The 72,089-nt window shown below is 35.1% G+C and overlaps 2 protein-coding genes and 1 non-coding gene across 4 annotated transcripts; 2 read left to right on the top strand and 1 right to left on the bottom strand.

Moving 5' to 3' along the window:
• Positions 1–14,703: 14,703 nt before the first annotated feature.
• Positions 14,704–14,810, top strand: LOC141694331 (small nucleolar RNA R71). Its single transcript, XR_012563647.1, has one exon. It is a non-coding gene; the product is annotated as a small nucleolar RNA R71 (small nucleolar RNA).
• Positions 14,811–37,109: 22,299 nt separating this feature from the next.
• On the top strand, positions 37,110–42,579 carry LOC141689217 (uncharacterized). 2 transcript variants are annotated; one of them, XR_012562290.1, is made up of 11 exons: positions 37,110–37,300; positions 37,395–37,443; positions 38,350–38,456; positions 39,325–39,370; positions 40,031–40,165; positions 40,287–40,376; positions 40,501–40,608; positions 40,688–40,771; positions 40,908–40,972; positions 41,806–42,068; positions 42,308–42,579. XR_012562290.1 is itself a non-coding variant. In XM_074493430.1 (10 exons), the coding sequence occupies exons 1-10, from the start codon at positions 37,185–37,187 to the stop codon at positions 41,990–41,992; spliced, it is 987 nt and encodes a 328-aa protein (XP_074349531.1). In that variant the 5' UTR covers positions 37,110–37,184; the 3' UTR covers positions 41,993–42,298. The 2 variants fall into 2 exon arrangements, 1 of the variants encoding a protein (XP_074349531.1); XM_074493430.1 differs by lacking the exon at positions 42,308–42,579 and having other exon boundaries at positions 41,806–42,298.
• Positions 42,580–43,272: 693 nt separating this feature from the next.
• LOC141689218 (very-long-chain enoyl-CoA reductase) lies at positions 43,273–46,437 on the bottom strand. The gene is made up of 4 exons (XM_074493431.1): positions 46,209–46,437; positions 46,072–46,111; positions 44,106–44,857; positions 43,273–43,663 (listed from the first exon to the last, which is right to left on the bottom strand). Exons 1-4 carry the CDS (start codon positions 46,275–46,277, stop codon positions 43,595–43,597), a joined length of 930 nt encoding a protein of 309 aa, XP_074349532.1. The 5' UTR covers positions 46,278–46,437; the 3' UTR covers positions 43,273–43,594.
• Between the last annotated feature and the right edge of the window lie 25,652 nt (positions 46,438–72,089).

Raw genomic sequence — 72,089 nt, 5'->3', positions numbered from 1 at the left:
CGAATAAAGATCAATCAAATCATGCAAACTAACATACAGCCGGAAAAGTGGTGTGTGCGGATGCTTAACAGATATGCTTCGAAACTAGATCAATTATCATAACTCGACTATCCTCAAGGTATCACATGATTATACGAAGAATAATATTCTAGGCATAAAATGACTTATAACACTTCAAGATGACTGGAGCTTATTACAGAATCATGCTTTTTTTATTTAACACAACAAATAAATGCTTATTTGACCGTGCAATAAGTGAGGTCCATAAAAGACTTATGCAATGGCATCCATGTAGCGAGCGTTAGGTTAGCGGATCCCAGACTATAAAAGCCTTAGGTCACTTGGCACAAAGTCCCCTAAGAACTTAATAACTCGAATACAAAAGAGCCCACTCGTGATCAATTATGCATTAACTCTCTATTTTTTTTCTTTTTTTCTTTTCTTTTTTTTCTTTTTTTTCTATTTTTTTTTTCAAAATTTCTGAGCAAGTGCATTTCGCTCCATCTTGCTCAACCCTAGACTACTCGCATAAAAATACGAGCCGACTACTAGCCATTTGAAGCCTAGCCACAATTAGCAATGAATTCCACTTTTTACTCCAATTTTTCTTTTCATGTCTTTTATCACTAAGAACCTATTATAAATTTTAAGCATAATCAATAGATTAACCTTGAAAACCATCAAACCATGACAACAATCTAGTCCTTAAGCATTCTCTAAGACTTAGTGAAATTACAAGTGTTTCTAGCATGCACGTCAACCTACAAGACTCAACATCACTTTAACGCTATCACTACACTCGCATCAACATCACAAATCAATTGGTAAAGCAACGCAAAAGGGATCATGGTATATGCATGAGCTACATGACATGATAAATAGAGCTATAAAATAAAAAAAAACTATATGACAAAAATATGCAATTATATGAACTAAACTGTCATGAATATGCAACTATATGACACACACACAAAATATTCCTTAACTACCACCCCCAAACTTAAAATCTTTACTGTCCCCAGTGAAGGTAGTAGAAAGGAACACAGGGTATTCCTACTCGAAGAGATCATCATCATCACCCTTAGAGGGTGGAGTATCAGGAGGCGGATACGCAGAGTCCTCACTAAAAATGAGCCATTGGATGTCAGCTCCAAGGCCTCTAAAAGCAGTCCCACGTACAAGGGTGAGCTCCTGAGCAAACCTGCTCTGCATCTCGTACATAGCATCCATCCTCCTCGACAACCTCCTATACTGGGCATCAGCCATCCCAGCACCCTCCTGAGCTCTAGAAGAACCTGCCTCATCACGCCCTGGTCTCGCCATGGTAGCATCGCGTGCTGGACGCCCTCCTGGAACACGATAACCCAGCCCATGCTCCTCGGGCTCTCCACTACTCCACTCCTGCATCGCATTCAGAGTCCCGGAATCAATAGGAGTTGCCGGCAGCTACAACTGCTCGTGAGACGGCCACTGAACGCCCACTGCTCGGCAAAGATTAGTAACAGTGGATGCATAAGGGATGTTCATGTGCTTAGCTCCCCTCAAAAACTTTAAAATTCCTTGGTAGATGAACTCACCAAGGTCCACATAGTACTCCTCATTCAAAATACCACATAACAATTGTGCCCGCTCAACTGTAACCTCATGTGCATGTAAAGTAGGCAGAATATTAGCACATATAAAGGCATTCCATGCACAGGCATACATATTCATCGCAATCGCCGGAAAATGACGATACTCGTTAGTCCCAGTCTTGAACATCCAAACCGTACCCGGCCTACAGAGAGTAGCACAAATCAAATCCAAGTCAAAATCTTCAGCAGTCTTCTCGTTCCAATTCTCCTCCGTGGGCTTCCTCTGTCGCTTCCCAATCACACGTCGAATTGCCTCAGGGTGATAATCCACCGTCATCCCCCACACAACAGAAAACCCATTCTTTTCGGCCTTCGCATTCGCATAGAACTCGCGAACCACGCTCATCGGAACTGCCTCTGGTGACTCACAAAAAGCAATCCAACCCTTCTCTGCAATCATTAGCAACAACTCACCATCCCTCCCCGATGGTAAGAGTCCCCTCTCCTTTAAAATCGGCTTACCCAGAAGCCTAGTATACTCCTCCTCAGCAGCCCTATCAAACAAACGAGGCCTCGCAGCAGTACCCCTTGAAGAATCAGCAGTAGGAACAGTGCTGCTGCTATCAATAGTCCTGGATCTCTTGGGTGCCATCAAAACTGAGAAAAAGTGTTTAAGATTTGTGTTTTTGAATATGGGAGAGAGTGTTAGGTCCCAATGTGTTTGTAGAAGGGGGGTTGAATACAAACAGTATCGAATAATCGAATTAAATGCGGAATAAAAAATGTGAAACAAAATTCAAGTTAAATAAAAATATTATTAAACTTGAAAGGTGTTACAACAACTGTATCGATTACAAGGAATTAATCTCAAATTAATTATCACAAATCTAGAATAAATTCGACATGAACTTTTTCTATTTTTGCAATAATTAGAATCAAATGCTAAACGCGATTTGAGATTAAGTTCTAGGGATTTTGATCCGCTAGATTGTTACACAAGAATAAGATAAAGATTTCTAGTTGATTGGATTTAACTTTACAATCTAGAAATTTAATCTTGAAGTATGCAGATGAAAATGAAATATTTGATGCGGCTGCTGTGTTCTTGTTTTTTTTTGACTTGTGTATTGGATGATTGAATGTGTTCTGCTTCTGCTGCTTTTTAAATAATCCACCGAATAGAAAATAGCTGGTATGACAATCATTTTGAACTAGCAAGACTTTCGGTAGGACTATCCATTTCCAGTAGAACTTTCGGCAAGACAATTGTTAGAACTAGCAAGACAATCAGAATGAACTAGCAAGACAATCCTCCACCCAGTGTAACTTTCGGTGAGACTATTATTTGTACTAGCATGACTTTCGGTATGACTATTGATTGTCATACCGATTGTCATATTAGTACAATCAGATTTGTCTTGTTGAATTTAAATGAATTTTAATCCAATTTAAATTCTGAAAATCCTTAATATTAATTCTGAATTAATTAATCAATTAATTCAATTAATCAATAAATTAATCTTTACAGATATAATTTATTTTCTTAATTAAATTAAATGACTTAATTAATTAATAGAGAATTAATACCAACCTTGAGCAGCAACCATTCTTCTGAAAATCTTCTGAAAATCACTGTCAATTATGAATCAATTCCACCACTTCAATGTTGACACTCGATGTACTGTCTGGTTCATGAGTGACTAACTTTCGTGATATTTCTTCATATCTTGACTTTGATACTCTTGATTTTCTTCAGACTAAATCCTTGTAATTAATGATACTCTGACGAGATCTCTGTCACTTGATTAAATCCATGATCTTGATTTATATCACTGAGGCTTGATCAATTTCTTGAGCTTCTTCCAGTGAATTAACTCCTCAAGTCTGTAGATGAACCTTGTTTCTGAATCCTCTGACAGATGTTACTTTGCGAGATCTCTCTGACGGTAGATCCACTATTTACTTATTACATTCTTATTTGAGTTGAGTTGAATCCTCGAATATACAAATAGGCTATGACATATGACTTACAATCTCCCCCTATTTGTTTGTTAGATAATAACACACAAATACCTAGAGGATAACTCAACTAACAAATAAGAAAAAGATATAAACAGAAATGCAAAGTAAATAGTAGAAAAGTTCTGGACTAGATTTAACATTATCCAAATTCCAAGTAGATGTTCCTCTAGACTGAACATATCTTCAAGTAGTTCCATCTTCATTTGTACAACCACATTTCCTGTTGAGAAGCCCATATCTCTCTTGCTTCTCCCCCTATGAGAATCAACTGATTAAAGAAGATCACCTTCGTTTACCACCTCTCCCGTACAATAGGATCCGCAGATAAAAGCCAATAGTACTCCCCTTTTGAAAACAGCTTCTTCCCTTACTAGAAAATCACCTTGTGTTTACCACCTCTCCCGTACAATAGGATCCGTAGTTACAAACAACAATGGTGTGGAGTAGTGTACATGTTTGATCTTTTTCTTTCTCCCTGCTATTTCTCCCCCTTAGTTGAGGAATCCTCCAAACTATTACTTAAGTTTTTATCTCCCCCTTAAAGAAGGAATGTATGCCGTCGTCTGAAGTAGTTCTCATATTCACTTGGTTAGAAAAGAAATAACAAGTAGTTTCTCTTTCTTCCTCACCGTGAGTGTGTGATTCTGTTTAGTGTACCTCACATGTGTTTCACTCTTCTCTCCACTCGTGTTTACACTCATTCTCACAAGTGTATCACTCTTCTCTCATAGCTCCATAATCCAGCTGTACCTGCAAGGAAAATCACCTTAGCCATCCTTAAGGAGGTCACAGGTGGTGCAATGGGAGTTCGCAAATCCCCATCCTTGTTAAACTCGTCAGATGAATCTGAGTCATAATCTATAAGTTGCTAGTTTCCCTTTTAGGATTCCATATTTGAATTCTGGGAAGGTAAACTATGATCCAACGAATTTAGCATAAAGATCAAAGTTCCCTTCTAATGTCTGTGAAGACATTTCCTTGTGACTCATCAGGTAATATCTGAATCATTGTCAATAAGTTGTCGATCTGCGCCTATGTCAGATCTATTATCCGCAGATGCATCCAGGGGATTTAAGCCTGGGGAGGTAGACACTGACCACTGACATATGGCTTTTGGATCAGTATCCTCTCCTAACACCTGTAAAGGCAATTGGTCCATTAACAAACCTTGAACAATCGAATCTGACCTTAAAATGGTCGAAACTCTTGTTTCCGTCAACTCATCCTTTGTGTGTGTAACCTTTCCTTGTGCATTAAGAATTGTTTATATTTGAGGTGGTGACACTACATAGGATACCTTGGCCGACAGGCAAATTTTAATAGACGCACCCTGTTGAGAGAATGAATCTAGTAACTGTATTTGTGCCTTTTCAACCATTACATCTTTTTGAGAAGATGTATGGGGGTTAGCAGTTGTCTTGGTTTAAATACTACTCATCTATGTAGGAGACAGAGCTACTGGGTTGACTACAGAACCTTCCTTATGTGGTGCACTGAGGCACTATCTCCCTCACGCTCATCCATACTACATTTAGTGGTAAGAGAGTGTTGGTTGGTTCTGTTTCTGTGTTTGTCTTTATAGTCTGGGATAGATGTTGTGGGTTTTCAACCTCATGACTGTCAATGAAAGAAAGTCATTGGAGACTGAACCTGTAACACAGAACATATGGTAATAGAGAAAAAATGATTTATAATAGTGATTTCAAAAGATTTTACATGAAATAAGAAATCACTAATGTAGAAAGAAGTTTGATTTTATTTTTCAATATGAATGAGTTTTTGATAAAACATTGATCACTTAGGGTAAAGTCTAAGTAATTCTCATTCATGTCAAAAGCTTACAAATATCTGCAACATAATGTTAACAACATATCATTGACCGATACTTGTCAAGTACTTTAGATAGTAATTGTTATGTTGCATAAAATTTAAAATAAAATAAAATAATACAATACAGATAATAATAATAAAAACAAATATCAATGCATTAAATACCAAATATCTATCAACAAGATATCAGCATTCAATTTCATATATCATACAACATTTACAATTACAGAAAATACAAATAGAAACTTATATAAATATTGCAAAAATATAGAAACTATTTACAAGTTCAAGATAACATTACCAGCTTGCAAACAGCCATATCCCTCGGATAAACCTTTGTTGTTATCTCCAAAGGTAACCAGGGGGCCAGCTTTCTCAATCCACATTTGGTAGCAGGGCTCTATCTCCGGTCATATGTCTTGATGATCCACTGTCAAGAATCCACACTTCTGGTTTCACCTGTTTTAATGCCCTGCAACACAAATGGATTAACCCTTCTTCGGAACCCAAACTTGGTTGGGCCCGGCATACTTGTAGAACTGTCATTTGTCAGGCAAAACAACATTTTTAATTTTAATTGTCTCAACTTTCTCAATGATTGAACATTTGACCTTGTAAACAGCCTTAACAAAATTCTGTTTAAGCTTAGGCACAAATGTCTCCTTTCTAGCCTTAGAAGGACTAGCAGTCTTAGACCTATCATGCTTCTTGTTATTCACATGCTGACGAGGAGTAGTCTTATCATTAGAAACATGCTTACCATTAAAATAAGCATACATCATATTAAAAGCACAAGACATACAATTAGAAACACCACATGCTTTATAAGAGTGATTAATTGTAGGCAATTTATGCATGGCAGGCATGGCATTTTTGTTATCCAACTCATGTGTGTCTGAGTTAGTCTCAGTTGCTTTCACAACTTTGACTGGAACTTTCGACACACTTGACTTGGAAACAACCTTCTCATTAGCATGATCTTCAGCACGTATTTCTTCCTGAATAACAGAAGAGGTCGCATCAAATGGTTCAGCAATTGATGGTTTATAGAGGGGTTCATCAACACCCTTAAGCACATGTGGTACTTCCCTCCCTTTAGCACATACACGAGGAGGGGAGTTTATGCCTAATTCTCCAATAGCAGCATTGTAATCATAACCTATTCCAGATGTTTGATTAACAACTTGCTTACTATAGAACTCTTTAGCCTTCGAACAAGAATTGAAGTAGGCTCTAACCTTAGTCTCAAGACCGGTGATCTTGTCTTTGAGAATAGTTTCGAGTTTTCTGTAACAGTCAACTCTATTCTCTAGAAAAGATACTTGTTCTTTTAATTTGTCTTGATTAATATGCACAAGTCTTAATTCATTGACCTCTTTCTCAAGGTCTTTGATCTGTAAACTTAACAGTTCATTATCACGACGTGCATTATCTAAGTTGCCTCTTAGATGATAAACCATTTCAGCATCAGAAAGTTTTACCTCTATTCTTGACGATGAAGCATTTCTATCAATAGCCATAAGAGCAAGATTTCCTTCTTCTTCATCTTCACTGTCAGTATCATCCCAGCTTCTTCCCTTTGCCAGATAAGCCCTTTCAGAGTTCTTTCTTACTTGCTTTGGCTTCCTACATTCTGTGGCAAAGTGTCCCAACTCATTGCAGTTATAGCATCTAATGGTGCTCCGATCAACCATCCCTGTTTTGTATCCACCACTGCTGGTGTTAGAGGATGAAGATCCACCTTTCTGGAATTTGTTGTAGTTGGACTTGTACTTAAGCTTGGGATTCTTCTTGAATCTGACATGGGAGAATCTCTTGACAATTTGGGCCATTGACTCGTCTTCCAATTGCTCCAGCTCTGCTAAGGAATAAAAATCATCACTTGATTGATTTGTAGTAGGAGGATCATATTCTGCTACTAACATATTTTCCTCAGCCTTGGAACACTGTACCATTCTCTCCAATTGTTGAGATTGCTGTTGTTGTTGACCTTCAGCTACAAGTGCAGTAGATGTGCTGACCATTCTATCCTTCCCGTAGACTTCCTTCTGTTGAATCTGCTCCAACTCATAGGTTTTTAAAACTCCATAGAGCCTGTCCAAAGAAATCTCACTCAGATCTCTAGCTTCTCTAATGGCAATGATTCTATGTTCCAGATGAGTTGGCAGAGTTAAAAGGAACTTTTTGTTGACCTCCCTGATTGAATAAAATTTTCCATTAATGTTCAGGTTGTGATCAACGCATTGTACCTCTCAAACACTTCAGTAATTCCTTCTCCTGGATTTGATTTGAAATGTTCATACTCAGAGGTTAGGATCTCCAACTTGTTCTTCCTAACTTCCTCTGTGCCTTCATTGATCACCTCAATAGTTTCCCACATGTGTTTGGAATTTTTACAGTTCATCACATGTCTGTTCATCAAGGGATCAAGGGAATCAATTAAAATTAACTGAATGCTGGAATCCAAAGAGGCTTCATCTTTTTCAGCAGGAGAAAAATCCTCAGGCTCTTTTGGATAGGTTCTAGCTTTGGTAATCACAACATCATCTACTATCACCTCTGGTTCAATAACCATCGGAGTTTTTAGACCCTTCTTTAACAAGTTCAGATATTTGGGATTTGCAACTTGTAAAAATAATAGCATCTTCTTCTTCCACATGATATAATTTTCTTTATCAAATAGTGGAATTTTAACGGTTCCAACTTTTTGTGAAGTCATTATGAATTTTTGAATAAATAAAAATTCAAGGAGTTGAAAAATCACAAAAGTCTAGGATCTTGATTTGTTCGTTAATCAGAAAGCTCTGATACCAATTGTTAGGTCCCAATGTGTTTGTAGAAGGGGGGGTTGAATACAAACAGTATCGAATAATCGAATTAAATGCGGAATAAAAAATGTGAAACAAAATTCAAGTTAAATAAAAATATTATTAAACTTGAAAGGTGTTACAACAACTGTATCGATTACAAGGAATTAATCTCAAATTAATTATCACAAATCTAGAATAAATTCGACATGAACTTTTTCTATTTTTGCAATAATTAGAATCAAATGCTAAACGTGATTTGAGATTAAGTTCTAGGGATTTTGTTCCGCTAGATTGTTACACAAGAACAAGATAAAGATTTCTAGCTGATTGGATTTAACTTTACAATCTAGAAATTTAATCTTGAAGTATGCAGATGAAAATGAAATATTTGCTACGGCTGCTGTGTTCTTGTTTTTTTTTTACTTGTGTATTGGATGATTGAATGTGTTCTGCTTCTGCTGCTTTTTAAACAATCCACTGAATAGAAAATAGCTGGTATGACAATCATTTTGAACTAGCAAGACTTTCGGTAGGACTATCCATTTCCAGTAGAACTTTCGGCAAGACTATTGTTAGAACTAGCAAGACAATCACAATGAACTAGCAAGACAATCCTCCACCCAGTGTAACTTTCGGTGAGACTATTATTTGTACTAGCATGACTTTCGGTATGACTATTGATTGTCATACCGATTGTCATATTAGTACAATCAGATTTGTCTTGTTGAATTTAAATGAATTTTAATCCAATTTAAATTCTGAAAATCCTTAATATTAATTCTGAATTAATTAATCAATTAATTCAATTAATCAATAAATTAATCTTTGCAGATATAATTTATTTTCTTAATTAAATTATATGACTTAATTAATTAATAGAGAATTAATACTAACCTTGAGCAGCAACCATTCTTCTGAAAATCTTCTGAAAATCACTGTCAATTATGAATCAATTCCACCACTTCAATGTTGACACTCGATGTACTGTCTGGTTCATGAGTGACTAACTTCCGTGATGTTTCTTCATGTCTTGACTTTGATACTCTTGATTTTCTTCAGACTAAATCCTTGTAATTAATGATACTCTGACGAGATCTCTGTCACTTGATTAAATCCACGATCTTGATTTATATCACTGAGGCTTGATCAATTTCTTGAGCTTCTTCCAGTGAATTAACTCCTCAAGTCTGTAGATGAACCTTGTTTCTGAATCCTCTGACAGATGTTACTTTGCGAGATCTCTCTGACGGTAGATCCACTATTTACTTATTACATTCTTATTTGAGTTGAGTTGAATCCTCGAATATACAAATAGGCTATGACATATGACTTACAGAGAGTTTAAGGTTTGAAAGTGTATGGGGGAGTATATGGAATAGTTGTATGTATATATAAGGTAGGGATTAGGGTTTAAATTTGATTAGGAGTGGGTTTGAGGGTTAAAAACGTGGGTAATGGGAAGATAATTCGTGGGTAGTGGGGCTGTGTTTTTATTTTTATGTTTTCTGGGTTTTTTTTTTAATTTTTTCTAAGGCTTAAAAAAAATTCTGTTCGGCGGGCCCTGAGCGGGCGCTCAGGGATCTTCTGGAAAAATAATTTCCTTGCCCTGTTTTTCTGATTTTTTTGTGGTTTTGGATAGGTTACTAACTTCTAAGGGTGCCTATAACAAGAAATCATGGGTTGCCTCCCAAGAAGCGCTTCTTTTTCATCATTAGCTTGACGTAGCGTACCTTACTCAAGTTGACAATAAAACGACACTAACCACTTCCCGGTTTGACGTGTCCCCCTAGTAATGCTTCAAACACTGACCATTAACCTTGAATGCTTGGCCCGGATCATTCTCAAAAATCTCCACCGCTCCATGTGGAAACACAGTTTTGACAATAAAAGGTCCAGACCGCCTTGATTTCAACTTTCCAGGAAAAAGTCGGAGACGAGAGTTGAATAAAAGAACTTGCTGCCCCGGCATAAATGACTTAGGATATAGCTTCCTGTCGTGCCACCTTTTCACTTTTTCCTTGTACATTTTGTTGTTCTCGTACGCTTAGAGTCGAAATTCATCAAGTTCATTTAACTGAAGCATTCACTTCTTACCAGGTGCATCTAGATCAAGGTTCAACTTCTTCAATGCCCAATAGGCTTTATGCTCAAGCTCCGCAGGTAAATGACATCCTTTACCATACACAAGTTGAAACGGGGACATCCCAAGTGGAGTTTTGTATGATGTTCTGGAAGCCCAAACAGCTTCATCGAGCTTTAAAGACCAATTTTTCCTTGACGGACAAACAACTTTCTCTTGAATGCACTTGATCTCTTTATTAGACACTTCCGCTTGACCATTCATTTGCGGATGATAGGCAGTAGCAACACGATGATTCACATTGTAGCGCTACATCATAGAAGTGAACTTACGGTTGCAGAAATGTGACCCTTCATCACTTATGATTACTCGTGGCTTTCCAAACCTTGTGAAAATCTGCTTATGAAGAAAATTCAACACTACCCTTGTATCATTCGTCGGTAGAGCCTTGACTTCTACCCATTTTGAGACATAATCGACTGCCAGCAAGATGTATTGATTATTGCAGGATGAGAAAAATGGTCCCATGAAATCGATTCCCCAAACATCAAAGACCTCGACTTCAAGCATCACATTTAACGGCATCTCATCCTTCCTCGTAAGATTCCCCACTCTTTGGCAACGATCACACCTTAAAATGAACTGATGAGCATCCTTAAACAAAGTAGGCCAGAAAAAACCTGCTTGCAGAATACGAGCTGTCGTGTTCTCACCACCATAATGTCCACCATAAATTATGGAGTGGCAGTCTCGTAATATCCCCTCTGTCTCACAGAACGGGATACATCTCCTGATGATCTGGTCAGCTCCCTGTCTAAACAAATACGGTTCATCCCACATGTACCACTTCACCTCATGCAGAAACTTCTTCTTTTGAGCTATATTCATATTATGAGGCATTATATTGCTGACAAGATAGTTCACAAATTCTGCGAACCATGGCTCTTCCTCCTGAACTGCGAACAACTGCTCATCCGGAAAAGATTCATTGATCAATGTCTTATCATGTGAAGTAGACTCGGGATTCTCCAATCTAGAGAGATGGTCAACTACTTGATTCTCAGTACCTTTTCGATCCTTGATCTCTAACTCAAATTCCTGTAGCAAGAGCACCCAACGAATGAGTCTAGGCTTTGAATCCTTCTTGGAAACCAACTAGCGAATGGCCGCATGATCAGTGAACACTGTCATCTTTATCCCAAGCAAATAAGATCGAAATTTTTCGAAACCAAAGACTATAGCCAAGAGCTCCTTCTCAGTAGTGGTGTAGTTCATTTGAGCTCCATTTAAAGTCTTACTAGCATAGTAGACCACATGAAAGAGATCATTCTTGCGCTGCCCAAGAACTGCGCCCACCGCATAATCACTCGCATCACACATCATCTCAAAAGGCTCTGTCCAATCAGGTGCCGTAGTAACTGGTGCAGTTATCAAACTCTTCTTGAGAGTCTCGAATGTCGTCAAGCATTCATCATCAAATTTGAAAGGCACATCCTTCTCAAGCAAGTTGCACAATGGCTTAGATATTTTCGAAAAGTCCTTGATGAAACGCCGATAAAAACCCGCATGACCAAGAAAACTATGGATTCCTTTCACAGAAATAGGTGGTGGAAGATTTTCAATGACTCCCACCTTGGCTTTGTCTACCTCAAGACCCTTGCTAGAGACTTTATGCCCAAGAATAATTCCTTCACGCACCATAAAGAGACATTTTTCCCAATTGAGCACCAAATTAGTTTCCACACACCTTTTAGCACTACACGAAGATTATTCAAACATTCATCATACGAATGTCCAAAGACGGAGAAGTCGTCCATGAACACCTCGACATTATTTCCAATCATATCAGAGAATATAACCCTCGTACATCTCTGAAAAGTGGTTGGTGTACCACATAAGCCAAACAAAACTCTGCGAAAAGCAAACGTGCCAAATGGACAAGTGAAGATAGTCTTTTCTTGATTCTCTGGTGCAATACATATCTGATTATACCCCGAATAGCCATCCAGAAGACAATAACATTCATGACCGGTCAACCTATCAAGCATTTGATCAATAAATGGAAGAGAGAAGTGATCCTTCCTTGTGGCCTTGTTCAACTTTCTGAAGTCCATGCATACCCTCCATCCTGTGACTGTTCGAGTGGGGATGAGCTCGTTCTTCTCATTTGCTACCACAGTAATACCTCCTTTCTTAGGTACACATTGCACGGGGCTCACCCAAGAACTGTGAGAAATGGGATAAATGATTCCTGCATCCAGCCACTTCAGAATTTCTTTCTTCACCACTTCTTTCATGATAGGATTAAGTCTTCGCTGTTGCTCAACAGTCGGCTTACTACCCTCTTCTATCAGAATTTTATGCATGCAGTACGAAGGACTGATCCCTTTGATGTTCTCTATAGTCCATCTGATAGCTGATTTGAATTCTCTCAAGATCCTCAAGAGCTTGTCCTCCTCACTACCTGAAAGGTCAGATGCAATAATGACAGGTAAAGTAGATGCATCACCTAAAAAAGCATACCTCAAGTGTTCATGTAATGGTTTAAGCTCCAAGGTAGGTGTTTCCTCAATAGATGGTTTGAGCTTTCCTTCAGCATTTTTGAGGTCAGAAGTACCAAGAGATTCAAACGGCATGTCTAGCTTTCGCCTCCAAGGAGAAGCATTTAGATATTGTAGTTGTTCATTGCCATCCTCATCATCACTATCAAAGTCCCCCACTAAGGCTTTCTCTAATGCATCAGACAGTAGCATATGATCAAGTTCTGAAGTAACCGCACGATCAATTAAATCCACTTTTAAGCACTCCTCGTCTTCTGTAGGGAATTTCATTGCTTTGAATACATTGAATGTCACATCCTGATCCTGCACCCTCATAGTAAATTCTCCTTTCTGCACATCTATCAAGGTACGGTCTGTAGCCAAGAAAGGTCTCCCTAAAATGATGGGAATCTTCTTATCTTCCTCGAAATCCAGAATAACAAAGTATGCATGAAAGAAGAGCTTATCCACCTTTACTAGCACATCCTCCACTATGCCTCGTAGGTATGTAATAGAAGGATCAGCCAATTGTAGAGACATGTAGGTGGGCTTTGGATCAGGCAAATTCAACTTTTTGAAGATAGACAACGGCATCAGATTGATGCTTGCTCCCAAATCACACAGGCACTTGTCAAAAGACAACTTGCCAATGGTGCAAGGAATGGTGAAGCTACCTGGATCTTTAAGCTTTGGAGGTAATTTTTGTTACAGCACAACACTGCACTCTTCCGTTAGAGCAACGGTCTCAAGGTCATCCAATTTCACCTTCCTTGAAAGAATACTCTTTATAAATTTCGCATAACTAGGCAATTTCTCCAGAGCCTCAGCGAAAGGTATATTGATGTGAAGTTTCTTGAACACCTCCAGAAACTTACCAAACTGCTTATCCAACTTTTGTTGTTGCAATCTCTTAGGGAAAGGTGGTGGAGGATAGAGTTGTTTCTCCCCTGTATTACCCTCAGGCAGAGTGTGTTCAACAGTAGTCTTCCTTGGTTCCGCCGCTTTCTCCTTTTGCTTAGCTTCTTCGTCACCAACTTCAGCTTCTCCGTCTTTTGCTTTTTCAGTATCAGTAACTTTTACAGACCTTAAGGTAATAGCCTTGACTTGCTCTTTAGCTTCCTTCCTGCCAGGCACTTCAGTATCACTGGGAAGTGTGCCAGGTTGATGATTGAGCACTGCATTGGCTATTTGACCGATTTGATTTTCCAAGGTCTTGATAGAAACAACCTGACTTTTGCACAACAACTTGAGTTCCTCGAAATCAGCATTAGCAGGTGGAGCTGCACCTCCTTGTTGAGGATATGATTACCTTTGAGAATAATATTATGGTTGTTAGAATCCAGGTGGATTAACTTTTACTTACGCCTTGCTGATATGGTTGCTGAATAACATTCTGATTATTACTCCAGCTGAAATTTGGATGATTTCTGTTGTTAGGATGATAAGTAGCTGGCACAGGCTGCTGCGGTCGCTGATAATTGTTCACATACTGAACAGATTCATTAACAAGAGAACACTGATCCGTAGCGTGAGAACCTACACAAAGCTCACAGACCATAGCTATCTGATTGATTCCATAGGTGGCTAAAGAATCGACCTTCATAGACAGCGCTTGGAGCTGCGCTGCAATAGCTGTAGCTGCATCAACTTCCAGAATACCCGCTACCTTCCCAGGCATCATCCTTTGAGTTGGGTTCTGATGCTCATTTGCAGCCATAGTCTCAATAAGATTATAAGCCTCAGTATAGCTTTTGGCCCACAAGGCACCTCCAGCTGCTGCATCGAGCATGGGCCGAGATTGGGCCCCCAAACCATTATAGAAACCAGTGATCACCATCCAATCAGGCATACCATGATGTGGACACTTTCTCAACATCTCCTTGTAGCGCTCCCAAGCTTCGCACATAGATTCTGTAGGTTGCTGCCCAAACTGAGTAAGAGCACTCCTCATAGCCGCAGTTTTCGCCATTGGATAGAACTTCACTAGAAACTTCTGCGCAAGATCTTGCCAAGTAGTGATGGACCCAGCTGGTTGAGAATGTAGCCAGTCCTTAGATTTATCCCTCAGTGAGAATGGGAAAGCCTCAGCTTGATAGCCTCATCAGTCACACCATTATATTTGAAAGTACTACAGATCTCGATAAAATTCCTGATGTGCATGTTGGGGTCTTCAGTCGTAGCACCTCCGAAAGAAACGGAATTCTGCACCATATGAATGGTGCCCGGCTTGATTTCAAAGTTATTGGCCTCAATAGCCGGATGCATGATGCTTGATTGAATGTCATCAATTTTAGGCCGAGAAAAGTCCATAAGAGCTGGATTTGCCGGAACTATACGATCATCCATGATTACTGATTCTTTCTGCTCACTTTCTGTATCCGAATCTTCAAAATCACTCTTCTCCGGAATACCAAGAACTTCGTCTGTCTCCTCAGCCGTATCTAAAGTCCTCTTGCGAGTGCGAGAACGTGTTTGCATAAACGCTCGCTAAAGTACCTGAAACACAACCGGAAATAATAAGTAACTAGTCTTAATCAATGAGTCCTAATGACCACTGATGGTAAGTACATAAACCAAACAAATACGCCGAGTCCCCGGCAGCGGCGCCAAAAACTTGTTAGGGCGGAAAAATGCGCTAATTATACACGCAAGTATACGCGTTCGCAAGTAATATAGAATACTTTCTAGTTCGTTCCCACAGAGACTCAGACTAATTATGTTCAATTAACACTCACTCACCAATGTATAATTACTTCTCAATGTTAAGACAATAACACTTAGATTTGATTAACTAATTATTAACTACAATTAACTACGAGAATTAAGCACTTAATTGACACTTGAATTAATAATTTTAAACACACATGAGATCACAACTTCATTACTACTTCCTTTAATAGTTATTGTTATTACCCTTAGCATGTAACAATGATGATATTAATCGAATAACACGAAACTGATAAAAGCCAACTTTCATTGTACTAATACCATTCTACCAAGCATCCACAATTAAGATAGAAGTTGAACATGCATCAATTATGTTGAGACCCTATATATCTATAGAATTTGATAACATAACGATTTAAGCACAAGTTATTCCTTATGATTACACATGGCAAGTAAAATAGTTAGAGTTACCCACTAATCATGCATACATATACATAAACCTATGCTAGCATGGCAAGTTCTAAATCTCAAGATCCACCATCGCTTCACAAGAGATTAACACCCTATCTTATATGTTCGCGACCCACATAAGACGAATAAGCACAACCAATACTAGATATCATACAATCATCACACACTAAGGTATTAAACAACTAACTAAAGAATTCCATAGCAAATCCGTTACGACCCCATGATTACGATTAGCCCATGATCGAACTCATCGTCACCATGGGTTCATACGAAAACATGATAATAACACACGAGAATAATAACTAAAACTACTTATATTAAACCAGAGTACGTCACAAGAGTAAATAGGTTCAAAGTAAAGAAAACTAGCATCCAACATTACAACGAAATAAAGAATCACAAGAAAATATGCTTCCTCTTCGTTGCGATGTGCTAAAACGGTCTTCTTCCTTATCTCATTGCTCCTCGATTAATACTGCAATTCAACACTATGTGAAACGTCTCTGAAAACTACTTATATAGGAGTCCCACAAAACCCAGCTATCTCAGAAGTTGGAAGCATAACAGAATCAGGAGTCTAAAATAATTATTTTAAATTTCCGTCCCTGAGCGGCCGCTCAGCATTCCTGAGCGGGCGCTCAGCTTCCTGAGCGGTGCTGAGCGGGCGCTCAGACCCCTTCTGGAAAATGCTCTGTTTTTTCTCCCGTTCTTTGCTACATTCTGCTCCTATCTTCCCACTTGCAATGCCAAACACATGTCAAGGCTTATTATTGATGAAATCTCTCCACAAACGCCAGTAATACCCTGAAATGCACAAACACTAGAAAATACGCATCAAATACACAAAATACTTGATTTCAAGACATCAATTCAAGCCATTATAAGACGTTCTAAGTGGTATAAAATGCCACTTATCAGGGATATCATTTCAATGCCAACTTAATACCTTTTAAGTTGGGAGAATTTGATGTTGTCATGGATTGGTTATCAGAGAATAATGCTCAGATTGATTGTAAGAATAGGCAAGTGAGACTTCAGACATTAGATAGCAAGAAGAAGATAATATTTCGAGGGAGTAAGCAGGAAAATAAGTTCTTAACGATAGCTCAAACAAAGAGGTTATTGCGTCAGAATTGTGAGGCGTATTTAGCTCATGTGATAGACACCAGCAAAGAAGTGCCAGCACCAGAAGCAATTCCAGTTGTCAATGAGTTTCCAGATGTCTTTCCAGATGATCTTCCAGGATTACCTCCCGACAGAGAAATTGAGTTTGCGATTGATTTAGCACCCGGAACAGAACTAGTTTCTAAAGCTCCGTACCGGATGGCTCCAGTGGAGATGAAAGAATTGGCAACTCAGCTGCAAGATCTTTTGGAGAAAGGAGTTATAAGACCCAGTGTATCCCCGTGGGGTGCACCAGTGTTGTTCGTCAAGAAGAAAGACGGAAGTATATGACTGTGTATCGATTATCGGGAATTGAATAAGCTGACCATCAAGAACAAGTATCTGTTGCCAAGGATCGATGATTTGTTCGACCAACTGAAAGGCGTTGTATGGTTTTCTAAGATTGATTTAAGATCCAGATATCATCAACTGAAGATCAAGCCAGAAGACATTCCGAAGACCGCAATCAGAACCAGATATGAGCATTATGAGTTTTTGGTAATGACATTTGGATTAACAAACGCTCCAGCAGCTTTCATGGATCTAATGAATCGAGTATTTAAGAAGTATTTGGATAAATTCATGATTGTGTTCATAGACGATATTCTGATCTATTCCAAGATGGAAGAAGAACATGTAGAGCATTTAAGGATAGTATTGGAGACACTGCGACAGGAGAAATTGTACACAAAGTTTTCCAAGTGTGAATTTTGGTTAAAAAAAGTACGATTTCTTGGGCACGTAATTAGCAATAAAGGAGTGGAAGTGGATCCTTTAAAGATTGAAGCTATATCAACTGGGAGAGGCCAAAAACACTAACAGAAGTAAGAAGTTTCATGGGATTGGCAGGTTACTACAGAAGATTCGTACAAGATTTTGCGAAGATAGCTACGCCATTGACAAAGCTCACCAGGAAGAACCAGATGTTTGAATGGGATGAGAAATACGAGGAGAGTTTCCAGGAATTGAAGAACAGATTAGTATCTTCTCCAGTGCTAGTCTTACCGGATGATCAAGGAAATTTTATGATCTACAGTGATGCGTCATACAAAGGATTGAAATGTGTTTTAATGCAGCATGACAAGGTGATAGCCTACACTTCAAGATAGTTGAAACCACATGAAAAGAAGTATATAACTCATGATCTGGAATTGGCAGCTATAGTGTTTGCATTGAAGATTTGGAGGCATTATCGTTATGGAGAGAAGTGCGAGATCTACATGGACCACAAGAGTTTGAAGTATATCTTCACCCAGAAGGAATTGAACATGAGGCAAAGAAGATAGTTAGAACTGATCAAGGACTACGATTGTACCATCAATTATCACCCAGGTAAAGCAAATATGGTGGCCGACGCGCTGAGTAGGAAAGAAAGGTTAAATACGATCACTTCATCTAAGGAATTGATCAAGGAATTTGAGAAGCTTGAAATAGAGGTCAGTACCCTAAGTATGTCTACAGATGTGTTGTGTGCAATGTCTTTTCAACCAGAACTATTAGAGAAGATAAGAAGATGTCAGGAAGTGGTAATGAGCCATGAACAAGAAGAGTTAACAGGAGAAGAGTTAGGGAGTCAAAAGGATGATAAAGAAATCTTGAGATTTTCTTCCAGAATATGGATACCCAACGTAGCCGAGCTAAAAGATGAAGTTCTTCAAGAAACTCACAATTCTAGATATTAAATTTATCCCAGAAGTACGAAGATGTACAGAGATTTAAGAGAAAACTTTTGATGGCCAAGCATGAAGAGGGAAATTGCTGAATGGGTGAGTAAGTGTTACACTTGCCAACGAGTCAAAGCGGAACATTAAAGGCCCAATGGACTGATACAACCATTGGACATTCCAGAACGGAAGTGGGAGCATATTGTGATGAATTTTGTAGTTGGATTACCAAGGACTAGGGCAAATCATGATGCTATTTGGGTTATTATTGACAGATTGACGAAGTCAGTGCATTTTCTTCCTATCAGCGAGAGATTCTCATTGGGTAAATTGGTTCAGTTATATCTGAAAGAAATTGTGGTTCGACATGGAGTTCTAGTATCTATAGTTTCAGACAGAGATCCTCGATTCAACTCAACATTTTGGAGAAGTTTTCAAGATTGTCACGGAACTCATGGAACAAAGTTGAATATGAGTACCGCGTATCATCCGCAGACAGATGGTCAAAGTGAAAGGACGATTCAGACTATCGAAGATATTCTAAGGGTATGTGCGCTAGATTTTGAAGGAAGTTGGGATGAACACTTACCATTGGTTGAATTCTCCTACAACAACAGTTATCATGCCAGTATTGGAATGCCGCCTTACGAAGCTTTGTATGGGAGAAGATGCAGATCTCCAATATGTTGGGAAGAAGTTGGTGAGAGAAAGATTTTGGGTCCAGAATTGATCCAGCGGACAAAAGAGAAAATAGAACTCATTCGGAAACGATTAGTGGCAGCTCAAGATCGTCAACGCAAATATGCTGATCCTGCCAGAAAAGATATGGAATTTGAAGTTGGTGAAGCAGTGCTATTAAAGGTTTCACCTTGGAAAGGTTTATCCAGATTTGGGAAGAAAGGAAAGTTGAGTCCGCGTTATGTTGGCCCTTTTGAGATTTTGAGGCGTGTGGGAAAGGTTGCTTACGAGCTAGCATTACCACCTCACATGCAGAATATCTACAACGTGTTCCATGTGTCAATGTTGAAGCGTTATTTTCCTGATTTGAATCATGTGATAGAATACGAGCCAATCGAGATTCAGCCAGATTTTTCTTTCGTAGAGCAACCAGTGCAAATTTTAGATAAGAAAGAAAGAGTGTTTAGGAATAAGTCTGTGTCTTTAGTGCGAGTCTTGTGGAGGATCCCAAGGTTAAGGAGTTGACGTGGGAGTTGGAAAGCGAAATGCGATCCAAGTATCCTCATTTATTTTCCTAGGCTGATTCTGAGGACAGAATCTTGTTAAGAGGGGAAGAATGTAATAACCGGAAAAATTATGTGAATATTTTATGTTAAATAAATAAATATTATGTGTTTATAAGTTAAAATATTTATTGCCATGATATTAAATGTTATAACTGTTATTTGTGTTCCCGTGCGGACCAGAATTTTTTTTCGATTGATTAATATGTGTTTAAACTGCATTTATATGAATCGATCTGCAATTTGGACTCATATTTAATTGCGTCTTTATCAAGGTACCTATTTTATCTCGATGTATGGGCATTTGATTGTATTTTACGTGTTTTTGGAATTTTCTGTTCATTGAAGTATCGTTTTTGTTTTCAAAAACAAACGGACCGGGACCCCACCGGGACGTCAAACCCCACAAAATCTGTGTTTTTATTTTTATAAAAAAATTCGTATTTCAAATACCCAGTATTTCTGCATTTTAAATTATTCGCAATTTTTAAGAAATTTTGATACAAATTTTATATTTTATCATTTTTAAAATTATTCCCTGTAATTATTATTTTGGGGCCTAATTATTTTAATTAGGGAATAAAAACACCCTTAATTAATTTTAGGGGTGAAATTGTTGAAAACTTTGATCAATGTTTTTGGGAGATTCAGAAAATGGAGGTGATTAATACAAACTTTGATTAATTTTAGCCTGATTTCTTTATTCATTTTAATTTATCAAAAATTCAGAAAATAAGTCAAAAATCCAAGAATATCTTTGGGGGTGAAATTGTTGAACAAAACTTTGATCAATGTTTTTGGAAGATTGACTTAACCGTTTTTGTTGATTTTTGAACCAAATCAAAGCTTGTTTCGAGCTCTATCAGTTGATATCAATATCTTGATATGAGGTGAGGTGTTTATAAAAATCGAATTTTTGGGTGTTCTTGTTCTTAAGAATTCGTTTTTGAATTTTAAAGGATTATTTGATGATTTGGTTGATTGATTGTTGTTCCTGGAGTTCCAAGGATCGTTTTCATATATGATTTGTATGTTTTTTATTAGGATTTAGCTAAAACCGAGTTCTTGCTTTTTATAGTTTTTTTATTCGATTTTGTAGAATTTTGGTTAAAGGATTGTTGCTGCAGATTCTTGTTAATGATTGTGCTAATCTCAGGTTTTGTTTTGATACTTAGAACGTGATTTTTAGTTGAGTAATCATCAAGAACGTTTTTTGCCAAAAAATCTCTGAGCTCTCGCTGGCATTAATGGCAGTTCGTCGGCGGTCGAGTTCCAGGCTTGTATCTGCCAGTTACGGTTGAAATCGACCCGTAGGAGTCGAGAGGGATCGATTAATGGCAAGAACATGGGCTACCTGTACCTGGTTGGTGGCGCGGGGGTTCGCCGGAGGAGTGGGGACGCCGCCGGAATCTGGGTTCGTCCAGAAACCGGCCGGCTTCAACCCGACCCGGGAACCTTCCTCCTCTACCCGGTTGGGTTTTTAATCCTGACCCGTTTTTGATCTGTTATTTCCCAAAACCCAAACTTAAAATCTGTTTTTGTCTTTTCTTTTTAAAATTTATTTTGAAATTATTTTCTTATTTCCAAAAATCATTTATTTTATGTTTAAAAATCATTTACTTATTATTTTTAAATTCTAAAAATTATTTTCTTAATGATTTTAAATTCCTAAAATTATTTTCTTTTATTATCTTCAAAATTTCAATTTGATTTAATTACTTATAATTTATTTGATTTAATTATTTATGAATTTAATTAATTGATTAATTCATTTAATCAACTAATTTTATTTATAAATAGTTAAATAAATATAAATTATTTATAATTAATTCAGATAATTCTTAAAAAAAAAATTTTTTTAATTTTTTAAAGATTATATTCTTCTATTTAAAATCAATTAATATTATTATTAATTGATTTAATTCTATTTATTCTTATTTTATTCGTAATAAATAAACCGTTCATCCGTTTAATACGAAACGAACGTGTACAGACTCAGAAAAATATTATGCTTTCAATAAAAATATTTTTGAGGCTTAATTTCTTTTGTATCGCGAGGTCTTTTGATTTGCGAGTCAGTCTGAGTCGGTATTTGATCGATAAATGTGATTATTGACCCGATTTCAATTCTGAACGTACTGAGACTTATATTTTGAATATCTGACTTATGGGTTACATGAATTATGTGATTACGTGTTATATGAATACCATGATTATGTGCTACATGATATGCATGCTATCTAAAATGCCATGAGTAGTTATAAACGATCGGGTAGACGTCATGACGTATAGTTACGTCGATTGAGTTTGGTTCTGTCAATTAAGATAGTCCTTTTGTTTATAGAATCAAGTAGCAAGGAGTGCAGTCAAGGATTAGACGGAGTCAGTAGCCAACAGTTGTAAGCCAGGGTTATAGTAAAAGGTTATCAAGCATACCAGGCAAGTACCCCTACCTTCACTTATTGTTTAAGTGATGTTTATTTTGAATCCTGCTATGCAAATATCTATATCTTCACTTATCATTCAAGTGATATTGGCTCTGAACTCTATTATATCAGTTTCTATATTATTGTAAGTTCAGAATAGTTAGACGTTTTTACATTTCACTACAAATTACTCTATACAGTGAAACTTTGATTTGAGATCAGCGAATAACTAATTGTTCTAGTTATTTCGCCATCGGTTGTTGAGATAACTCTGGACCATGAGAAGTGGGGAGTTATATGGTTAAGGATGTCATTTGATTCGACTCCTTTGATTGAAAATTATTTTTATGGATTAGATGGTAGCGTAAGAGGCCGCGGCGGCGGTCCAGTGTGAGCTATGTATTATACTTGATTATAATACCTCGCTAGGCCAATATATGCCTTGGGTGCCCCGTTTGTTTAGTTGGATATGCTTCGGCATACCGGTGTTGCTCCGCGGCTGATCACCGGCGGCAACATACCGTCATTCGAGGATTCTAATCCAAAAAAAAGATTTATAAAAGGGTTGTTTATTATCAAAACTTATATCAGTTTTTGATACTGTTCAGGTATTGTTGTTTAGTTTTGCTCATCAGATATATTGTTGTTTTTGTTTTTAGTCATAAGCTATATACTGTTTGCTGAGCATTTCTTTCGCTCATACTTATTTATTATTCCGATTCTTTCAGCTAGGCCAGAGCAGGCCTGAGTTCCTGGTTTGATCAGAAGTCGAGTGCTTGTAAATAGTGTGGCATGTTTTCCAGGTAGATAGTTTATGACGCTTGAATAGTATAGAGGTTTGTAATAAAATTTGAATAGTTTGTAAAATTAAATAGACTTATGGCTTGCAATAAGATTTGGTTTGTATTAGTGTCTGTTTCATACTATAACCTGTGATCGATCCAGTTGCATGCAAGGGGTCATATTTATTATTTTATTCTGCTGTGTTTATTTTATTAGTCAGTGACCCCCAAATCTATACCCCGGATTTGGAGGGCGTCACATTAACGGTATGAGATGAAGTCTCGTGAAAAATATCATAATCAGATAAATCAGTGACAATTGAATCATGAGTAGTTGTAGAAGATGGTGAAATATCATAAATAGCAGATTCAGATGAGTCAATGGCAGTAGCACTGGGTAAGAATACATCAGTAAGAAAAGATGGATTATATGATCCAGATGAACTGGAATGATAAGTAAAATGGGATTTATAAAAATGAACATCCCTTGACACACTTACAGTATGATGAAAAAAATCATAAACCCTATATCCTTTCTGGTTATTAGAATATCCCAAAAATATATAAGCAGTTGCTCGTGGATCAAATTTAGATATGTTGTGGTTAAGAGTAGACACAAAGCATAAACAGTCAAAAGTCCTTAAATGGTCTAGTGGAGGTTTTGTTTTGTATAATCTAAAATAAGGTGTATAAAAATTAATACTCCTAAGTGACATTCTGTTAATGAGATAAGTGTCACAAAGAATAGCATCTCCCCAGAATATATAAGAAAGTTTAGCATGAAGGAATAAAGCTCTAGAATTATCATGAAAGTTCATATGCTTTCTCTCCACAACACCATTTTGTTGTGGAGTGTAAGCACATGTTGTTTGATGAATGATGCCCTTTCTAAGAAATAATTTTTTACATAATCCTGTAGATAAATCTAAAGCATTTTATGTCCTTATAGTTAAGACAATAGCTTTGAATTAATTTTCAACAAACTAGAAGAAAGATTCTAGTATAGGACCAACATCAGATTTATATTTCAAAAGATGTACCTAGGTGAACCTGGTAAAATCATCAACAATTGTGACAAATTGATTACATCCAGTCAAAGATTTGGTCATATATAGACCCCGGAGATCAACATGTAATAGTTCAAAAGATTTAGAAGTATTAATACTACTAACAGGAAAAGAAAGTCTAGTCTTCTTAGCAGCATGTCACATTTGACAAATACATGAATCAATACATGTTTTGATAGGTAAATCGGAAACAAGAATTTGATATGAGAGAATGGTAGATGACCTAGTCTGAGGTGCCAAGTTTTAACTGCTTCAACAGATTTAAGATAATCAAGGCCAACTGAAGTAGAAAGAGATAAATTTGAATTCTCCACACTATAGAGGCCGTTTGTGATTTTACCAAGATGAATCTGAGGCCTTTTCTGAAAAAGGCCCTAAAGAAAGCAATTATCAGCAGTAAAAACAACTTGTCAATGTAAGTCTGTACTAAGCTTTCTGACAGAAACTAATCTGAAGTGAAATTCAGGGACATGCAGGGCTTTGTGCAAAGTTATTTCATCATTTAGCTTGGCAGATCCTATATGCAAAACTTTGACTTTAGTTTCATCATGTATAATTATATAACTATCAAGTTCTTGAATAGATTCATATTGATCAAAAGTATCCAAATTATGACATATATGATCAGTTGCCCACTATCTATTATCCATTTCTAATTAAGATTAGATAAAAGACAGTATGTACCTGCTAATAAGGCATGTTTAGGCTCAGTTGAAGTAGAAGCAACATTAGACTGTTTTTTGTATAGCTCCATCAATTGATTATATTGCTCCAAAGAAACAGTTGGACAATTATCAGAATTAGAGGCATTTCCTTTTGGATCATTTCCATTTGCCTCAAGAGTATGTTGAGATAGTGCTGCAAACTTCCTAGTATCATTCTTAGCCTGAAAACCTGGTGGATAGCCACGGAGCTTAAAGCACCTTTCCATATTATGTCCAGGTATTTTGCAGTGGTTGCAGAAGTAATATGGCTTAACTCCATTTCTGTTGAATGAATTAGGAATAATATTTCCAGCATAATTCCCAGCATTATTCATTCTGGGAAACTCAGTAGCATTTGTCTTAGTATTGAAGTTCCTCTGAGTGTTGAACCTCTTTCTGTCAGCATAGAAAGCCATGGTCTCTGTTTGGTTAGTCAGCTGAGACATCTCCTCGTGTCTCTCTTCTTGAATAAAAACTCTGTAAGCCTGAGAAAGATTTGGTAATGGATGCATCATCAAGATTTTTCCACACACAGTTGCAAATTCTCATTAAGTTTCATCATAAACTGAAGCAGTCTTTGATCCTCATGTTGCTGCTTGATTCTCTTGGACAAATCATATGTACATTTAGTGCAAGTATAATGTGGTAGAGGACTAACATCACTGATTTCATCCCAGATGATTTTGATCTTAGTAAAAAACTCAGAAACAGAGTCTGAACCATGTTTAATGTCCAACAGTTGTTGTTCAATACAAAAAATTTGTGCATAGACGCATAACCATATAATCCTTTTAAGTCATCCCAGATTTCTTAGGCAGACCTCATGAACAAAACACTTTTGGCAATTGTTTCATCTAGATTAAACAACAAACACAAAATAACCAAATCATTGCACCTAGGCTAGAGTTTATGATCAGCAGAAGTAACATCTGGTTCAGGTATAGCACCGTTAACAAAACCTAGCTTATTCTTTGCTGATAAAGTAAGCATCATTGAACATTTCCAGTTATGAAACCCTACACCAGAGAATTTAGTAGAAACAAGCTGTGTTGTTAAAATATCTGATGGATGTATGTAATATATACTAGAAATGTCCTGATTTAGTGGCATATTATCATGATTATTTGATGATTCAGTAGCCATGAGAAATCGTGATTTTAGTTGATTGTTATGAATCAAGTATAACAATCAGATTTAACAAGAAAAAAACTATAAGTTTCACTGAGGTAATTGATCGAACAAGTGATGTGTAATAAGATGTACACAAAATTTGATCAATTTATAGGCAATGATTGATGATCACGGCAAGAAAGAAAATCATATCAACTACAAATTAATCTATAAACTAAAGAAATGATATGATGATCCTCAATCAACAACTGGTAATCAAATCTAAACGATATGATCAACACAAGAACTGTAATATTCTAACTACGATGAAGATTATGATTCGAAAACACCCGATAAATCTCAGGCGAAGATAAACGTATGAAGTGAATCAATGCTTCAACATCAATGGAGATTTGGGTTCCATGACCTAATTTTGCTCTGATACCATGTTAACTTTGGTGGAGAAGACAAGTAAAAACTCTGAAATTTATTCATTTATCAAAAAGTATCTTACAAGCAGAGTGGAGCTTCTAATATATACAACTATCCAAGCTTTAATCTATTTACAAATAGGTGGGAAAAATGGTTATAATAGAATGGATGATGTGGCGATGAGTCATGAGCTTGATGTACTACTAGGTTGCTGATGTGATGTTGACCGTCTAATTATATTTCCATTAGGAAGAAAGTAGGGGATGTAAGTAGATGTAGTCAATTTTTATATTATAATTTTTTTATTATTTTAGGTAAATTTTGAAATGTATAAAATTGAATGAGACATCTCAAAAATATAGAAATGAATGACAACCAATATATCGAGATTTGATTTTAAAATTGATTTGCATGTAACTGTGCATGCAGCAGTGAATAGTGATGGTCTGCGCACGAAATTTTATACGATCATTTGTGTATCAATTTCGTGTGTTGTTGATATTTTCTTAAAATCCTTGTAAGATCCTGTTTCTCTCAGAATTAGCATAAGCTGACCAGCACTAATCAATGCTAATACTAGATAGAGCTTTATGACATACTCCCTTGTCCCATTCATTTTTATATATTTTATTTTTGGGATATCTCCTTCAATTCTATATATTTTACAATTTATTAAAAATAGTAAATATTTTATAATATTAAAATTAACTACACCCACTTACATTCACTACTTTTTCCCGCTACATTAACTTTATATATTAAATATCGATTGATCCCACCACTTCATCCATTCTTCTTACTTTTTCTTACAACATTCCACTTTTTCTTAACCTCCGTGTCCAAAACCAAACGTAAATATCTCAACGGGACAGAGGGAGTATTAAAATTAATTATGTGTATCTACTATAATCGAAATTAGGAATTTAAGGTCTCAGAGCCTGCATGACCCATTACTTAAATTTATATATTCACTTTAATCGAAATTAGGAATTTAAACTCTTAACCAGTTGAGATACGGAGAGAGTTAAAACTTATGATACAGTTTTGATATTATAATTTTACTGACGGGGAATGGGGAATAATTAAATTAATTTGTATATATTTTATATTATTGTGTAGATTTAAAAGTAACTATAATTGATTGGGTTGTTAATTTATATTAAGTGTATTTATTATAAAAATTCTAGAAAAATAATAAAAGGATTTGTTTGCTTCAATTAATTATGCTAGTAAATACTTTTAGGGTTCAGTGTTATTCGGAAATTACTTGACTTTCAAGTAATTAATTAGTTATATAAACACTTATAATCCTTCTTTGCTGAGTAGAGCTGAATATTATTATTTAAATATGCGAATTTGTGTATTTCTTACTGATTCTACGCGAATATAGGCTTTATTACCCCTTCTTTTAACTCTTTTTCCACCCTTTCTATAAAACCAGCAATTTCATACACGACATGAAAATGACACAAAAATTACGGGTTTGAGTTGACATTTTTGGTAAACGGATGAATTTAGGGGGTTGTATTTAATTGGGATTTGAAGGATTTTTATCGATTTTGAAAATCATGAGGTATTTAATTTGTATTTTAAATAATGCTTTAAAATATGATGGTATTCAACAAGGATTTTAAATAATCTTTTAAAATCTGAGTGTATTCAATTTAGATTTTAAAAAGTCAATCAAAATTTGTTGATATTCGATTTGGATTTTAAAAAATCCATCAAAATATGATGGTATTCAAAAGTCCATAGATTTTATTTTATTTAAAAAAGTTGTGAATTTTGATGGATTTACTAGTACATTTTTAATATTTTGAAATCTCTTCAAAATATATGAGATTTTGTTAGATTTCTAAAAAATGCCAAAAAATCTGCAAGACTTTACAAGATTTTTGGATCAACTCCATCAAAATCCGCAAACAATTGAAAGCAGCAAAAATCTTTTAAAATCCATAGATTATTAACAATCGTTTAAAATCTGAAATAAATACACCCCATTAGTGTCGATTTTCAGTCTACCTTTGGGTACACGACACGAAGCGAAAGTACACGTAATAAATAAATATTTAAAATGAATTTATCAAAATTATATGAATACATATATCTTATAATAATATATACATATAATTTTTATAAAATATAGATACAAAATAGATTCAAATTTAAATTTTACAAGACTTGACTTCACTATAGTTTTTATGACTTATTGACTTAAGACTCGACCAGTAAAAATTTAATATTTAAATATATATTAAATTTGTTTTTATTTTTGTTATTAATTTTAAATTATACAAAATACGGCACGAAACATACATGAAATGAAGGTACACGAACACGAAATAAAACGAATCATAAACTATTTAATTTTGGGTTTGACATTCATAAATAAAACACGAAAATACACTGGACAAAAATACACGCAACTAATGAATTAACAGTTCTACTTGTTGTCTACATCATTTACCATTATAATTAAGGGTGAAGGCGAGTCGGGTTGGGTGGTTTAGAGGTAATAAATCGAACCAACCCAACTAATTCGGTTTTTAAAAAATGAATCCGTTTATCAAAAAAATTATTTTCAACCCAACCCTACCATTTATACATTGGGTCGGGCTGGGTCGGGTTGGTTCGGGTTAAAATTCGAATAAAATTACTTAAATATTTTTAGGAGTCAAAATTACAAATAAGTTTAATCAAAAGTTGAAGTGTACCTCATAATTTAACAGAAGATAAATATTATTGGATACTATACGTACCATGTACTCTTCTTGTTTAAAGTCAATAACTTATGATGTGTTATCCGTAAAATAATAATTTTATTTTGGATATATAATTTATTACAATAAATACATAAATTAAAATTTCAAATAATAATACTATAATTATAAAATAGGGTTGGGTTGGGTTAGTAAGAGTTTAAATTTTTTGAATTTTGACCCAACCCATTATATTCGGGTTGACAAAAAATTAAACCAATTAAACTTGGGGTTTTGGATAGTTCGGCTCCGTCGGCCGAAATAAGGGGCGGGTTGGGTCGGTTTTGCGGTTTGGTCGGTTTTTTTTCACCCCTAATTATAATAGAAAAATTGATATAATTAGCCTATTTATTGTAAAACTGTACATAAATAACCGGTTTATAAAAATTGGCCAAATATGGCCGTTTGTATCTGCCATTACGAAATGCGTAACAGAAAACTAATATAGGACATACTAATTAGACCACTATCTTACTTAACTTGTGTTAAATAATATAAAATATAAAGCATAAAAGTATATGTTCACGATAATCGAGTAACTTTATCTCAATCTCTCATTTAAGTTAAAATTTGAAAATATCATATTACGCAATTATAAGTAGGGTATATTATTAATATTTTATCAATTACTCCATTTGACAATATGTAATCAGTATTATTAAATAATATTTATTCACAATACTTCGTTGTGATTTGCGTTATAAGTTAAAAATGAATATAATACCCCATTTCAGATTGTGTATTAGATAATACCCCTCTGTGACTTGCGTATTCGATCGAACATAATTGGCCAAAATTCTGAAATCGGCTATTTTTGTTAATATTTATAAAAAACGGTTAAAGTTGGCCCTTACCCATTATAATATCAGTTATCACAGCAAAAAAGTCACAAACTGTATACACCAGGACTAGTAGCAGGTTTAACACTACTCTTGAGCATTTGAGCGTGCTTTACTTTTAATCATCGTCATGAGAAGGGCAGGTCCCCTTGCTAATTGCTATTGTACGATTATATTGCTATTGTCATCATTTTTTTCCTTCAAAAGCCACAACATTTTAACGTTATTCGTACCAAGAACCGGTCTATCTATTAATCACCCTGTACATTTAAGCTTTTTTTTGACCAAACGTACTTGCTTTTATTATATAGAATCAATAATCAAATCATCAGAAATAAAGTCTGGAGCGGTATCAATCCACTCACGGATGCCTGACATAAAATGAGTAGCCCTTGCTAGGCTATGAGCTACCTCATTCGCAGACCTGTGAACAAAATCTACTAGCACTGTATCATAGTGCTTAAACAATGCTATACAATCTAGGATAATGGAATGAAAGTATGCTCGTCCTTGAACACTTTTACATGCATCCGCTAGAGCCTTAGAGTCAGTTTCGAATATGCATCGTCTATAACCAATATCCTTAACCCATGATAAAGCTTCTTTTAAAGCAATAGTTTCTGATTCCCGTGGCTGATATAGAGCTGTAATTTTCTGATTTCTTGCACGAACAAATCTGCCCTGATCGTCCCTTATGACACTTCCTATCCCAATACACCCAGCATCCATAAAAACAGCAGCGTCTGTGTTCACTTTAACCCAACCCTGGTTTGGTGGATTCCATCCTCTCACACTTACAGTTGACATCACCTTGTACTTATGGGCATCCATTCGGCTTTGCTTCCATTCCTGCAACATGTTCATCACCATTTCTCGTACTCCAAACTCAGACACACTAATCGTATCCCAGAGCCACCTATTTCTTCTGTGCCAAAGACTCCAGCAGACCATTACTATTAATGCCAACCTCTCTTTTGTACACCTACTAAAAATTTGCTGAATAAACTCGATCACATTTCCCTCATAACCCTCTGAACCCACTTCATTTATACCCACACTTTCCCAAACCGACCGCGCAAATGGGCAATCGAACAAAACATGAGTTGCATCCTCATTATGTACTAAACACCAAGAACATCTAGGATCAATTTGAGCTCGCTTCATGACAAGATTCATAGATGTTGGTAAAACATCACTACACACACGCCATATAAAAGTTATTACATTTCCTGGTAAGTCTAAATCCCACAATTTTCTCCAGAAAATTGCTTGTGGCCAACATTGTTCACCTACCAATCTTCTATAACAACTCTTGACAGAAAATAAACCATTTTCCTCTAGAATCCAAAACCACGAGTCCTCCTCCCCATTTCTTGAGAGTGGAATGCTCTTAATTAGATTAAGATCTCTATCATTACATATATCTCTTAGTACATCTTCGTCCCATCTATTTTGGTCCAGTTCCATTAAGTTAATAACCTGAGTATGCTCCAATTCTGGAGGCATTGCAGTTGTCAAGTATCCGTTGTTTCGACATGGTAACCATGGTTCCCTCCAGATACTTGTGTTTTCACCATTACCAATCTTCTTCCTACTTCCCTGCCCAACAATTTCCTGAGCCGCAAGTATACTTCTCCACATATAACTGGGGTTGGTACCCACTTTAGCTTGTAAAAAATTACAATCAGGAAAGTACCTTGCTTTCATGAGACTTGTAACCAATTTATTTTCATTATTCAGTAATCTCCACCCCTGTTTCCCTAACATAGCAATATTGAACTTGTTTAATTCCTTAAAACCTAGCCCCCTCCTTCCTTGGCACCGCATAATCTGTCCCAAGCCAACCACATGATCCCTTTACCAGAACCTCCACTACCCCACCAGAATGCATTCATTTGACGTTGTATACGAGTGCATACTTCATTCGGGATTAGAAATAAATTCATCCAAAAATTTGGTATAGTCTGAGCTGCAGTTTTAAACAGTACCATCCTTCCTCCTTTAGATATCGACTTAGTCCCCCACCCCTGTAATTTTTGACTAATACGATCGCTGAGAATCTTAAAAACATTGTTCTTTTTTCTCCCAATGTGCATTGGTAAGCCTAGATAATTACCAGGTGTAGAGACTTCATTGACCTGCAACACCTCACACACTTGTACTCTATTTACACTTGTAGTATTTGGACTAAAAAACCACACCGGACTTCCCAAAATTTATAGCTTGTCCTGGAAACTTTTCATACCTCAATAGAATTCTCTTCATTATTTCTGCTTCAGATCTATTTGCCTTGAAGAAAAAATAGCTATCGTCAGCAAAAAGGAGGTGTGAGATAGTTGGTGCACATCGAGCAATGGTGCAGCCATGTAGCAGACCCACCTCTTCATGACTTCGGATAATTGAGCTCATTCCTTCTGCACATAATATGTATAAATAAGGGGATATAGGATCCCCTTGTCTAATACCCCGTTGCGGTTGTACATCACCAAATACTTCCCCATCGTGAACAAAACTATATGAAACTGTCTTGACACAAGTCATTATTCGATCCCTCCATGTGCTTTGAAAACCAAATTTCTCCATCATTGCTTCTAGAAACTTCCACTCAAGCCTATCATAAGCTTTTGAAATATCGATTTTCAAACCCACCACACCATTCACCCCCTGTGTTTTTCTCCTAATATAATGGTTAAGCTCAAATGCGATCAAAGCATTATCTGTAAGCAGTCTTCCCTCTACAAATGCACTCTGTTGATCCGATATCACAGATGATAAACAACTTTTTAATCGATTAGCCAATACCTTAGACAGAATTCAGAATAAGACGTTGCACAGTGAGATTGGTCTTAAATCCGACATTTGTTGAGGTTGTCTTATTTTTGGGATAAGACATACAACCGTACGATTAACACCCTACGGTAACTCTCCTGTACTAAAGAACCTTTGACAGAATCTCACCACATCTCCCCCGACAACACTCCAGTAAGCTTGGAAAAATCCGGGATTTAAACCATCATGCCCCGGTGATTTATCCGGGTGCATCGAAAACGCAGCACATTTAACTTCCTCATCTGTAACTGGCTTGATAAGAATTTGATTTTGAACCCTCGTAACCTGCTTCACTCTATCCCTTTCTGATAATCCATCAGTTCCTGCAGAACTTTGAAATAAATCTGAGAAGTACTCTGTTATCACTTGTCTGATCTTTTCTTTATCTTCCTGCCATTCACCATCTGCATTCTTTAAGCTTGCCAACTGATTCCTTCTTTTTCTTCCCGATGCATACTTATGAAAGAATTTCGTATTTTGATCACCTTCTCTTAGCCAAAATTGTTTGGCTCTTTGTTTCCAATATACTTCCTGTTTTTCTAGCAACTTTAAAAATTCACTCCTAGCTTCATTATACATCCTGACTCCATATTCATCTCTTCTCGACCGGAATTTTCTCATGTCATGGCTATATTGCTGGATTTTGATACGCAATTTCTTGACTTTTCCCCCTCCCCATTCCTCAAGCTTTAAACAACAGTACTCTATCTTCTCAATAATATTAAGGCCTTCAACTTGCATCCAACTTTCCTGAACTATTCTAAGACATTGATCTTCTCTAATCCAAACATTTTCAAATTTAAATCTCCTAATCTTTGGGACATATATCATCCTATTAAGCTCAAGGAAAATAGGTAAGTGATCTGAGGTCGACACCTCCAAAACTTTTACCTCAGCTGATGGAAACATATGCAATTTGCCAATCCCCTATCCAATCTCTCCTACACCCAAGCTGTACTACCTCGTTGTCTTTCCCATGTAAACTCGCTACCGGTAAATCCCAAGTCATTCAACCCGCATTCAGCAACAACCTTTTGAAACCCTTCCAACAATACTCGAGGTTGTAATCTCCCTCCTTTTTTCTCATGATCAAACATAAGATCATTAAAGTCCCCGAGTACACACCATGGCAATTGCGATTCTCCAGCTAAAAATTTAAGCATCCCCCATTATTCCAATCTTCTATGCTTTTCTGGACAGCCATAAAAACCCGTATATCTCCATCTTCCTATTTGTTCACACCTCACTTCACAATCTATATAATGGTTGCAACTTCCTTTAATTTCTACCGCACCCTTATTTTTCCACATTAAAGCTAAGCCTCCTCCATGCCCTTGCACATCAACAACAAAACAACCAGCATAATGGATTGCCTTACACAGATCTTCAATTTTATTTTTTAAGACTAATGTTTCTGACAAGAAAATTAAACTTGGCCTTAACTGACTCACGATTTCCTTAAGAAATCGAACTGCTCGTGGATTGGCCATTCCACGACAGTTCCAGGCTAGAAAACTCATAATTCTTGGCGGGTCTGGAGTCAAGAACCCGCCCCTTGTACATTTTTTGGATCAGTTAACCCATTCAAACATTCCTCATTTTCTTGCATAGGCCCATCTGTTTGTATATGTATAAGCCCAGGGTCCAAAGTAGTTTGTTCCTTATCCACCCGTTTTCTTTTATTTTCCACAATCACATTTAACTTTCCTTGATTCCCGCCCCAATTTAATATATCACCTTCCTTGTTATTTGCTTCCTGATTCCATGGTGTAACAATAACTGCACAATTATCTCCACTTTTTTCTCTCATGATACCGTCTACCTCCGTGAATTTCGCTGCCTCATCCTCCCTTCCATTCGCAGCCGCCTGGTTCTTCATACCTCCATCGTACTCCGTCCAACCTCCACCACCTTCGACATTTCGTAACCAGCGTGCTCCAGCATTCTGTTTACCCCCTCGATTTGGTGCCCTTAGCCAAACTCCATACGCACGTTCAATCTCCTTATCTGGGTTTGCATACACGACATTGCAATCCCTTTCTGTATGTCCTATTATCCCACACACAAAGCAAAAATTTCCCATCCTTTCATACTTAAAATTTACCCAACTCCAACTCCCTCCTTCTCGTTTAATTTTTATATGTCTCTTCAAGGGTTTCAAAATATTCAAAGTAACATGAATCCTAACAAACGTCTTCCACAAGCCATCAAAGTTCCCAGTGTCAGACTTAACATACGTTCCTATATAATCTCCAATACTTGCCAGTATTTTTTCAGAGATGAAACCCTTCGGCAGATCGTATATTTGTACCCAGATATCCATTTCATTTAATGATACATAATATGGATCTTTCGTAGCCTGCATCTTATGATATACCAACATGTTTTGTTCAAATGACCATGGACCCCCTTCAATAACTTTACATAGATCCATAATATGATAGAATACAAATGAATACTTGTCTCCACCTATATCGTGCACTTCCATGCCTTCCTTAGGCCTCCATAATGTTGTTAATACGTTTTGCATCACTTGAAAGTTTATATTTTTCTCCGTAAGAAATCTCCCTACTAGAACAAAACTTTCCTTGGTTTCCTGTCCTTCATCAATCCCAACAATGATCCCTCCATCCTCCTCATCTTCGATTGTTAATCTCTCATAAAGTTTTTCTAGATTTGGTTTATCAGACGCCATAGAAAATTTTAATAAAGAATATGAAGAAGATGCATATATATAAAACTTGTCACATAAACAAGACTAAACTCTGAGTATCCAGAGACATATTTTGTTATCGAGAGGATTTCATGTACCAAATCGAGAGAGAGACCTCAGACGTGGTAGTGTTCACCCTGTACATTTAAGTTAATAAGCCCCCCTCCTTTCCAAAGCCACAACATTTTATAATTATTCATATCAGAATCATTCTATTAACCATACTGTCCATTCAAGTTAACAAGTCTCCCTCCTTTCTAAATTAACTTGCTTGATTTTTTAATTGTCAATATAATTTAAATATAATTAATTTTTGGGTTTTTTTGAAAATTATCTAATTTTTTTAAAATATTTTTGCAAAAATACGTCATTTTTATTTTTTCTTACAAAAAAATTCTATTTTATTTGTATTTTTTCTATTTTTAAATAAAAATACAAATTTTTACCACTCGACTCCACTAGATGCGAATTCAATGAGTTTCCCAAATTTCATGCAACCTCCAATGTAAAATAAAAAAACTTGATCCAACTAGTTGAATATCTGGTTAATTTTGATTGCACCGTATTTTTGCAAATATTTACATAAAATAGTAAATTCGTAAAAAAAACTTAGAAAAGTTAGTATTTTTGATAATTTAATTTCTTTTAAAAAATATTCCAATAATATTTTCAATGATAAGTTTTTATATATTTTTAATTATAAAAAATAGGTAATCTTCAGTTAATTAATTTGACATTATGAAAAGTCAAACAGATTTTGGGACGGAAAATCAATCTGTCAAAACTTTTTTATTTTTATTTTAAATTTTCAATAAATAATATGAATTATGAACCTTAGAAATGTGAAATACTAAATAACTATAAATTATACCGTAATAGTATATAACTCGTGCGATATCCTGTTGTTTTTATTATTGTATATAGTAAAATATAATTTTAATATATTACTGTTAGGATTCGAACCTTACACACCTAGTATAATAAGTTTAAAATGCACCATCATTATTTTTATCATTATATATTTAAATTATCATTTTTAATATATTGTTGTTAAGATTCGAACTTTATATTTAGCCAAAAAAAAAGATTCGAACTTTATACTTCTTATTAATTAATTTTTAAGATTATATCTAACGGCTCTCATCAATTATATGAGGGCTCTGAATTGAGTGAATAAGGACAAAAACCAAATTTTGAATATTTCGTGTTTAATATAATAGTATAGATAGATACATAACCATTATAAACCATATATTAACAACCGATTTTTTCTCAAAAATAATCAACTGAACTTGAATAGGGCCTGAAAATGTGAGAAAAAGCCCATAAAAAGGTAAGTAGGCCGTATAGGCCCATAGTGAAAGTAGTTTCAGATCTTCTAATCAGCGTAGCATTTGTAATTGTAACAGAAACAACTAAACTTCACGACTCAACAAACTTTGTTTGAGAAAAGCGAAGAAATGGAATGGGGATTAACAACATTCGTAGTTTTAATTATAATTGTAGCTTTATTTTTAGCATTTGGATTAGCAATCGCTCTTGTTTTCGAAACTAATCGAAGAAAATTCAATCACTCGTATGTCAAACCCTAATTCAACTCTCTTTTCATTTTGTATGTATAGTTGTGTGATTATGTGTGTAATTGGAATGTGTTTTGTTTGTGTTGACAGTCATCTGGAGGCTCACCCGATTATCGAGGATCCGAATTCACTTAATCCGGTAATCTTCTGTTATGTAATCACATATATATTTTCATTTGTAGATTTATTTGGAGTAATTTGATGTTATGCTGTATAAAGTATGTGAATGTCGATGTTTAATAGTATAAGCTTGATAAGCTCAATAATTCAATTATATGTAGTTGGCGGTCATTGTAATTGTTTTTGCTGTGAATCGGAAGTGATGGAAAAGAGTTGGATGATATTGATTACTAAATTTGCTTAAATGCATTTGTAAATGTATGCTTGTTGTTTTTTTATTTGAACTGATTTGCTGTTACTTTGTGATGAATGTTATTCGGTATGGCTGTTAATAATTTTTTTTGTGTTTGATAGTATCACTAGCTGTTTTGTTTGTGCTAGATTTAGCGGGTGTTTGGATCATACTATTAATGAGTTTTTAGGATAAAAATGTATTAGAATCTCATTCTCATTCCCATCGGGTTGGAATCCAATGATCCAGATGGCACCTTAGTTTTTGACTTAGTTATTACCTGGTGTGAGGTAGTTGTGATGAATCATGGTGAATCATAGATTATATCAGCTTTAATATATCACCTGAATGATGCTACTATCTGAACTTTTTAACCCATTATTTTGACTTTTATTGGTCCATCACACATGCGGTCTGGTTAAAGGTCTGCGTATGGTGCAAGATGGTGCTATACTTTAGCAAAGGCTACACCAAAAACCCAACACCTCTTGGTGTAGCGGTATCTTCCTCGCTCCCTTTACGGGATGTCGAGGGTTCGAACCTTGTCGAAGACAAGGAGGGTGTGTGAGTGTGTTTAAGTAGCAAAAAGAAAAAACTACACCGCTAATGATTTGCTATGTCCTATGAGATGGTTGGTAAATCTATTTGACAATGTTGGGGACATACTAACTTGACTTACTTTATTTATCTCAGGTTCAATGTCCTTATATCTCTGATCCTGCTGAAAAGTACATATCATTAGTTGTGCCTGCCTTCAACGAAGAACTTAGGCTTCCAGGAGCACTTGAAGAAACGATGAAGTAAGCCCCAATTGTTTGTCCACACTTCTAATTTTATTCATTAGTATCCCATAAAATAAAGGGTTTACTATCAATTGCACACCGGAAAGTGGAAAATAATTTTGAAGAAGAATGGGATTGATCAGAAGTAGTGGTGGTGGGAGAGATAAGGTATATAGGAGTGATAAAGTGGAGAATATGGAATGATCAACTCTTACTTTTTACCTTAAATGAAACCAGTAAAAATAGTCGGATTAGTAGTGGTCTTCTCCCTTTGTGGTTATTATCTTAATTGGAAATATTAATGTTAGCTAGGTGTTGTAAACACATGAATGTGGTAACTTGTTGCTAGATTGTGATTTTCTTAACCTGGAATTACTTGTATTGTGCATCGTAGATAAAAGATGATAAATAATATATGAATGAAATAAGTAAAGCCAAATTAAATTTCTATTATTTCCTTCTATTTTTAAGTTGCTTGTATCTTGGACTGTCAGATTACCTGAATATTTATTCTCCTTGTATCTTGGACTGTCAGATTACTTGTATCTAGTTTTTAAGTTGCTTGTATCTTGGACTATTAGATTCCTAGTCTCTCGTAGTTTAATCAAACAAACTCAAGTTTCGTCAGCTAGCTCTAAGTTATGATATATTCCATCTACTCTTGATCAACTGTGTTAATGAATCACCTTATCTCTTGGCTAAAACTGGTCTTCTTATTAATAGATGACCTTTCCTATACATTAGGACATACAGTTTTAAGTGAATAAGTAGCTGGACGCATGTAAATGTTACTTTTATAATTAAGTGTACACATATTATGATAATGTTGATTGAAATAAGCTATGAATTTGTATGTGTTGTATAATACTTGGATATATGGCTGTAGTTATCTTCAACAACGTGCTGCGAAGGACAAATCCTTTACCTACGAGGTATGACTTATTTGCTGCATACTTTTTATTTTCGTGTAGAGACTTTGAGAAACAGAGCAAGTATCGACTTTATACATATCTACTACAGCTTGAACATATTTGTGGTAACTTTATATTTGCCAACTCATACATTGATCACTCTTGAGGTATTAGGTTGTCAGATAAACAGCTGTGTTTATGTAAGATAGTCGAAGTAACAAGATTTTAGATGAACCAAGCATGAAATTCAGTGTGATTGACCTGACGTTTTCTTTTCCAGCATCTTCTTCTTCCCTCTATATCTATTCCGCTTTAGTACTCTTCAGGGTTGTTAAGACGTATTATTAAAGCAACATAATCTTGAAACAAGACTGTCATAAAACAAATTGAACTCATTATGAACTGTCTTTAATTTACAACTATGCACTTTGTTGTTATATGTTTTGTTAGCATCTTCAAATTATTTTTTTAAAAAAAAATAAACAGTTGAAGATGAAGTATAGGATTATTGGTAATGGAAATTGTTCTACTCATTGAAAATGTATGTAGTTATTCTATTATCAAGTCTGCAGTCTCTATTGCCAAGGATTGTTATATGATCTGCTAATTCTTCATGTCGATATTTTTAGTTTTTTTGAATTCGTTAACAGGTTATAATTGTTTTTGTGAATTCGTCAACAGGTTATAATTGTTGATGACGGAAGTGTTGACGGAACTAAAAGAGTAGCTTTTGACTTTGTGAGGAGATACACTGTAGACAATGTCAGGGTTATTCTTCTTGGAAGGAATTACGGAAAAGGAGAGGCTATAAGAAAAGTTAGTCCAACTTCAATATTGACAAATCTCTTGACATTGCAGTTAAGTTCCTGAATTATCCTTATTCGTCATGACAAGTAATTGAAGCTCTTTGCTATTTGCGAAAGCAATTGCTATACAGGGAATGCTTCATTCACGGGGAGAATTGCTCTTGATGCTGGATGCTGATGGAGCAACACAAGTGGACGACCTGGAAAAACTTGAAAAACAGGTCAGCGATGTGATTACTTGTAATCGTGTGCTTAAACTATTTCTGCAATAAATGTTTTAAATTGATTTTGGCTCCGGTAGTTTGGTAGAAGTAATTATATCCGAACGTTTTTTTTCTGCAACAGATCTCTGCATTTGCAAAAAAGGAAAATGACTCGAGTCCAAAATTTTCAGATATTCCCATTGTTGCAATTGGTTCTCGTGCTCATCTTGAGAAGAAGGCCTTAGCTACAGTTCAGTGACTTTCTGCCTTCTTTTATTGTTTAAAAAAATTAAATAATCTCATAGGAAGTAATTGACATTATTATTCAGCGGAAGTGGTATCGCAATTTTTTGATGAAAGGTTTCCATGTCGTCGTTCTCTTGGCTGCTGGTCCTGGAATTCGTGACACACAGGTGAATTATTTTATAAGTATTGGAATATCTATTACGCTTGTACAAAAGAATTGAAAAATATCTCTTGAAGTGAATTGAAGTGATTAAAATTTAGATTTCTGATAGCTTTAGCCTGATACTATATTTTCTATATCAGTGTGGTTTTAAGATGTTCACTAGGGCTGCTGCACGGAAGCTCTTTACAAACATACGTTTGAAAAGGTAATCTTGATTTAAAGGTGCATCTGATTATTTTTTATATATGGCTGTGCATGCTGTCTCCGTTACACAGTATGTGACTTTGTGTTGTAGTTTCTGCTGGACATGGCTAGTCGTATAATTGCATGTCATCTTCCCATAAACATTGTAGTACTAGTAAGAAGCAGATGGGAAGTAACCTAGTAAATGTATGGCATTTATATATATTTTGATGTACTTGCATAAAAACTTTACGATGACAGTTTATCTCTTCTCACGATGATCAAGAATGGTGTGCACGAATATATGTACACTAATTAAACAATTTCTAAGGCTGATACAAGTACCACGTTCAAATTTGGAACAAGGTTCTGATTGAACCTCACCACACACACACATGTATATTTTCTCCTTGTAGACATCCATTTTCCCTTTCAGTTTAGCTTTTTATAGAGGGAACGAAAAACTCCATCATCTATATATCCTCCATATTATTCCACTGAAATGCCATTTAAGACCTATAATAGATAATTAAGTTTTCCATCTTTGCTTCCAATATCAAGTGCTAATTATTACCATGTAAATAAAAGATTGATCTAAATTAAAAGCATACAATGGACAAAGTAACTGTGTTTAATGACATATCTACAATGAGTACATAATACAAATGATCTTTTTATTTTTTTATGGAGGTAACACCAAATATAACAATACCCATTTCCCTGGCAAAAATGATTGTGTCTTTGTGCGAGCATACATCTGTATTATTTTGAAGGAGCTGTCTTAGTCTTTATAATCACTACATTGGATTCTTGAAACTCTTATAGATTTAATTGAAGGACATTGATTTTGTGTAGGTGGTGTTTTGACGTTGAGCTAGTTTATCTATGCAAATGGTTTCAAATCCCTATAATAGAGATATCCGTGAACTGGTCTGAAATACCTGGATCCAAAGTCAATCCTTTAAGCATCCCAAACATGTTGTGGGAGATGGCACTTATGTCTTTGGGATACAGGTCAGGAATCTGGAGAATTCGGACTTGATACTCGGCATACAAATTCTAATAATGATGAGCCCTACTCTTCGGAGTCGTACCAGGAGTTTAAATTTTCCTGCTTGGTAAGAAATGATCTTTCCTGTAACACTGTAATTCGGCAATGATGTCACATTAGAATCACTCTTGCAAAGGACGTAGATCCTGGATAACCTGAGTTTTTCCGTATGAGAAGTAATGCGAACAATATACCTCTATAGTTGTACAATTTACCCCTGCCCAACGCAGTGCTGTCACTTAACTATTATATTATACTGTTAAATTTTAATTAGAGCATAATATACTTATTTTTGTATGTGGGCAGGCAGTTGTATATTGCAAATGGATCAACTATCATTTAAGCAATCTCAGTAATTGTTGTCGAGGAATAGATGTTTTGCTGTTGCAGAAATACTATTGAATCATTTCTTGCCTTTACATGGCTCCTAAATATAGCCAAGGAAAATATATAATTTACTGGGAAAATTAAAGTTGGTTTGGTACTATCAAGTAATGTAGAAAAATTAAGAAATTGAACATAAGAATTATTGCTGAAATATGTGCAACTCTTGAATGTGAATAATTTGTGTATGGAAGTTAACATGTGGTTTCGTAAATTGAATTGTCCTTCAGCATTATTAGCCTATAACTGTACTTTTTTATGCCAAATTTCGAACGTAGACTGAACAAGACACGTCATTAAACATTTTGATAACTAAATTAGAGTTTTGTTTTGTTTTGCAAGAATTCAATGTAGGAAAAATTCTTGCTAATCAGGGACATACAGCATATAAAAAAGACCGTTACTGTGTTCTATTGAATTATATAGTGATCCATTTTTAATCATAATTTTCAGAAATCCTACGCTCGAAGTTGTTGTCTGGGTCTCGACACTATATTATGTATGCTCGTACTTCGTAGTAGAAAGAATATTTTGTTACATGTGAAAGACATCACAAAGAAACCCAGGCTACACAATATACAATTTGTTGTGTTGTACAGCCAAATGTAAGATTTGATTTGGCAAAAAACATAATTAAATTTTCGATGAAATCAAAACTAAATCTCATCTGAATAATTCAAGACAGAGAAGAATCTGGGGGGAAATAACAATAAGCTGAACACTTGGATTTGAGGGGGAAAAAATAAGTTAACACTAACAAAAGTCTGGAGCCATCTGATGCATAGCCGAATGTAAGATTTTGATTCGGCAAAGTACACAATAACAAAATATTCAATGAAATTAAAACAAAATCTCATCTGAAACATTCACGACGTTGAAGAATCTGGGCAAAATTAACAATAAGCTGAATATTTAGATTTGAGAAGAAAATAAGTCGACACATTAATTATAGTCTGAAACCATCCGATGGAGATGGAACTGTTTTATCCACAAATACAATGTCTAGGCATATATAAGCATATTGATAATAAATAAAAAAAGACGTATTCTTAAATCAATCACGAAGTTTAAATGGTAGACTACTGGAGTAACAACCCAAGGTCACACTCTGGCTCACTACTTAGTGAACCTTAATACAAGCAAGAGGTGCTGAAATCCTGATATTTAAAGCAAAGAGATTAGGCTCAAGCTTTATAACACTTACAACGCCTACAGAAATGGGGGTAGTATCACCCATCTTCTGGGATACTTAGATCGGCCTTCCTTCCCATCAAAGAGCTGCAAGTAAAAAGAGCAGAATAAATAACAAAACTCAAAGTATGGCCATATAAGAAAACTTAAAACTCCCTAATGAGACCATTTTTATTTATCAAGACAATCGAGGCAACAATCCTGGGAAAAAACAACAAGATTGATACCGCCTAGGTGCCTCCATCAAACATATAGATGCATCTCAATAATTGACTGAAATGAAAGCTCATGTTTACAAATTAAAACCTAGTTAGCCAGAAATGCAGTGCAGTTGAAAAATGGGACTCGGTAAAATTAGATTACACTGGATATTAAATGATAATGCTCAGACGGAAACTAGAAATGTGTTCAATGGGACTCAGTCTACCTAAAATGTTTCTTCATCAAGTATAGTATACGCATCATTGTATATATAAGGATATTCTGCATATAATTATGCCCATGTTATAAGCAAAGAAAAGAATGTTACCCTCTTTAAACGACGGTGCTTTGCAAGAGCCCAGTTTGTCATGATAAAAGCAGCAACAATTAAAAAGACATAGCCTGCAACTGTCTGTGTTGCGATATTGAAGCCCAGCCACTGATATATCTCCGTGGTGTAATTTGCACAAGTCACAATGTTGAACAAGAAACCACGTGGGATTTGATAGCCTCCACTTCCATCACCTCGAAGGTTCCTCAGTATTATATGACAATAGAGATTTGAAACTTGACAAAGTATTCCGATTCCAAATCCAATTTTCATTTGAAGGTCAGTTACTGGTGTATAAAGTGGGTGATTTACATAGTAAGCAATGTAAGCACCAAAAGACCAGTAATAAGCACAGTTCCGAAACACATTCGAGACTGGCGACGTTGCATGGCTGAAACGATGGACAAAAAATGTTTCCATGATACGTTTGAAGTAGTGGAAGCACCAGTAGTACAAGGCATAAGTTTGTACGGGGTGGATGACACGCTCCCCTTTGAATCCAAGATATTGATAGACAGGAAAGAAGTAGAAGATTGGATAGATGAGAAGGGGACCCAAGTATTCCCAAAAGAACAGTATAGGATACGAAACTTGAGGACCCAGGTCCTTGAACACTACTGTTAATTGGTCTATGTTGCCATCAGTGTAGTCCTTGAGACTTTTCTTAGACTGAAGAACAGTAGGTTTCTCCTTTGATCCAGGTTTAATGGGGAGGGTTAGCCTCTGTCTAGAGGGATAGTATTTCTTGGCTGTTTAGTATAAGACGTGCATGTCAGAAGTACGAAGTGAAATATAATTAACAAGCAATAATATGAAATGTAATTAACAAAATGTATGGGAATAGAGTTATCCTATATTTAAAAAGTATTTAGCACAAAAAAAGAAGACAAAACACTGATTTAAAAATTCATTTGCTAAAAAGATACTGGCACGGCTCTGTAAAAAATCAAAAGACATTGCTATCACATTTTCCATTACTGCTCTATAAAGAAATGATTGTGTATTATTCATGAAAACAAACAGCTAAACAAGTAACTAGATAGAAAATTCCAGACATTGTTTATTCATAATTATATAAAGGGTAAAGGAATTATAGTTAATCCTACAAATTCATGGACTCCTTAAGCATCAACATTGGATCTTACCATTATTGTTCACTATAATTTGTAGTCTGTATTAGGCAAACCTTCGGATGATTAGTGAAAGTCCTATTAAAATGAAAGCCATGTCTTTTGCACAAATAGAACAATTTAATCTAGGAACTTATAGGAAAATCTCCCCTCGGCACTACTAAGATATCAACAATGTTTGAGAGTCATTAAAAAAAAAGTTTATTGGCAGCAACAGTGATAGTATGAACTAACACTTAGAATCTTAAAGTAGTGGTTTATTTTCTTTTGTGCTAAATAGAATCTTAAAACAGTTTTGAGCAACCTTTTGATTCGGGGCTTGAGCATGGCCCTTAGGCTACAAGTCCTTTAACTCCATTCAGCTTATCTAATAAAGTATCATTGAGTTTGATCACAGCTCTTAGGCTCCTTCCGTAACAATAATTTCCCTTTTCAGTTCTATTGAGAAGGGATGAACCTTCTTTTTAAAAGAAAGACTCTTTAAAAAATTTCATAACAGTACTAAAAAGGCATCAAGATTTGCTACAACCTTTTTCGTATCTAGTCCCCAAGTGCATTGATTTAAAGTATTACTGGAAGCCTACAGACTACAAACCGATGATTTGTACTACTCGTATTGAATTTTGAAAACGTTGATTCATCATCCTGTAACTGTGATTTCTCCTACTGTGATTCCAGCCCTTCTTTTTATAGTTTGTATGCTACTTCTAACCAAATTACGATAATTTTTTACTGAAATCCCATTATTACCAAAAATTATAGACAAATTCTACAATTTAAGTACACAAATTGTTCAATATCATAAACTTCAGGTCAATAAGAGAACCACTTACTTCTCTTATGAATTGCTTCTTGCAGATCAACCACAGTAGCCTGCAACAAAAACAATGAAAATTCACACACAATTAAAATCAAGAAAAATACCAAAGAATAAAAAAAAACCATCTCATAAAAAAACAACAGAACTTACAGAATCATTGAGCTCAACTTGACCCTTAATGAGTTCTCTACCACTTCGAGTAGTGACAGTGACCTTCATATTCTCCAGAAATGAGATTGACCCAGTTGAAGATTTGAAGAATAAAAGAGACCCTTTTGATGAATTTAAAGAACCAGATCAAGATCTAAGCGAACAAAGATATAAAATCAAATTTATTGTTATGGGTGAGATGGTAAAATATAGTTGGGGGTTTAGGATAGGCCCACGCACACTGTGTGTATACGTGTGTGTTTTTAAGGCGTATGGTTAGAGGTAGTTGAACGAACCGTTTCCAGCCTTCTTTTATTATTAGCCGGTAGTTTAAATTATGTTAATATTTTAAATTTTTATTTATTTTGTCATATTATAATTTTAAAATATATATATATATATATTAATAATAAATTTATAAAAAAGTAATATGATAACACGTATTCGTAGTTTAGTAGGATAAGAACGCTATATTTAGTAGTTTAACAGATATATAACCTTTTTTTTAATATTAAGATATGTTGTGCTTATATTTTAGTAGCATAAGCAAACTATGTGTGTAGTAATTTAATAATTTAGTAATTTAGCGAATATATAATATTATTTATTTAACTTTTTAATAACTAAAATTAAGGAATAATTGTGAACCAAATTATACCTCATTCCGGTTATTATAATATAACTAACTTAAATCTCGTGCGATGCACGGGTTTCTGTAAATATTTAATTTTTTTATTTATCCCATCATATTATAATTTTAAAATTATTTATATAAATATATATTAATAATAATAAATTTATAAAAAATTAGTAAGATAACATATAGTGGTTGTTTAGTAGGATAAGTATACTATATCTAATAGTTTAACAATTTATTAGTTTAGCGAATATATAACACTACTTTTTTATTTTTTTTTAATAATAGGATAAGCTGTGGTTGTACTTTAATAGAATAAGTAGACTATGTGAGTAGTAATTTAATAATTTAGTAGTTTTGTGAATATATAATATTATTTATTTATTTTTTTAGTAACCAAAATTAGGGAATAATCGTTGAACCAAACTATACCCTCCCGCGCGATGCACGGGTTCCCATTAATATTTTAAATTTTTATTTATCCAATTATATTATATTTTTAAAATATGTATATAAATATATAATGATTATAAATTTATAATAAAATTAATTAATAGAATAACATGTGGTCGTAATTTAGTAGAATAAATAGACTATTTCTAGTAGTTTAACAATTTAGTAGTTTAGCAGATATATAACACTATTATTTATATATTTTAATAATAGGATAAGTTGTATTCGTATTTTAGTAGGATAAGTATATATATTTAGTAGTAGTTTAATAATTTAGTAGTTTATTACATATATAACACTATTTATCTATTTTGTAATAATCAAAATTAGGGAATTATCGTTGAACCAAACCGTTGAACCAAATTATCTCAATTCCGGCTATTATAATATAGTATAGATATAGATAAATAGATAGTATAGATATAGATTCTTATTTAATATTTATTTAAATTTGATATTTAGTTTAAAATTTTATATTTTTAATTTTTTATGATTATATCTATAAATCAATAGCTCATCATGGGTCCTGTAAAACAACGTAATATGGGTGATTTGTCCGTATATTCACAAAAATTGAGGAATAACAGAGTAATCATCCCGATAAGTATGTTATAAAATCGTTTTGTTTGCGATTAAATTTTATTTTTAGAAAAATAACAAGAAATTGGAAAAATCTAATAAAAAATAATTATGAATTCTTGAACAGAGCGCTGCTGATATTAATTAAAATAATATCTAGAAAACGTAATCAAAATTTTAGAGTTTAATAATTTGTTAAATTATAATGATATCTAAAATATAATATCGACGATTGTGTTACTTGTGTTGATCAAGAATTTTATTTTAAATTTATGAGGTCGTTTCTCTTAAATCAAATATTTACATATTTTATTTACGGTGAATTGTAATTTTTTTTTTAAAAAATCAATCCTATTTCTGTTCTTAAAAGCAAACACCCTAATAAGGGTAGATCTTGATTCAAAATTCTCATGAAACGTTAATCGATACATATAATAAGGTTTGTGTTGATGTGATATACAAATTGTGAAATGAGAATAAATGAATACAATAACAATATTGCAGAGTATGCAAATCGTATTTTTTTAATGAAAGTTAAAAAAATTTTGAAAATAATTTTAAAAATATTAGTATTTTTGCAAATAAGTTTAAATATATAGGTATTTTGAATAATTTTTCAATATTTTATTTTGTGAAGTATGTATAATGAATATCACTAACTTATTAAAATCGTTGAAAATCCTTTAATTTTAGTAAGTTGAATATGTATATTCTGCAAGTTGAATAAATATTTTTCAAACTAAACATGTTTTGTATTATAAAAACTTTGTGATATTCTACCTGTGCATATATGATATGTAAAATTTTAAATAAAATGATAATTTTGTGACTATGATTAGCAAACATTTTATAATATTTTTATGTAATATTTTACTTGCAGAGAGAGAATATAAGTGCTTTACAAATAAAAGGTAATCATTTCGTGAATTTCAAATTACCACGTGTCAAAGTTTTATTAGTGAGTTTGGAGTCCATTACATTACATTAATATTGAAGTTATAATTAAAAAAACATTTTAACAACTTAAACTTGGGATTTTTGTTTAATCTTGAAAAAGTTGGGATTTTTTTAGATCTTGAAAAACTTTAGCATTTGTTCTAAAAAACAGACATGACTGATTTCATCGTCGTTTTCGTTGAACTTTTCCGGCAATCTCATCGTCGACTTCTCCGAGTTCAAATCTGAGTATATCGTCAATTATTCGATATCATTTTTTTGTTTACTCACTAATTGCGACTAATTGTTTTTGATTCGATCCATTTATGTATGTTATAAACCCTAGTTTCTTAATTTCTTTAACCAGTCATGGTGTGAAATAGTTTCTCTAACGTTCTTCAAGGAATAGACACTAGTAATCATGTTATTAATACTGCACACTCAACTTTTCTTAATAATGGCGGTACTGATGATGTTCATGAAAATGGAACTAATCAGGATGTATATAATGATCATAAAGATAATTCATCATATAATCATACCGTTATTTCTAATCATTTTCATTCATTGTATTTGCACAACAATGATCATCCTGGTTTAGTATTGATTGCTAAGAAATTTACTGGTCCTGATAATTATGGTTCATGGAGTTGTTCGATGTAGATTGTATTGAATGCTAAAAATAAGTACGGGATTGTTAATGGTAGCTTTGAGAAGCCTACTTCTCCATCTTTGTCTGCACAATGCGAGAGAGTTAACGATATGTTGATTGCCTGGATACTCGGTACAGTTGCAGATGATATTAGTGATGGTCTGAGTTATGTTGTTACTGCTCAAGACGTTTGGAATGAACTAAAAGAAAGATTTTCAGATACTAATGGGCATAGAAACTATCAGATCTTTGAAAGATATTCATACTTTAGAACAAGGAAATAATTTTGTAGAAGTATATTTCCATAAGTTGAAAGGACTTTGGGATGAGTATGTTGTTCTTGAGCCAATTATTTCCTGTGTTTGTGTTGCACACAAGTTGTAAACTGATGGGACTTTATAACATTAATGTAACAGTGAGAGGTCAAATACCGATGATGCATTCTTTGCCTTCAATTTCCCAGGCTTTTGCATTTGTAAACAAGAAAGATCTAGACAAGGGTATAGTACTTTGTTAACAACAGCTAATCCTTTTGTCAATGCCTTGGTAAGTGGTTCAGAAAGTTCTTTGAATGTAACTTCTATGCAAAAGCAATTTGGAGGAAGCAAAGGCCCAAATACCTAGAGATCTGGTCTTAAATGTGGTTATTGCAATTTTAATGGCCACACACAAGAGACTTGTTATAAACTCACAGGGTATCCACCCAATTGGAAGAAGAAGGATAAAGGAAGTTCAATTATCAATGCCAATTTCAGAAGTCTTCCCAAAGCTAATCATGCATCAACAAAGGCTTCTTCCCAATCTCAGATAACTTCACAATCAAAAGACTCTATCAATATGGCTAAGATGCAACAACAACTTACTCAGTTGAGTAAAATGCTGAATATGTATGTTGGCGTGGATTCATCTCTTAAAAGCCCTGAAGATCACATGGCAGGTTTGGCCATTTCTAATATGGTTTATGTCAATACTTCATCTCACACATGGTTAATAGAGAAGGGGAAACAGACAATATGTGTTGTCAAGGTGATTTGTCAACTAATTTGAGTGTTTTGTTTGTCTCTATACATGTTTCTTTGCCAAATGGGTCTACAGTTTTAGTCAGACATACTAGAAATGGTGTTTAGTGACTCTTTTATCATTTCAAATGTCATGTTTGTTCCCAGTTTCAACTATAACTTGTTTTATGTATCAAAATGGTATGTGGATACTGTTGGAACAGTTTTATTTTTAGTCATGAAAAGTGCATTTTTTAGGAGCAGAACCTGCAGACAATTCTGACATCTGGTAATTTGTAATTTGGTCTTTATCATCTGAACTCATCCTCTTTTAAGAATAATTCTTTTCTTCCTCTTTATTTTAGTAATACAGTTGTTACTAAACAGACTTTAAATGCTTTATGGCACATGCGTTTGGACATGTTTCTTCACCTATCTTACTTAAAATTCCTTCAATATCTACCTTTATATCTTTCCAAGATAATAAAATGTGTCATGTTTGCCCTATTTCTAAACAGACCAAGCTATCTTTCACTCATAGTATTTCACATGTTGATCAGATTTTTGATCTTATTTATGTTGACTTATTGGGATCATATGCCCATACTACTCATAATGGGTGTAAGTATTTTTTGGCAATAGTTGATGACAAATCTAGAGTTGTTTGGACTTTTTAGTCCCTTCAAAATAACATGTGTTTTATCAGATCACTTGTTTTCTTGCCTATATTAAAAATCAATTTAAGACTGATGTCATGACCTTTAGGTGTGATCATGGAACATAATTTTTTAACAATTCTCTGATTGTTTTTCTTCTAGACAAAGGTGTTTCTCAACAATCATCTTGTGTTAATACTCCAGCCCAAAATGGTAGAATAGAACGAAAGCATAGATAGTTGTCAGCCATAGCAAGGTCTTTGAGATTCCATCCAGGGTTGCCAATTAAGTTTTAGAGAGACTGCATTTTAACTGCAACCTATATCATCAATAAATTACCAACTCCAATTTTACAATTCAAAACTCCTTTTGATTATTTGTTTCAAAACCCTCCTGATTATAATCTTCTCAAAGTATTTGTGTGTCTTTGTTATGCTTCAATACATGAATCAGATAAATTCTATCATAGGGCTCTAAGATGGACAAAAGGGGTACAAATTGTTAAATTTACATACTCATCAGTAGTTTGTTTCTAGACATGTCATTTTTCATAAAAATGTGTTTTTTATGGTACACACACTACTTCTTCTAATGACCCTCATTTTCTATCTCATTGAAGTACCTTTAATGACCATTTTCTAGTAGCAGATAATACTTCTAATCCAATATCTGCTACACAACCTTCTCAGTCCTTATCAAAATCTGATCTCTTCTTGCCTCAAGAGTCTCAAGAGAATGCACATCATAATATAAATTTGTCTTCTCATTCACATCAATCTTCTTCATCTTTAGCCCCTGATTATGATACGTTGATAACCTTTGAAGATGATGATGTTCCTTATGTTCACAAACAATCTACCAGAACCAGAACAAGACCATAGTGGTGGACAGTCTATGTTGTTACTCATCTGACAATATAGTTATATTTGACATTAAATATCCCATATAACAACTTTTATCCACATAATAATGCTCGCATGCCTATGTTTCTTTTCTTGTCAAGGTTACTCGGCATCAAGAACCAACTTTATTTGCTCAAGCTATAACAAATCCCAATTGGGTTGAGGCCTTGAACAAGGAATTAGATGCTCCAGAGACCAATAAAACATGGATTTTGGTTCCTTTACCCCCTGGAAAGAAAACTATAGGCTGTAGGTGGGTCTATAAAATTAAGTATTTTGCAAATGGAGAGATCGAATGTTTACAAAATATATTTTTATAAAATGAAAGTTAGATCTAAACGTTACACAATAAATGTATTTATACAAAATATTGAGTGTCGTACAAGACATGTGTTAGGAATATGCTGTAAACTTGATGATAAGTTAAATAAAACACCTTAATAGATTTAACTTAGTATTTTTGTAGCTCTCGACAGATGTTTTATTATAGTCTCGACAGATGATCTCTATAGTCCCAACGGATGATAACTAAACATCCATCGAGAGTGTAGCTTATGTAACAATAAGTCTTGTAGCACATTTTTGCAAACAACATTGTATTAGTTGAGTAGACATTGTAGGATTCTTTAAGTCATGTTGACTACTAGATTGATATGCAGAATATGTTGGCTGATTGTAAATATAAGATGTCTTGTAATTCTGTATAAGTGAAATGGAGTCAAGTGATATAAAGACTCCCAACGGATGATCTACAAAGGCTCCCGACGGATAATCAACAAGGCTCCCGACGGATGATCAACATAATCCCAACGGATGATAATATTCAAATTAGAAGTTGACAGTGACAACACAGTCACATGCGTCGGGTGTTTGCAAATGGAATGTGGCAGCCTAATTACAAGATTTAGAGAACAAAGAAGCATTACCATTTCCATGCAAATATGAAGATATTCAAAGATGCTGGATAGAGTAATGTAGCAGCATGAAGTTAGACTAGATATAATTTTTTTTTATCTTGTCTTACTATCATGTAACTTGGTGATATATAAACCAAGAAGAAGCAAGTAGAACAGCCAACTTAGTAAGTATAATTTTCTGAGAGATAGAAAAAGCTGTATTTGTTAAGAATCTCTCTATAAGTTTGTAAGTTCACTTGTAAAGCAGCTGTGTGATATTCAAGTATCACCGAGTTCTCATACTAATATATATCTCTGGTGGATAAGTTTAAATCCACCAGAAAGTTTTAAAGCTTTGTATTTTATTACTTTATGTTTTAATTTCAATTCAAGTTTTAATTCCACACTTCTTGCAAAATTAAACACTGTTATAAATATTTAGTAAGAACAGTCTTAAAGTTTGAAAAAGGAACCAGAATTATATTCAACCCCCTTCTGTAATTCTTGTTGCATTGTTTGGGAATAACAATTGTATCAGAGCAAGCTCTTGAAGTACAAAGAGTGTAAAGATTACAACAATCAACAAGATGAACAAAAAGGATGTTGGAGTGAAGTTTCCATTTCTGGAAAAAGATAACTATCACCACTGGAAGGTGAAGATGCACCTACATCTTCTCTCTCAAGATGAATCTTATGTGGACTGCATTGAAAGAGGTCCTTATGTCCTTATGAGAGCTGCTACAGGGAATGAACCATTAGTTCCAAAGCCTAGACATGAATGGTCTGATCCAGACATTGAGCAAGTTAGGAAAGATAAAAAGGGCATGGATATACTATTTAATGGTGTTGATGGTGATATGTTTGACAACATCATAAATTGTAAAATAGTTAAAGAGGTTTGGGACACAATCCAAATTATTTGTGATGGTACTGAGCAAGTCAGGGAGAACAAGATGCAACTCTTGATTCAGCAATATGAGCATTTTCACTGTGAAGAAAGTGAGTCACTCGCTGACATTTTCAGTAGATTTCAAAAACTACTGAATGCTCTCAAGTTGCATGGAAGGGTCTATCAAACCAAAGACTCAAACCTCAAGTTCCTTATATCTCTTCCCAAGGAATGGAAGCCAATGACAGTCTCATTAAGAAATTCTCAAGATTACAAGGAGTTCACCTTAGAGAGACTGTATGGTATCCTGAAAACTTATGAGCTTGAAATAGAGTAAGATGAAAGGATAGAGAAAGGAAGAAAGAAAGGAGGATCCATTGCACTTGTTGTTGAGCAAGAGAAGGAAAAGGAGATGAAGGTTGAAGTTGTGGAATCTGCATCAAACTCAAGAGTTTGTGAGAGCAAGGGTAAAGGGCTGGTAGCTGAAAATGAAGAACAGTTGAGCCAAGATGACATGGATGATATAGATGAGCATCTAGCTTTCTTATCCAGGAGATTTTCCAAGCTCAAATTCAAGAAGAATTTTGGAGCAGCTAAACCAAACAGAAACATGGTTGATAAGTTTAAATTCAAGTGTTTCAAATGTGGCTTAGCAGGTCATTTTTCTAGTGAGTGTAGAAAGTCTGATTCTAGCAAGAAAAAGTTTGAGCGAGTTGATTATAAGCAAAAATACTTTGAGTTGCTCAAGCAAAAGGAAAGGGCTTTCATTACACAAGAAAATGACTGGGCTGCAGATGGATTGGATGAAGATGAGGAAATAAACTATGTCAATCTAGCCCTAATGGCCAAATCAGATGAAATAGAGACCAATTCATCAAGCAATAAGGTAATCACAACTAACCTAGCATATTTATCTAAAGCTGAGTGTAATGATGCAATAAATGACATGTATACTGAACTATATCACCTGCGTGTTACACTTAAGTCTCTCACTAAAGAAAAAAATAAAATTAAAGAGAACAATGTATTTTTAAGTGAAAGAAACAATGTGCTAGAGACTCAATTCATTGAGTTTGAAAAATTGAAATTAGAATGCAAGGTTGCTAAGGATGAACTTACAGAATCCTTAAAAAAAGAGGAGATTTTAAGAAAGTAACTTTAACGAGAACAGGAAGTGATTAAGGCATGGACATCATCTAGAGATGTCCATGCTCAAATCATTAAAGTTCAAGGTATAGAATTTTTTTGTGATGCAGCCTGGAAAAAGAACAAGGAGAAGCTTGATTCCAATTTGGTTGAAGGACTGTTAACTGATGTGGACTCAACGGATGATGAAAATTATCCGTCGAATAATCAACAGGGTTATTCGTCGAGAGACAATGAGCCACATCCGTCGAGTATAAGAAAACCTGTTAGCAAAGCTAAACTAGCTAAGTTAAATGATAAGTATTGATCAGTTTCTAAAAACTTTGTTCCAGGAGAATCAAGTCAAGTGAGGAAAGAAAAGAGAGTTAATGTTGGGCATTTGTCTATCAAGCAATTGAATGACAGATTAGAAAAGATTGAGGTTAAAACAAAATCAAAAAGGAAAAAAAACAAAAATGGGTAGGTAGGAATTAACAAATACAACAACTATACACCTGATAAATATGCTCCAAGAAAAATTTATGTTAAGTGTGGTAGTGTTAATCATTTGTCTATTAATTGTAAACTTGCTATGACTACTCCCATGTTTGCACCTTCTTCTTTTCCCAACATGACTGCCATGTCTGCAATGCCTATGAATGTTTTGCCTGCACAAGATATGAATGCACAGTTTGCTAATATGCCATTTGCACCTAATCCTTATTATGCTGCATTTAGTATGCCTCAAATGCCATTTAGCATGTCTTACTGGAATAACATATTTGCAAATAGCATGCTTTTTCCGGTTAATAATGTGCATGATAATTCTGCTTCAATGAATGGTTTCAAAGGTCCAACTCAAATGACTAAGGATGAATCTGAAATTCCCGAGTCAAATGAGGTCAAACCTAAGAAACCAAAGAAAAAGGCTAACAAGGCAGGACCCAAGGAAACTTGGGTACCAAAATCAACTTGATTTAATTTTGATGTGTGCAGGGAAACAGAAAGAATCTTTGGTATCTAGATAGTGGTTGCTCAAGGCACATGACTGGAGATTCTACCCTGCTCACTGGGTTCAAGGAAAGAGCTGGCCCAAGTATCACTTTTAGAGATGATAACAAGGGTTATAATGTGGGATATGGCTTGATTTCAAAGGATAATGTCATCATTGAAGAGGTTTCCCTAGTGGATGGACTCAAGCATAACTTGTTGAGTATCAGCCAGCTTTGTGATAATGGCAACTCAGTCACTTTCAATTCTGAAGCCTGTGTTGTGACCAACAAGAGAAACAACAAAGTGGTTCTCACTAGAGTGAGAAAAGGAAATGTGTACTTAGCTGATTTCAACTCATCAAATGCAGAATCTGTTACTTGTCTATTTAACAAGGCAAGTCAAGATGAAAGTTGGTTATGGCACAAGAAGCTGTCCCATCTAAACTTCAAGACCATGAATGAGCTAGTCAAAAAAGATTTGGTTAAGGGTATTCCTCAAGTGGAGTTTTCAAAGGATGAATTATGTGATTCCTGCCAAAAAGGGAAAGCAGATTAAAGTATCATTCAGAAAGAAGCTTGAATCATCAGTTGAAGAACCTTTACAGTTACTTCACATGAACTTGTTTGGACTAGTAAATGTATTGTCAATCTCAAAGAAGAGGTATTTCCTAGTAATTGTGGATGATTTTTCAAAGTTCTCTTGGACAAATTTTCTAAAGTCAAAAGATGAGGCTAGTGAAATCATCACCAATCACATAAAACAAGTTAACAATCATCCCGACTTCAAGGTCAGAAGAATCAGGAGTGACAATGGAATTGAGTTAAGAATTCTGTGATGAGAGTATTTTGTGAATAAAATAAGATCATGTATGAGTTTTCTGCAGCCAGAACTCCACAACAAAATGGAGTGGTGGAAAGGAAGAATAGGACTCTCATTGAAGCTACAAGAACAATGCTGGAAGAATCAAAGTTACCAACATATTTTTGGGCTGAAGCTGTAAATACTGCATGTTACACTCATAATATTTCTTTGCTTAATCAAGAAAAATGCCTGACACCCTACCAATTGTTCAAGAATAGGAAGCCAACATTAAACTTTCTACATATCTTTGGCTGTAGATGCTATATCTTAAGGAATCAAACTGATCAACATGGAAAGTTTGATGTAAAGCAGATGAAGGAATTTTTGTTGGATATGCTGTTGGAAAAGCATATAGAGTCTACAATCTAATAACCAATATTGTTATGGAATCTGTACATGTTGTGTTTGGTGATAAAAAGATTGAAGGACTAAAAGATAGAAATTTTCATGAGAGCCTCAAATTTGACAATGTTGAGATGACTTGTGAAGATAGTGATGATGATAGTGATCAAGAAAAAATAGTTAAGGATAATGCAGAAAAGATAATCTCCAATGATGCTCAAAATTCAGCATATGTCGAGTTGCATAATGCATCATTCATCGGTAGACAATCAGCTTCATCCGTCGAGATGCAAAGTACATCATCCGTCGGAACAATGAGAGAAACTGATAGTTAAAATAGATCACTTACAGAAAGAACTCCCTATTCAAATCAAAGATTCACAAACTCAGGGGGAGTTTCTTCTAATCAAAACTCAGTCACACATCAAGACAATGATGAGGCCTCTTCATCTAGAGCTAATCTACCACAACAGAGAAAATGGACTAGAGATCACCCTTTTGAGCTCATTATTGGTGATGCATCTTCTAGTGTTCAAACAAGGAAAGCACTCAAGAAGAATGTATGTATAGAAGCTTTCTCTCTAAGGAAGAACCAAAGAAGGTAGAAGAAGCTCTGTTGGATCCTGATTGTGTTTTAGCTATGCAGGAGAGCTAAACTAATTTGAAAGGAACAAGGTATGGAAGCTGGTACCCAAGCCTATAGAAAAGAATCCAATTGACACCAAGTGGGTATTCAGAAATAAGATGGATGAAAATGGCATTGTGGTCAGAAACAAAGCTAGATTGGTTGCTAAGGGCTACTGTCAACAAGAAGGAATAGATTTTGATGAAACTTTTGCTCCCGTTACAAGACTTGAAGCCATCAGAATTTTCTTAACCTATGCAGCCCATGCCAATTTTAAAGTCTATCAAATGGATGTCAAAAGCGCCTTTCTGAATGGAGATTTGGAGGAGGAAGTCTATGTCGGTCAGCCTCCTGGTTTTGAAGATCCAAATTTTCCAGAATATGTCTACTATCTTTTGAAAGCACTTTATGGATTGAAGCAAGCACCTAGAGCCTGGTATGATACTTTGTCAAAGTTTTTCTTAGAAAATCACTTCACAAGAGGTACTGTTGACAAAACTTTATTCTTTAGAAAGGTAAATGGCTCTATCATACTTGTTCAAATTTATGTAGATGATATTATATTTGGCTCTACAGATGAAAAAGTTTGCAAAAAGTTTTCCAAATTGATGCAAAGTAAGTATGCAATGAGCATGACGAGAGAACTAACTTACTTTCTTGGCTTACAAGTTAAGCAAGTTAGTGATGGAATATTTATTAGACAAACCAAATATATTCATGATCTTTTAAAGAAGTTTGATCTAATGGATTGAACATCTGCAAAAACTCCCATGAACACTGCAACTAAACTTGAATTAAACACTACTGAAAAGTCCGTGGATATTTCAAGCTATAGAGGCATGGTTGGCTCACTTCTGTACTTAACAACTAGTAGGCATATAATGTTTGCTACTTGTCTTTATGCTAGATTTCAGGCTGATCCTAGAGAATCTCATTTAGTAGCTATTAAGAGAATTTTCAGATATCTCAAGGGCACACCAAAACTTGGCATTAGGTATCCTAGAGATTGTGGTTTTGATCTAACTGGTTATCCTGGTTCAGTAAAAAGCAAAATTTAGTTTCTACTTCTACAGCTGAAGCTGAATATATTATTGATGGTAGTTGCTGTGCACAGTTTCTATGGATGAAAAACCAACTGTTGGACTATGGTCTGCAAGTGGACAAAATTCGTATTTTCTGTGATAACACAAGTGCAATTGTCATTACTGAAAATCCAGTACAACATTCAAGAACAAAGCACATAGACATCAAGTACCACTTCATTAGGGAACATTTGATGAATGGTACTGTGGAACTTCATTTTGTTCCCAGTGAAAAGCAGCTTGCAGATATCTTTACCAAGCCACTTGATCAATCCACCTTTACTAGGTTGGTAAGTGAGCTATGTATGCTTAAATATTCTTAAATTATTTCTGATAATTTTGCAAGTTGTAATGCAGCCAGAAACTTAATTAATTTTTCAGTTTTAAATAAAAATTTGGCTAAGTCAGAATTTACATCTCGACAGATGTTCATTATCCATTGAGTTTGATCATCCGTCGAAATATAATAGCCTAGTAAAAATCAATTAATTTTTTGGATTATATTTTAACTTGACGGATAATTGCTTTATTCTCATTCGTCGAATTGTCTACATCTTAGCCATTAAAAGTACTGAACATTATCAATCGGATATACTTATAGTCTATAAGTATATCACGACGGATAATTGACAGAATTTTGACAGTTTATTTTATTTTTAAACGGCTATTTTGGGCAATTCTCATTGGGTCTTTACTTTTATCTTTAATTTATGTCCTATTTTATTTTAGAGTACATAAAAGCCTAACTTCAGTTTATTTTTGCTTTTATCTCTCTCTATTTCAATTAACTGTTTTCTTCTCTCTCAAAGCAAAACCCCTTTCCTTTGGCAATTTCCTAGCTTTAACAATGGCACCAGTAGTAAAAATCATGTCTCAGTCTGGATTCATATATGAGAAGAACAACTTTGTGGCACTAGTGAACAAAGAGATTCCAGCATCTGAGGATTATCACAAAATGATGGATTTTGTGAAAGGATGCAAGCTTAGCTATGCCATGCTGGAATCACCCATAATCTACTGTGAAGTTGTGGAAGAGACGTGGACTACTATTGTGTACCAAGCAACTAATAAAACCATCACTCTCTCCATTAAAGGTAAATAATATTACATTAACAGTGATATTATCAAAGCATGCTTTAAAATTCCTGATAACACTACTAATAAGCCACACACAGATGTTGATATAGTTAATTTGCTTAATTCTATGGGCTATGCACTTCCGACCACTAAGTTAAGTGAAATTAGGAGGATAGGTCTTAGGAAAGAGTGGAGTTATTTGTGTGATGTAGTTACCAAGGTGTTTTCTAGTAAAATAAGTAACTTTGATTCCATCAACACTATAATGCTTAACATGCTTCTTACTGATAAGTACTATAATTTCAGTGATGCCATCATGTTTGAGCTAGGATACAAGTTAGGGGAAATTAAGAAGAGAACTAAAAATGTCTATTGCTAGATTCTTTATGATTATTGCTAATCATCTTTGTGAGAATCTTGAGATTGTGAACCCAACCAACAAGCTGGATTGTTGGGTTCAAGAAAGGAGAATTATTGCAGAATTAAACAGAGCTAATCAACTCAAGGATGTGCCTCTTATTTACTTACCTGTCATGGAGGGTCTACAGGTTAGTGAGGTAAATACTGCTATCTCTACTATCTCTGCTTCTCAAATTTCTTTGCCATTGACTGTGGCTATGACATCTGTGTCAATGACCCAACAGATGCCTACCCAAGCCACAAAACCTAAATCTTCTAAATCCAAGTCAAAGAAACCACACTCTGGTGTCTCTCAAAAGATGCCAGTTTCAAAATCCACCAAAACCAAAGAGGGGAGTGTGAAGGGTGGTAAGATAGGTGAGGGACATGGTGAAAGTAAAAGAAACCCTAAGGATAAGGATAGAGAGATGAGTGTATCCAAACCAAGCCACACCACAGTTTCCCAACAAACTGTGGTGATTAATAAGAAAATTAGCACATCTTTAGTTTCATTCTCTCAAAAGGATGTCACTATTGAAACAAGCTCCCAACCAAGAGCACATATCAAAAGGGCTAGGGACACTGATTCACCTCAAACTTATACCAGAAAGAAGAAAAATAAAAAACTTGGGGATGCACATGGATCACACACAGTGCAAACTACAGCTAAAGACTCAGTCACTACACCCTCTCAAATTCAGCTTGATGTGGCTCCAACAAATGTGGAGTCACAGCCAAAATCTTTAATCGTAGAAGCACCATACACACCAAACTCTCCCACCAATTCTCTGGACGTGGATATGATTAACATATCAATCCCTGATTCTCCTTCTTTAACTCTGTTGGAGAAGCCAAAATTCAATGCAAGTGAGCATCATCTTTTAGATGATTTGTTGGCTCACTTGCCAATTCTTTCAGGAACTGTTGAAACTTTTGTGCTTAAATTATCATCAATCTGTATAGAGTCTACAATAGTTTCCACTCCAAACTCTATCATTTCCTCTATTCCGGTGGATATTATTCATCCGTCGGCTAGTGATTGTATCCCGACGGATGTGCCTAACAGTAGTCATCCGTCGGCTGTCCTAACTACTACCCCGAGGGATGTTCCTCACCCGTCGGTACTCACTAAACAAACTAAATTTTCAAAAATTGTTTCAAGTGTAGATGAGTTAGTGGTTGTGCAATCACTCCTAGGTTTGAGGGAAGGGAGTGAACAGAGTGAGAGGCTAAGTTGCTCTCTGGAAAAAGGAGAGGAAATGAGAGAAATAATGCAAACTATTTCTTCCAGTCTGGTAAAGTGAGTGAGGGGAGTTCCACCTTAGTAGGTGAAGGTGATGGTATGAGGGTGGTGAGCCAAGGGGATCCCTTGATACAAGAACATAGATAAATTGAGAGAAAAGAAGGTATAACTGAGTGGTAAGAGCCCATTGTAAGTGAGTTAATGGATGTCAATGAGGCTGAAAAGAAACAACTAATTCAGCAAGAATATCAAGCTGTCTTAGATTCTGTTTCTTATGAAGCTGAGGCATTTACTCACCCTGTCTCAACTTATCAAGTTCTAGTTGAGCAGGACAATATGGCTGCAAAAAGAATACTAAATCCGGTGCATACAACTACCTCCATGCAAAGAGCCAAAGATGCCATCTCAGCCATGCCTCCCACAGCTGGTGATGATGTTGATTATGGAACTGGTGGTTCTGAAGACTTCTTTGGAGATGAAGATGATAATGAAGAAGAGCTAACGGACATAGGGGGAGAAGCAGGCCCTAACTCAAGATCAAACATTCCATCTTGGGTGTTTTCCAAGGAATGTGATGAGCAACACTTCTAGACTACTCTCTTCAACATTATTCAACAAACACAGACAGCTCTTCAAGCCACCACCAATGCTAACACCAAGAAGCTTCTTCAAGCACATCTTAATTCTCTCCAATTGCACCAAATTCAATCTCTTCAACACAATCTAGATGTCACTTTAATTAAAACAGAGATTGATCAAGTCAAGAAGGATGTCTCTGAGAGATTGGATGCTAAATTTCCCAACACAACCATGCTTGACATTAACAGAAAATTGAGGAAGAACTCTAATCTTGCTACCAAATTAGACTCCTTGGATACAAGACTCAAGACTTTAGAAGCCTCCATCACTGCAACTCATTTACATCAAGCCCAACAAACTCAGTTGCTTCAAAAGCTAGTGGCTGCACAGACTTCTATCTCTACTCAACTTGATACTAACCAAAAGGGGGAGAATGATTCACTTGTCTCAGTTAGTCAAGGAGAGCCAATCAGTGAGGGGGAGAATGTGCTTAACATTTAAGTCAGTCAAGTAATTGTTCCAGAAATTACTTATCCTAAGCCACCAGTTTTGGACAGCATTGATCTGATCCAGATAGCAGCTGCTAAGCTAAATTCAAAGTCAGATTTCAAAAAGCTTGATATTGCAGCAGCTGAAAAGGAATTAAATGATAAATGGAAGAAGATTGATGAGGAAATTCAAAAGAAATTTGGTCAGATAAAGAAACCAGACAAGATCTTTCATCACTACTCTCAAGTCAAGCAAATTTCTGTGAATGAAATGAGTCTGAATTATTTTAAAAAGGGCCAAACTTTATGCATTAAGTCTCCAAAAGCCAACCCGGTCTTGAAGCCTAAAAGAAATTATCCAAAGTCATTAGACAAGAATCCCTTGGATCTCATGTTTGAGACTCCAAAACCGGATGAAAAGAAGCTGTTGGCAAGGTCCATTGCATTCTTCAAAGATCCAACTAATTCAGTATAAAAGAAGAGAATTGCCAAAATCTACAGGAATGGATAAGAGATTTGTGTGGTGGCTGGACACCCTCAGTTTGCAGCAGCTAAAAAGGAAGAAAAAGAAAGAATCAACTAAGAAAAGAGGCAAGCTGCTTTTGATGCTAGAAAACTCAAACAGAAGAAAGAGCAAGCTGCTATAGTAGCCAAGTTTCAAGATGTGAAAGCTGCAACTGAAATCTCTGAAAAACAACCCGTGGCATCTGAAGCTCAGGATCAGAAAATGCTAAAGGAACCTCAATAGACAAGGAAACCAAGATACAAACAAATAATTAAGAGAAAATTGGACTTCAGTGATAAGGACATGGAAGATTACATTCCCAAACAGTCTAAAACTTTAACTCAAACATCCAAGCCTTTAGAAGTGCAGGATGACTTTAAGGTGGATCCTATAAAGAACTTTCATGGTGAGCCAATAGTTCCCAAGGATGAGCCCATAGACCGGGAAAGTCTGCATATTTCTGAACCCAATCTACCAATCTTCAACAAGCTAAAGAAGACAAAGACAAGAGCAATCAAGAAGGTCAAGCCTGTGAGTCTCAGAACCAAAACCCTAACCAAAACTCAACCAACTGTTAAAAAGGGGGATCTTCTATATATCTGTGACATCAAGGAATTTTCATATATAAATCTCTACTTGAATGAATTAGAAGAAGTAAGAGGGATTGATGCTCACAGATATCTCCCTGAAAGACTAGTGTTCAAATACAAGGGTGGGAAAGAGATCACATGGCCCCTTCACAGGATTCTTCAAGAAAGTTGTTCTGTTTTGATAAAAATCTTCTCATCATTCAAGAAAAACATTGGGTTCAATGTGACTGCTAAGAAAATGGTACTAAAGAAGATTAAAGATCTAAGGAGAAACAAAGCCTCAGATGCACTTCCAAGGACTCTATCAATTCCCTTCACAGGAAATAGAGTGCATTTGAGACCTCACTGGATTTTGGAATTCATGGATGATAAAGGTGTAAGAAGATTCTTCAGACTGGATAAACCAATTGAGTATCTCTAACAATAAGACTCAATTGGAAATGCAAGAAAAGATGGATCTATCAAATGCTGAAGAGCTTGAATTTCACAGACAACTCCAAAATCAAATAGAAGAAAACAACAGGAAGCTTGGGAAGAAATCCAGACAATCAAGGAAATAGAAATCATCTGCTCAGGCTAGAGGAGCACCTTGATAATGATTGTGAGAACTCTTTGTACACTTTACCTTGTTCAATTATCAATAAATTGTAGCACTTACTAGTTTCATCTACTATTATTTCAATCTGTACATTTAGGGTGTTTTGTTATCATCAAGTTTCTCTTAATTTATGGTTACAATTCCAGTAGACATAAATTGGGGGAGATTGTTAGGAATATGTTGTGAACTTGATGATAAGTTAAATAAAACACCTTAGTATATTTAACTTAGTGTTTTTTTAGCTCTCGACGGATGTTTTATTATAGTCCCGACGGATGATCTCTATAGTTCCGGCGGATAATAATTGAACATCCATCGAGAGTGTACCTTATGTAACAATAAGTATTGTAGCACATTTTTGCAAACAACATTGTATTAGTTGAGTAGACGCTGTAGGATTCTTTAAGTCATGTTGACTACTAGATTGATATGCATAATAGGTTGGCTAATTGTAAATATAAGATATCGTGTAATTCTGTATAAGTGAAATGGAGTCAAGTGACAGAAAGACTCCTAGCGGATGATCTACAAAGGCTCCCGATGGATAATCAACAAGGCTCCCGAAGGATGATCAACATAATCCCGACGAATGATAATATTCAAATTAGCAGTTGACAGTGACAACGCAGTCACATGCGTCGGATGTTTGCAAATAGAATGTGGCAGCCTAATTGCAAGATTTAGAGAACAACGAAGCATTACCATTTCCATGCAAATATGAAGATATTCAAAGATGCTGGATAGAGTAATGTAGCAGCATGAAGTTAGACTAGATATAATTTTGTTTTATTATCTTGTCTTACTATCATGTAACTTGGTGATATATAAACCAAGAAGAAGCAAGTAGAACAACCAACTTAGTAAGTATAATTTTCAGAGAGATTGAAAAAGTTGTATTTGTTAAGAATCTCTCTGTAAGTTTGTAAGTTCACTTGTAAAGCAGTCGTGTGCTATTCAAGAATCAAAGAGTTCTCATACTAATATATATCTCTGGTGGATAAGTTCAAATCCACTAGAAAGTTTTAAAACTTTATGTTTTATTACTTTGTGTTTTGATTTCAATTCAAGTTTTAATTCCGCAATTCTTGCAAAATCAAATACTGTTATATATATTAAGTAATGTTAGATATATTTGTGATGTCATTTCTAATATGATTTGTATTTAGTTTTCAGATCTTACTTAACAGGATACTGAAGTCAGGACTTAAGATATCAGAACTTAAGTTGTCAGAACTTAAGTTATCAGGAGATATTTATCAGAAGATAATATCAGGACTTAAGGAGACGTTCAGATAAGGAAGGCGGCTGATTGAAAGGAAAGAAGATCAAGACAAACATAAGAAGAGATATGCATGGAGAAGAATTCTATGAGAAATAGAATACTTGGAAGAAAAGATAACTGATTGATATATATATTAGGAAGCAGAATTATATTCGATATCAATTAGAAGATTATCTTGTAACTGTGTAGTATATAAACACAGACATAGGGTTTACACTATATGTGTTATCATAATCGAGATTATTATTCATTATAACCCTAGCAGCTCTCGTGATAATTTGTTCATCACTGAGAGAGAACAGTTCTTTGTAACAGAGTTTATTGTGTTAAATAAAATCTGTGTTTTGTTACTTGAGTTCTTATATTCGATTTGATTGTAGTAAACACTGTATTCAACCCCCTTCTACAGTGTGTGTGACCTAACAAGTAAGAACAGTCTTAAAGTTTGAAAAAAGAGCCAGAATTACATTCAACCCCCTTCTGTAATTCTTGTTGCATTGTTTGGGAATAACAACATGCCTGTATCATAGCAAGACTAAGTCAAATTGACATCCCTAAGAACTAGTTGTATAATAATCTAAATTTGCATTTTGTACTGTATTAATTGAGTCTGTAAAAATGTCAATGATTAGACTGGAGTATTTTTCTATAAACAGTCTCAAGTCTAAGAATAAACTTTGGAAGAAGATCAAGAAGATCATGCCTCAGAGAAATTGTGAAGAAGCTGGTGTTGAATAAATCTGTTTTGGGAAAATATTTTAAGTCAAGATATCTACAAGTCACAGATCAAGTCATATAGAGAAGTCATTCGAGAACTCCAAAATGACTTATCGAGAATTCTAAATTGGTTTATCGAGAAGTCCTAAAGATATCGACAAGTCAAATGAAGATATGAAGATTGGAGATATTGACAAGTCATTTCTGCATATCGAGAACTAAGAGATATCGATAAGGAAAATGAAGTTGTGAAGATAAGAGATATCGATAAGTTATTTCTACATGCAGAGATTTGGAGACCTTGATAAGCCAAGTTCACTTATAGAGAACTCATAGATCTCGACAAGTCAAAGTTACCTATCGAGAACTCAGAGACCTCGACAAGCCAAATTTACTTATAGAGAACTTGAAGACCTCGATAAGTCAAAACACTTATAGAGAACTAAGAGATCACGATAAGCCATTATACTTATCGAGATGTCAGTTCTCTATACACCAAACTGGAGATCTCGATATGAAGCTTAAGTACAGAATGCAGACAAGTTAAATATTCAATATTAATAATCAACAAACGATCTAATCACTTAGATTGAAAAGTCTACCAAAGCAGCTTGAAGAGTACAAGATCAAAGGCCAAGATTAACTGACAAAGAAAAGTCACAGATCCAAAGGATTTGCAAAGATACTCTAAACCATAAATGAAAAGCTTTAGAGATAACTTAAATTAGGGTTTAGTACATCTTATTGCATGCTGTGTAAACCTGTGTTTACTAGTCTATAAAGTAAACACTGGTCCTTTGCTTTTAAAATTATATCAAACAGATCTAGTTTTTCTAGTAACTCTCTCAAGGAAGAAGCTGAGTTCTTTACTTACACAGAACCCAGGATTTGTAGCAAAACACTAGCTTGATTTTAATACAAAATTAAGTGAGTTTTGAAATATTTTGTGCACTGTTTAATTTCAGTTAACATAATATCACTGCATTTCTAATTTGCTTTATTCACCGAGTAACAAACATTCAAAAGGCCTCAAAATATATAAATACATTCACCTCCCCCTGTGTTATATTCATTACCTAACAAGTGGTATCAGAACAAAATATGAAAGCAAACAAATTAAAGATCTTGGAAGGATGAATACACGGAAGATTGGCGGTATAAAGATACCAGCCTTTGATAAGACTAACTACACATTATTGAAAAAGAAGATGATGATGTTTCTAAGGATGACCAATCCCATGTACATCCAGATTCTGAAAAATGGAACTTTTATTCCTATGGAAAGGATTAAAGAGTCTACAGAAGCAGACATGGTCATCCCAGCTTACTATGGTCCTAAAGATCCTTCAAAATTAACAGACATTGAGAAGGAAAAAGTTTCTATTGACAGTGGTCTGCAATTAATTTTGATAGAGTCACTTGACAATGTCATGTACAATAACATTATCAACTGTGACACAGCTAAACAGATTTGGGAGAAAACAGAGATTTTGTGTGAAGGTACATAGGAAGTTAGATCCAACTAAAGGAGAATATTGGTATCTCAATATGAGGGTTTCATCTAAACCTAAACAAAACATAACTGATGTCTTTGAAAGAGTCAACAAGCTGATTAATGACTTACAGCTTCATAAAAAATACTATGAAGCTGAGGAGGTTAACTTGAAGTTTTTGCTCACCTTTCCTGACAATATAAAACAAAAGATTCCAGCTATAAGAGAAGGGAAAGACTTGAACAAAATGACACTGAAGGTTCTATATGGTATTTTAAAAAATTTATGAACTGGAAATGATCCAAAGAAAATCCTTAAGAGCTGGTCAAGGGCACATTGTTGATGGTTTAAGTGTGCTAATGGTTAATGACAACTAGTCATTTGATGATGAACTAGAAATCTAGACTCCAGTTGCTTCAAATAGTGAACAAAAGAACAAGGAAACACATAAGCAAGTTATTCTTGAACTTGAAGAGGATGAATTATATACCTTGGATGAACTGCATGAGTTAGATCAGTCCATGGCTTACTTAGCAAAACTCTAATATTAGAGTAAAGAAAACAAAGTTCTTCAAAAACAAGGGACAAACATCCAACAAGGACAACATCTGGAAGGCAAAGGCACAGTACAACTCTGGAAGCAAAAATGGTTACAAAATAGGGTATGTTGACAGGTCAAAGATCAGGTGCTTTAATTGTGATGAATTGGGCCATTTTGATACAGAATGCAGGAAGCCAAAGAAAGTGAAAAAAGATAAGGCTTATCTTGAACTGGAAGCCGAGTATGAAGCTCTTCTAAGAAAGCAACAGGTAAAAACTTATATTTCAAAAGGAAATAGTTGGGATGATTCAGACAATGATGATGATGAGGAAGTCGGAAACTATGCACTCATGGCCTTGGAACAAGGAGAGTCATCCTCATCAAAAACACAGGTACCAACTCTTACTACTATTGATTTAAATAAAAGTCAATATAAGGAGACTGTTGAAAAGATGAGCATAAAAATGATCCATATTCATACTAGCATGGTAGCATCTACTGAGGAGGTCAGTAGGTTATCAAAAGCTAATAAGAAGTTTGAGAGTGAGAAACAAAAGTTTGAACTATTGCTTGTGGAGATTGAGACAATCAAGCAAGAAAATGAATATCTAAAGAACAAGCTCAAGTGTGCTAGTGAAATAGAAGTCGTGTTAAGAGAGAAGATAGAGAAGAATGAAGTGAAACTGAAGTCATTCAGGAATGCATCTCAGCTAGTTGGTCAGTACCATGAGAAGAACAAGCCATGTGCAAACATAGCTATTGGATTGAATTATGATGCATTGAACAATAACAAGAAAGTTGAAGGTGACAAGGGAAATGCAACATCAAATAAAGATGTCCCAACTATGCTGAGAAAGGTTGTTTCACCACTATTTAAAGCATGTGAAGTAAATTTCAGTGAAGAGTAGTTGATTATAAAGTAAGAAATTGCTGATGAGGACAATGAGAAGAAGTGCACAGAAACAACTCCAACTTCCAAAGATGGGAAGAAGCCCATGGCAGACCAAACTCCCAAGAAGCCAATCAAGGAAGTTAAAGTTGAGAATGTAGGAAAGAAAAAGAAAAACAGAAATGGGAAGGCTGGAATAAATAAAAGCAACAACTTTGCATTTGTTGCAGAAGCTCCTAGGAACTAGTGTCAGAAATGTGGCTCTACAAATCATTTAACTCACCTTTGTAAAAAGGTTGTTAGTGAGCCAAGGTTGGGAGCATACAAGTATAATGAAGCAAAAGCCAATGATCCCTACTCATTCTGTGACAAGTTTTATTGCATACCTTGCAACATGAAAGTAATGACAAGTTGCCACAAGCTGAGAGTAGATCTCAAGGAAGTCAATATTGAGTTCTCAGCTAAAAAGGAAAATACACATCAATCAATGAACTCCATTCTTTCTGAATCATCAAATTCTGCTTCTGTCAAATCTGTTAACATGAAGAAAATACCCAACTCTGCTTGGGTTGATAAACACACTTAATCCTCATTGTGTGAAGGGCAAAGTGAAGAAATTTATATGGATCATAGACAGTGGATGCTCAAGACATATGACAGGTGATATGGCCCTGCTATCACAGTTTGAGGAGATGGCTGACCCATTAGTGACTTTTGGAGACAACATCATATGTTTCACAATGGGATATGGCAAATTAATTTCTGGAAATGTTGTCATTGAAGATGTAGCATTGGTTGTCGGTTTGGAAGTAAACCTCCTAAGTGTCAGTCAATTCACTGATAAAGGATTTAATTTTAAATTTGACAAAGGAGAATGCTTAATCATAGCATAAAGACTAATGAAGTTGCTCTAAAAGGAGCAAGAAAAGGAATTTTATTTATTGCAGACCTGGACTCGGGAAATAAGGAAGAAATTTATTGCTTCTACACCAAGGCATCTAAAGAACAAATCAAGTTGTGGCATAAAAGCTCTCTCACTTGAATTACAAGGAAATCAACACTCTAGTCAAAAATGAGTTAGTGAGAGACATGCCAAATCTAGAGTTTGCTCAGAATGAGGTATGTGGGACTTGTCAAAAAGGAAAAATGAAGAAACTAAGTCACAAGAGTAAAACAGTGAATTCCATAAGTGCACATTTGCAACTTATTCACATGGACTTATTTGGACAAGTAAATGTCTTATCAATTTGAAGAAAGAAGTATGCACTTGTGATGATGAATGACTACTCAAGGTACACATGGGTAGAATTTATGCATTCTAAGGATAAAACTCCACACCTCATAATTGAGCACATCGAGAATATTGAGAAGCAGGATAAAGATTGGAATTGTGTGAAAAGATTGAGAAGTGAGAATGGCACAGAATTCAGAAATGCAACTTTAACTGAATTCTGCAAAGACAAAGGCATTGTTCAAGAATTCTCAGCAGCTAGGACACCTCAACAGAATGGTGTTGTTGAGTGGAAAAATAGAACATTAGTCGAAGCTGCTAGAACAATGTTGCAAGATGTCAAATTGCCAAAAAGATTTTGGGAAGAAGTTGTCAATACTGCATATTATACTCAAAACAGATACCTCATCCACAAAAATCTTGGCAAATCACCCTAATCAATCTTATGTAAAAGAAAGCCTATTGTGAAGCATCTTCATGTATTTGGAAGAAAGTTTTATGTTTTAAAAGACAACTCTGAATATGCGTGAAAATTTGACTTTAAAGTTTTTGAAGCAATTTTTCTGGGATATTCATTGGAGAGAACTTCCTACAAAGTCTATGTGCTAGAACAAAAGAAAATTATGAAAAGCACATATGTAACTTTTGATGATGACAAGTGTCCAGGCTTGGAATGCCTTGATGAAAATGAAGCTGAGGCCCTTAGATTTGAAAATCTCAACATTGATAGTGATTCTGAGGATGAAGCTGAAGTCAACAAAAATCAAAGAATGGATGAAGAATCAACTGAATAAGTAAAAAATGAGAATAGAAGCTCATCTTAAACACCTGAATTTGATAGCACAAACTCAGGGGGAGAAAGAGGAGAAATTTATGCAAGTCATGCCAATGGTGAAGAAAATGCAGAAAATTCAAGTCAACAAAATCACACCAGGAAATGGGATAGGTGTCACACAAGAGAAACAATTATTGGTGATCCAACTATTGGAGTGAGGACTAGAAGTGCAATTGTAAATGAATGTCTTCATGCATGTTTTCTTTCACAAGTTGAGCCTAAGAAAACTGAGGAAGCTTTACTTGATCCTGACTGGATATCTGCTATGCAAGAAGAGCTAAATCAATTTGAGAGAAACAAGGTTTGGGAATTGGTTCCTGCACCAAAGAACATAAGTGTAATTGGAACAAAGTGGGTGTTCAGGAATAAAATGGATGAAAATGGAATTGTAACAAGGAACAAAGCAAGGTTGCTTGCAAAAGACTACTCACGTGAAGAAGGAATTGATTATGATGAAACTTTTGCTCCAGTTGCAAGACTTGAAGCAATAAAGATCTTTCTTGCATTTGTTGCACACTCAAATTTCAAAGTGTATCAAATGGATGTAAAGAGTGCATTCCTTAATTATAATACCCTGACTTTTCAGACAATAATTATACTTAAATATTCAGCTAAAACTCCAAATTATATTCATAATAAGAATAAGTTTCTAGTTGTCCATAAAATTCAAAAATTCGAGACAGAAATAAAAAACATCTTAGCTGAAAATAAAGCAAATCCTGGGAGAAGCAGCTCCAATACAAACATAATCACAAAAATATTATTCCAAAGTAAGCTCAAATCAAGTC

This window comes from Apium graveolens, chromosome 10 (assembly GCF_009905375.1).
Source record: "Apium graveolens cultivar Ventura chromosome 10, ASM990537v1, whole genome shotgun sequence".
Taxonomy (NCBI): Eukaryota; Viridiplantae; Streptophyta; class Magnoliopsida; order Apiales; family Apiaceae; genus Apium; species Apium graveolens.
Note: the sequence above shows the minus strand (reverse complement) of the source record. Positions and strands in the feature narration are given on the sequence as shown.

Coding starts and splice junctions, on each gene's coding strand:
- LOC141689217 (XM_074493430.1), top strand. CDS start 37,185: ATGGAATGGGGATTAACAACATTCGTAGTTTTAATTATAATTGTAGCT. Junction 37,301..37,394: donor CGAAGAAAATTCAATCACTC/GTATGTCAAACC, acceptor TTGTGTTGACAG/TCATCTGGAGGCTCACCCGA. Junction 40,166..40,286: donor AAGGAGAGGCTATAAGAAAA/GTTAGTCCAACT, acceptor ATTGCTATACAG/GGAATGCTTCATTCACGGGG.
- LOC141689218 (XM_074493431.1), bottom strand. CDS start 46,277: ATGAAGGTCACTGTCACTACTCGAAGTGGTAGAGAACTCATTAAGGGT. Junction 44,858..46,071: donor AGAAGCAATTCATAAGAGAA/GTAAGTGGTTCT, acceptor TATACTAAACAG/CCAAGAAATACTATCCCTCT. Junction 43,664..44,105: donor AGCACCGTCGTTTAAAGAGG/GTAACATTCTTT, acceptor TTTTACTTGCAG/CTCTTTGATGGGAAGGAAGG.